Here is a 72089-nt window from a genome sequence, read left to right on the forward strand (position 1 = left end):
AAAAATAAAATAAAAAAAAATAAAACACAGAATATCTTAAGCCTTCTAATAGTGCTGACATGGCTAAAAGCCTTGAAGTACATCACCACCACTTTTTAAATAGGGACAGTAGGCACATGGGGTTTGTGTTTCTAACCCTTATTCATAGAGAAAGTAAGTATGAGAAACAGGATTTGACCTGGGCCTGCGGGTTCAGACAAAGTGTGCTCATGCATAAACGCCTGCAAATCAAGTCAAGATCAGGAGCTTCGACATAAACACGTTGAGGGAGACACCAGAGCTGTGTTGTGCTAACAGTGTTACCTAGCCACCCTGAGTACCCTGTCACCCCCGCAATAAGGATTTCTGTAGTGTCCTGAAACAGCGATACAGTGGATAAGCAGGGATCTTTCTTAACGTGGTAAGTAGTGTGGCTGGTGAGGGGGGCCTGCGGGAATCAGGGTGTTCAAGTTCTACACAATTCATAAGCTAGTAAGGAACGGTGTGGTCCATCCAGATCGAGGTACCGTGTGAGGGAAGGCCAGAAAGAAGGAAGGTCAGGAGCGGAGGGCAGGAGGTAATGAGCACATGAGAGAAGCGATGGTATTTGCCAATCCACGGAGGGGTAAATGTACCAGGGCAGTCAGAATTCCAACCTTGGGAAAAAAGAAGGGACTGACGTGGCAAACACCATCATGCTGTCCCACGATGGAATTACAGGAATTAACTGTAGGAATTATAGTGTGGGTGTGTGGCCAAAATGTAAGACGGGTAACAGGGAGGGAGTGTGGAGTCCAGGCAAGAAGCCATGCTTAGAAAACAGAGTAGGATGGGTGGCTGCTGACGGGGGAGGCATAGGGGACATGGGGTAAGGTTGGTAAAAGGGGACAAAATTTCAGCCACGTGGTGAACAAGGTCCGCGGAGCTAACGTACCACATGGTGACTACAGTCGGTAATATCATATAATTGGAATTTGCTAAGAGAATAGAACTTAAGTGTCCTCACCAAAAAATTTTTTAAACAGTTAAGTATGTGACGTAACGTGTGTTAATTAACTTGATTATGGAAATCTTTTCACAATGTATATGTATGTCAAATCACTACAGGGTACCCTTTCAATATATTACAATTTTCTTTGCCAGTTATACCTCAGTAGAGCTAAAAAACAAAAAATTCATCCTCTGACTGCCTCCTCTGAATACTTACAGAACAGTTTACACGAGGATCTCGGTCTCTTGTAAGAACCAGTGAATCAACAGCACAGGGGGAGAAAAAAAAAGAACTGGGTATTTTAAGCTTTTCATAAGGTTTTATGCATACTTAAGTTCTGGCAGCATGCCTGATTAAGTGTGCAAATCATCTGACAAAAGCGTAAGTGTGAAGTCCAGATGCCACGTCATGAGGCTTTTCGTATCTGAGGCAACAGGGCTTCAATCTCAGCAAGTAAGACAGGGGCTCCAAGGGGGAGAATGCAGACACACAAGGGCAGATCTCCACTTCTGGAGGGAAATTTTCCTCACCCAAGGAGACCAGGTTCCTGTAGTTCTCCAGCATCACGTCCCTGTACAAGGCCCTCTGAGCGGGGTCCAGGCACTCCCACTCCTCCTGAGAGAACTCTATGGCCACATCCCTGAAGGTCAACCATCCCTGAAAGGAGAACACATTTCACCAAGGAGCTATGGGGAGAGTTATCTGCACACAAAACAGGAAGACGAGAAATGTGTAAGGGTCAATTCAGATGAAGTAGGTTTTCTTACAGATCTATGTAAGGTATTTCTGAGCAAGTTATGTGTCCCCAATTTTGGCTTATTACACGTTCCCATAAGAGGTTAGGATGGCCTCTAAATCAATATGGCTTTTTTCATTTTTGTGGACAATATAAGAAATATAGGGGCGCCTGGGTGGCGCAGTCGGTTAAGCGTCCGACTTCAGCCAGGTCACGATCTCGCGGTCCGTGAGTTCGAGCCCCGCGTCGGGCTCTGGGCTGATGGCTCAGAACCTGGAGCCTGTTTCCGATTCTGTGTCTCCCTCTCTCTCTGCCCCTCCCCCGTTCATGCTCTGTCTCTCTCTGTCCCAAAAAAAATAAACATTGAAAAAAAAAAAATAAAAAAAAAATAAAAAAAAGAAATATAAAAACAGAAAATCAGGGGTGCCCGTTGGGAGCATGTGACTCTCGATCTTGGGGTTGTGAGTTTGAGCCCCACGTTGGGTGCAGAGATTACTAAAAAAATAATAATATTATTAATAATAATAAACTTAAAAAAAAATAGGGCACCTGGGTGGCTCAGTTGGTTAAACACCAGGCTTCAGCTCAGGTCATGATCTTGTAGTTCATGAGTTCGAACCCCACGTCGGGCTATGTGCTGACAGCTCAGAGCCTGGAGCCTCCTTTGGATTCTGTGTCTCCCTCTCTGTTCCTCCCCCATTTGTGCCCTCCCTCCCTCCCTCCCTCCCTCTCTCTCTCAAAAATAAATAAAGATTAAAAAAAATTTTTTTCAAATAGAAAATCAATACAAGGTTATCTAGAAGTGTTATCCATCATGTTGTGATATCTATCAATGTCACAATGAGTGATATTCAATATCTAGATGGGCAAAGGCATGAGTGTTATCTTCAGAGAAGACAATACCCATGATGGCTTTAGAGGAAGGCCACAGTGAGTAAAGGCTCTTGAAGACTTCCCACGTGCTAGCCATCATGCTAAATGCTTTCCACGCACTAACTCCCATTGACATCGACATCACTCATCATAGACAGATCTGTTCCCATCTTACCGAGGAGACAACTGTGTTACACACATTGCCCGAAGCCTGCCCAAGGTCAAATGCTCTAAGAAATGGCAGAAAAAGCTCCAGAACCCAGATATTTAGGCTTTGGAACTGAACCTAAACAACGAAACATATATATCAGATAGCATGAAAAGAATGTTGAGAGGGGGATTCCTGGAACAATTAGAGACAAGTTTGAGGCTAACAGCATGGTCATTGTATCTGTGCACGCACACGCACACAAATGTCACTCTTGTGCTAGTCACTCATTAATGTGATAGTGTAGAAAACATGTAAAGCCATGCAAATACTTAAGATTTAAATTCAAAAATTCATAAACTTATTTATGAAGTAATGATAATGTCTGTAAATACCACAGGCTTGTGCGTCCCTGCACACGCACACGTGCACACACACACACACACACACACACACACACACACACTCAAATTTACTGAAGTAAGAGGAGTCGACTCTCCACGACACAAAGGGCCCTCCTCATAGGCTCCGGTCCCTGGGTCATGATGAGCTGGAATCTAAGTGCAGAGGAAAGGGACGGGGGTTGGGGGAAGGCCTGGGGGAGTGTGGACAAACACTTCAGACTCAGACAAGGTTAGCAAGTCCAAGAAGGGCCTTGCAGGAATGAGAGACAGGAAATCGACCCAGGATATGACTTCACCTGACAGACGGCCATTCCCGACTCCTTTCCTTTGCTCTTCCTCCCTTTCCAGGATTCTTCCTCAGGCAGGATCAGGCTTGGGAATTCAATCCTAAGTGTCAAGAAAATGCAGCTTAATGCTTTGAGTCAGTCTGGCTCCTTCCCGTCCTGCAGCCTCACACGGGAAGGCCTCTCCGTGTGAAAACACGGGGGGGGGGGGGGCCGGGACAGTGGACTCCTCCAGAGGCCAGCAAGTGACCTTCCCACCCTTCTTCTTCAGAACCGGCTCCCGCCCTGGTGAACCCCCCCCCCGCCCCCGCACACGGCATCAGTGGGGACCTGGGCGGGACCTGACCCTCCCCTGCAGGTCACAGGCCCGCCTTGATCACACCCCACGCAGAGCGGGGCCCCCTCACCTCTCCCTGGGTCAGGGGCTGATGTCAGCCTCAGACATGCAGCACCACAGCCTTGGTGCTCAGCGCTGGAGACACATAAGAAACCCCCGAGGCACTTTAACTAGGACTGAGATCAGGCCCTGTCTCCCCTTGGCCATTTGAAGGGACTCTCCGGGAGGGGGTCCGAGAGGCTCCGCTGAGGTGGCATCAGAACGAGGACCCAGGGGAGGGAGCTTGTTTGTCACCCGCCTCTGAGGGGCCACACAGTTCCAGGCAGAGGGACAGGCCCCGGGAGGCCCTCAGGCAGGGGCAAGCCTGGCCCCAGGAGAGGGGAAATGGCCTGTGTGGCAGCAGTAGGGTGAGGAGACCAGCAGGGGAGGAGGACAGACAGGCACCTGGGGAGGCAGATCCGGAAGGGCGTGTCTTCCAACATTTGCCCTCCAGGTCTTGAAAGAAATGTTATGTTCCTCCTCTCATTTGAAGCAAACATCAGATTTTTTTCATCATACACAAATATTTACAAATAATGTAGTATCTCATATTTAGAATTATGCCAAGCTGTTCACTAAGCCCCAGGAAGTAGACGGTTGCCCTTAACCAAAATGTGGAGGGTGCAGGGGGAGGGTGACTGGGGGAGGTCGAGTCAGTTCTGGACAAGTTAAGATGGATGTGCCCCAGACGTCCTAGCAGAGATGTCGAGGCAGCTGGACACAGGACGGAGTCCAGGGCAGAAGTCTGGTGGAAGTGGAAACCAGGAGACATGCAGGTGGTGCTGAGAACCAGGAGATGAAGCGATAAGGAAAGGCAGGGGTGTAGCCAGAGAGAAGAGGTTCAAGGACTCAGCTGCGGGGTGCCCCACACTCGGAGACCAGGGAGTTCAGCAGACACCAGCAGGGAAGCTAAGAGGTGACCAGTGGTCGGGGAAACCAACAGGTAAATAGGGTAGTAAAGCTTAGCGAGATGTCCTCAAACTAAGAAAAAAAGGGTGTCGAGGAAGAGGGAGTGGCCACATGTGCCACCTGCCCCTGACAGGAAAAGCAAAATAAAGACAGGACATTCAATCCTGGACTGAGAAATGGGGTCGCTGTGGCTCTGAAAGACAAAGTCTCAGGGGCACGGTAGCTGTTGAAAGCTTGACCAGATGGGGTTCACAAGACGAGTGGAGACCAGATTTGAAGACAGTGGAAGCAGGCTTTTAGGGTCTTGTGTCCTGAAAGGGAGCACGAGGTGGGATGCGCATTAAGGAGGCCACTTGTTGTGCTGAGCACTGGGTGTCGTATGTAGGTGATGAATCACTGCATTCTGCTCCTGAAACTAATATTACGCTGTATGTTAACAAACTAGAACTTAAATAAAAACTTGAAACATGAAAAAAAAATGAAAGGGAGTAAGGAAGAGAAGGGCTTACCAGAGGGGAAATTAGTTAATAGAGAACGTTTTGTTATTTAAAACAATTTTTTTAAGTTTATTTGAAGGGAGGGAGGGAGGGAGAACGAGCGAGAGAGAGCACATGAGCAGGGAGGGGCTGGGAGAGAGGGAGAGAAAGAGAAGCCCAAGAAGGTTCTGTACGGTCAGCGCAGACCCCAATGTGGGGCTCGAGATCACGACCTAAGCCGAAGTTGGACGCTTAACCGACTGAGCCACCCAGACGCCCTGAGAATGTTTGGGTTTAAAGATTCAACGAGACAGTGAATAAAAGGCTTTGGGGGGAGGCGTGCACGTGCGTGTGGAAGACGGGCGAAACCACCATCTGCGTGTGCTGACTGAAATTCTTTCCTGACGCGTACAAACTCGAGATGGAGTGGAGGAAGGATCCCATCCGGTCCTGAGGCGGTGGGTGGGGCTGGCGACCCGGGAACAGTCTCTGGCTCAGCAACACACAAAACGACGGTGGTGCAACCTCTCGCATGGCCTTCATTCGGGGGCACTGAAATGCGCAGGGGTATTGTTTGCCCTTGGAACAGTCTTCATCGTGAGGGACAGAGCAGCTGACCAGGTGCAGGGGAGGCACAGAAAGCCAAATCCAGCGCGCCTGGCTGGCTCAGTCAGTAGAATATGTGAGTCTTGATCTTGGTTGGGGTCGTGAGTTCGAGCCTCACATTGGGTGTCGAGATTAAAGAAAAAAAGAGTCAAGAGACCTTCACTAAGACCACTCTCCTGTCAACAGATGTCTACAAGGATGCATGAGCCCCCATGAGACCCCAATATGTTCTTAAACATTCAAAATTCTCACTTAGATCTTCCAAAATGCATCTGAATCCTTCTTGACTTGCAACACAGAATAATCCAGAAGGTTCTCTGAGACCTTCCCTCCAAATCCTCTGTGTCAGACGATGATTCCTGCACAGACTCCACACAGGTTACTGTGTGGAACAGATGCTGGGGGGCACCTCCCAGATTCCCCCCAACCCCTAGGACCGAGGCACTGTGAGCTGCGGCCAGAGCTCCCTGTGGCTCGAACAACATCACAGGGGAACGTGCCTCTGCCTAATCCCTCTCCTTTCGTGTCTCCTCAAGTGTCATCAAGTTTCCCAATTAAACCCCAGCTGGCAAATCTCAGCCTCAGCATCTGGGGCCGGGGGAACCTGGGCCACGACAACGGCTCCCCAAACGGACCCATGCAGCCCCACAACCACCCACAAACCACTTCCAGGCGCTCCCGCGGGAACCGAGACACCCCTTCCCAACAGGTCCACACACCCCTCACCCCACAGCCATGCCCGGACACGCGCACACACCGTTCCCTGGGCCGTCTGGGGGCCCACACTTGCTTCCGCTTCCCTCCCGCACACCCCCCTCGCCTCACTTCCGTTTTCCCCATCTTCCCACCTCTCCTCCACATGCGCCTGAGCAAACTGGGCCAAGAGGCACGGGCACCACACCAGTAACGGACACGAGTGCAGAGAGAAGGACACCGGGTCTTCAGTATGGACACCAACGAGGTGGCCCCACCAGGGAACACTTGGGAGCAAGTGGGGACAACAGGGAGTCCAGTTGAAAACCAGTCAAAGGTTGGCCGGATCCAGTGCGGTGGGACGCGAGAGACAGAGAGGCCCCAGATCTCTTCCCAGAGGCCACCAGGTCTCCCCTCCCCACTCACAGCAAGTTGCAAGAACCTCTAGTCCTTCGTGGTGCCTATTTTATGTCCCCTGAGGCTCCTGACCTCATCCTCACCCGTCCCGAAGGGAAACTGAGACTCTTGACTCTGAGCAGATAACTGCTGGAAGCCAAGCCCCCGCCCAGGATGCAGCCGGTCCCTGGTGACGTGCACAGCCCGGGCCACCTGGGAGCTGGTGAAGGGCAGTGACACAGCAGGTGAACACGTGGGCACTCCTGGTCTGTAGGGCCTTCCAGGCCCCGGTACGTCCTTCTGCTCTTGAGCAAATAAGCAGCCACAGGAGATTTCGATCCATTAACTGAAATTCTCAGAACAAATAGTGGCATGAGCATCACCACCTGCCCGGCCTCCTTGGTCTTCCCCGAGGACTACTCAGCTCTACCACAGGCCCGGCAGCTCAACCCAAGCCCAAAGTGAGGTGCAGCCGCCAGCCTGGGAAGGAGGGACTTCGTGCTCCCTCCAGCTGAGACAAAACAGGAAAGACTCACTGGAGACGATTCAACCTGCATAACATGACAGATGGCTGGGGAAGGGCACTTGAAGTGTCGGGCTGGAGAGCCTGGAGAGACATCTCTGAGCCTAAACCTGAAGGAGAAAGGGCCAGAGCTGACATGGTTTAGGGACATCAGGTCAGAGCAGGGACGAGGACCTGTGACAAAAAAGGCTGGTGTTTGGGAACAGAGGAAAGGTGATCGTGACTGGGGCAGAGCGAGCTGTGAGGAGAGGGTAAGGTCCCAGGACGAGGCTGGAGACACTGGCAGGGCCTGACGATTCGGGCTGTGCAGCCACAGTGAGTCCGTATTCTGTCCTGGTGACGATGGAGCCAGCAGAGGGTTCGATGCCAGGGAGGGACATACTCTGCCGAGAGAGTCACCCTTGCTGCAGAGAGATGGTCTGTGACTCAGAGTCTGTGTCTCTGCCTCCATCCTAGTGTTCTGTGTTTCATTTTTGGAGGACGGGGACCCATGTACAATTCTACTGACATCTGGGCACTCTGTCCAAGACCTGCCACACGAGATATGCATTGTATTCTGCCAATGAATTCAGGGAAAAGTTTTCAATTAGCAATAATCGCGCCTCGGATAAACCTCATTGGCTACGATACTGCCACTGCGCAAAGCTCTGCCAATGAATTCAGGGCTCAGCGTTGCTCAAATTCAGTGTCTGTCTAGTCCGTCATCTCCATGTTGAGCTGGGCTCACTGAGGCCCACAAGGGAGTCATTTCACCAAGTTATCCTGAGAAGGTCTGCGTTGAGTAAGCAAAACTGGGTACAACTGAATTCTGATAGGGTGGCCTGAAGGGCCCAGTGGGCAGAGTTTGCCCACATCACTCATCTCTCTTAAAAATTCCAGGACCATCTTTCACATGTCTGGGCTAGGGAAACTTCCATTTCTTTCTTTTCCTTTATTTTTTTCTTTATTTTTCCAGTGTTAGGCTTGAACTCATGACCCTGAGATCAAGAGTTGCACGCTAGGAGCACTTAGGTGGTTCAGTTGGTTAAGTGTCTGACTTCAACTCAGGTCATGATCTCAACGTTCGTAAGTTCGAGCCCTGTGTTGGGGCTCTGTGCTGACAGCTCAGAGCCTGGAGCCTGCTTCTGTGTCTCCCTCTCTCTCTGCCCCTCGCCTGCTCGTGCTGTCTCTTTTGGTCTCTCAAAAATGAATAAAAACATTTAAAAAAAAATTAAAAAGAATCACACGCTCTACCAAATGAGCCAGCCAGGCGCCCTTAGGAAACTTCTATCTCAAGGTATAATCGCTGTGTGCTCAGGCACTAAACTCCCCTTATCCAGAACATCACATTAAAACATTTACAAAATTCAAAATTTTGAACACATAATGAATTGCTGCTGTAAACACTGCAAGGCGGCCACCTATAGAAACAAGACACGAATTTCCTCATCAGGAACAGATGGGCTCTGTTAGGTGCCATTTCCAAGTAAATCAGCCCATTCTTCAATATTTGCAAAAAGCAGGCAAGAGGAACTTGAGGGGAATATCTATTCGGTAGCTCATGGCCCACTGTTTCAAAAGATCACATAAAAGGTAAGAAAACTGAATATTAAAGTGACAGCTTAAACTAGGTTTTGACTTACATAAGAGATTACTGACATGTTTACGAAGTACATACTGGAACAGTCTAAAATTATACTAGATACTAAAGGAAGTTCTCAATATACATGACAAAGAGAGAGCTTACAGACCTGTCTGAACCAAACACAATGAACTTAAAAAAGAAAAGTTAAAAAAACATTTTTTTTTAAACAATGAAGTGTGAGACCAAAATTTTTAAAAATGGCAAGGTCATGCTTAGAAAAGAATGCCAGAAACTGTTTATAGGATGCCTTCAAAGCTCACTTCAGAAGTTAATTATTTATAGGAAAGTATAAAGATGTATTTCAAGCTTAAAAAAGGAAAATGATGTAAATATAAGCGAATCAGGAAGAAAAAAGTAAAATCCATTACAAAGAAGCAACAGTTTTCAGTTTTCATGTTCCATAAAAAGGCAGCGTGTGATGATGGCTATTTCTTGCCCCACTTCTATCCTTGGAGCCCAGGCAAAGGGAAGAGGGTGACCCATGACTGAGTGAAGTCTCTGCCTTCCTGGCTGAACAGGGATTGCAAATAGAAGGTATATTCTGAAGCAAATAATTATAAGATGCACAGGCTTTTTAGAAAGGAGTTTTGCAATCCTCACCCTTATCTGCATAATTTATTCTAATTTTAAGTGTATTATATTATAAAGCCATACGTAACGTAACATACTTCACCATCCATATCCAACCAATTCACCATTCATCTGGATCACTTTGCTCACTACTGTCTTTCCTTCTCTCAATATTTATCTCTCCCCCAGCCAGCCCCTTTTCTTTTTTTTTTGGTTTGCTTTTCCATTTTCCCCTTGGGTTTCTGCTCATTCTGTTCCCCTCTCCTGTCCCGCTGTTTCTCTCCTCTGGGTTTCTTCTTGCACACTCGTTCTGACCCATTATGTAACCTGTTTCCCTTCTTGTTGCTTTCTCCCCAATCTTTGATTATCCCCAATCTTCATGCATTTCTCTTTCCTCCCCAGCTCCCATCTGCTCTCCCAGTTAAGTGTGCTCTTTCCCTGCTACTCTCCCTCTGGCCCCACTCTCTGGCACCCCCAGCTTGCTGGGCTCCCTCCCGGCTGTTTCTCCCTCCCTTCCTCTGGTCTCCTCCCATTGGCCCCTTCTTTCCTCTCAGCACCACATCGCCAGGCTGCTAGGACTCCAACTCTTAACTTCTCCCTTGGCTCCAAGTGAAGTGCCTTCCCCTTTGTTACCCACGCTCCTGTTGCCCGTCACGGGCCCCTCTCTACATTTTGCTCCCCATCATCCCTCTGGAGATTCCCTTTTTACTCTAAATTTCTCAACCTTCTTTTCTCCCACTGCTGGTACTTTGCCATCTGCTTCTGGTTCTCCCTCATTCATTTTTCTGTAATTCTCTCGGTAGGTCTTGTGAAAATAAATAAGGAAACCTCATTTAAAGTGCAGTAGGAAAACCCTGAAGTGGGAGCTTTCTGGCAAGTACCACTCCCTGTAGCCTGCTTAACCAGCAGGAAGAACGAACAGAAGAATTACTTTAACAAGGGAGGTCCTTTTTCACACGGGAATTTCATCTCCTGTTTGTAAGAAAATAAAGGAAGATCCCTTCATGCCCCACCAACAGACGCACTGACCACCACTTGCAGCCACTGAAAAACCGCCACAACCTTCAACTCTTGTTCTTCTCCAATGAACTTCCGTTTAAAACTCCCCCCGGGGGCGCCTGGGTGGCTCAGTCAATTAAGCCTCCGACTCCTTGAGTTCAGCTCAGGTCATGATCTCGCAGTTCCTAAGTGTGAGCCCTTCATCAGGCTCTGTGCTGACAACACGGAGCCCGCTTGGGATTCTCGGTCTCCCTCTCTGCTCGTCCCCCGCTCGTGCTTTCGCGCACGCGCTCTCTCTTTAAAAAAATAAATAAAAAACAAAAAACCCTCCCCAATTTCCTCCTAAAAATAAGAGCTGACCTTCCCTTTCTCTCCCAACTTGCCAATAATTCACCACTCCATGCATGTCCCGAACTGCAATTCCTCTGCTTCTTCCAGAATAAAAGCATTTTGCTGGTAAAATAACTGACTTTTGTTTTTAAGATGGGCAGTCCCTCTCCTCCGGATTCCTCTCACCCAGAAGTGGGGTGTAAAAGGATGCCCACCTCCCACAAAAACACATTATCCAGCGCCGGGTGCACGGTCTGTCTCGAGACAGGCCCTTTCTAGTCCTCCCCAGCACAAGGTGAGGCCTGGGGAACTAAGAGTAGCCGGCTGAGAGAGACGCGAGGTGAGAGGAAGTGAGCGTGCCTCCGGAGAGGGCTGAGCTCTCTAGAATCTCAGGGCGCAGGTAAGGACCAGCCTCTCCCGAGGGGGCGGCCCGGCGCTGCCCTCTAGGGGCAGAGAGCAGCGAACATCCACCTCGCGAATTCCAAACAAAAAGGGAAGCCCCCGGCCTCCCACGGAGACGTCTGAATTTACTCGGACTGGAGGAGGTGGTGCGGAGATTTTAGCGGCCCCCAGACCCCGGGGACAGAGGAGGGGAGACTGCGAGGCGCAGGTTTAAACAAGAAAGACGAAACTCACACTCCACAGACTGGCCACCGCTCCACGAAACCCGCTTCCGGGTCTGCAGGCAACCGCGCGCGCGCAAAGGGAAGAGGCGGGGCCTGTGCGGGGCGCAGAGTGAAGCCCTGCTGGCGTAAGGTCGGCGGGAGAGGGAGGCGGGGTCTCAGGGACTGGCGGTAACCATAGATACGAGGCGCGCGGAGAGGGCAGGCGTGGGCGGGGCCGACTCCAGCGCGGGATCTGGGATTCCCTCCCGGGTTTTCGGGGCTTGGGAGTGCTAGAGTCAGCCTGGCCTTTATCCTGGGAAGCGGCACTTTCTATTTCAAGTTAACGTTTCAAACAATTTTAAGGTAAAAGCTTAGAGTTTTGTGGGCGCGACTTATGTTGGAAAGTCAGATGTTTTCCTCTTTACAGCTGAAAGCGATTCAAGTCAAAAGCCACGAGTCCCGCCAGAGAGGATGAAGCAACTCAGTGATCTTGGGAGCTGGGACCTTGGTGCGGGGTGGATGTGGGCGGTGGCTGGAGCCTGGAACACTGTTGCAATTAAAGTTAAGTTAAACAACTTGACTGCAAATGGATGCAAACTGGAATGTGAAATGCAGATTCTGCCTGGGCGGAATGTGCAATTTCACAAGTGCACCCAGGCCATCATTTCCGTTTATACTCCCCATTCACCTCGGAGTCAGACTCAACCCTGTGCTGTGTTCCAGAGACTTACCCAGGGACAAGACCTGAGGTGTAGGGCTTGGAGGGCTATGGCATGTGATAATTTATTACTTTTAAAAAACCAATAACTTTAAAACAAAGATTAAATTACATCGCTCTTTCTATACTTACTATATTGTTCCACACTTGAGATAATTATACTCAAATGCATTCGAGATAAACGTTGTTGACATCACAATATGGTTAAGTCAATAATTTCTAAATATAACGTAATTTCAAATTCACTTTACTATCACTCTGAAGGTGGTTAAAAAGCATGTTTGCTTTTTTTTTTTTTTTTTTTAATCTAAACGTGGTAGTGGGTCACCTGGTTGGTTCAGCTGGTAGGGCATGCAACTCTTGATTTTGTGGTGGTGAGTTTTAGCCCCGTGTTGGGTGGAGGGTTACTTTTAAAAAATTGTAGTATATTTCAGTTGTTTTCTTTGTTTTCTATTTCTCAATGTTCTGGCAGATGTGGATAACAAAGCCTGTACACTATATAGTCCTTAAAAGACATTTCAATTTACTTTCACCTAAAAAATAATTAATTTTGCAATATATCTAAGGGTATTTATTTAGGGTTTTATTTAAACCCTACAAAAAGCAAAACTGGATTTTCAAATTTTCAATAGCCTTGTTTTTGCCCTCAATAATTTTTATGGCAATATCTGTGAATTAACATCTATCATGAAATAAGTGATTTTCTTACATCCCTAGATGTGGAAGATTTCACCACAGAAATGGTAATCAATTGAAGTATGATAATGTTTAGATAGGAAATTAGCATATTTAAAATATTTTCAGGTAAAATGAAAATATCCTGGCATGACCCCAACGTGGATACATGATGATATGATGATATGATGATATATTAGTACATTAAAAAATATATGGTATCTGGGAGGGATTTTTTTTAAGATTTAATTTCTTTAAGTTTATTTATTTATTTTGAGAGAGAGAGCACAAGTGGGAGAGGAAGGGGCAGAGAGAGAGGGAGAAAGAATCCCAAGCAGCCCCTGGACCATCAGTGCAGAGCCTGATGTGGGACTCCGTCTCACGAACCACGAAATCATGACCTGAGCCGAAACCAAGAGTTGGATGCTTAACGGACTGAGCCACCCAAGCATCCCAAGATTTGAGTTTTTTCAACGTTTTTTATTTATTTTTGGGACAGAGAGAGACAGAGCATGAACGGGGGAGGGGCAGAGAGAGAGGGAGACACAGAATCGGAAACAGGCTCCAGGCTCTGAGCCATCAGCCCAGAGCCCGACGCGGGGCTCGAACTCCCGGACCGCGAGATCGTGACCTGGCTGAAGTCGGACGCTTAACCGACTGCGCCACCCAGGCGCCCCAAGATTTGAGTTTTTTAAACTAATATTTACACCCAGCGTGGGGCTTGAATTCACAAACCAGAGACCAAGAGTCATACAGCTCCATCGACTGAGCCCCTGGGAGAGATTTTGAGATCTTTAAAAGGTGGATTATTCTGTGATGTGATACGGCTAACTAGTCATTTGAAGGGCATTAGAATATGCCATCCCCAAATACACCCTTTTGCTGTAAGGATTATGTTGAGCTGCTTATTTTGAGAAACGGGAGACAAGGAGAAGCTCAGAACAGAGTGGAAGTTACCCTTTCATAAGGGGAATTACTTTTAAAGGAAATCTCTACTTGTAAAGGGTGTCTCCTCTATAGAGGAAGAGAAGGATGGCCCTACACAAAAATGTGATCAGAAGCATAACAAACTTAATCCTTGTTTACCCAGCTTTCTTGGATAAACTCTTCATAGCTGGCGTTGCCCCATATTTCTTTTGTCTTTAGCTGAAGGTCATATTTAAGCAGGTGGCTGAGGCTACTTGGGGAGTTACTCATTTTTCCCTGTGTCTCTCCCATGTATAGAGGAAGTATACGTGTTACTGAACATCTTTTTTCCCCTGTTAATCTATCTTTTATTACAGGGGCCTCAGCCAAGAGCTCAGAAGAGTAGATGGAAATTATTTTTCCTTGCTTATACTGTGTTGACAAGAAAGAAGTTTCAGTATGGACTTCCATAATCCCAAGCAAAGAAATGAGTTTACAGTGGAACATTTCATTAAACCCATAACAGTAGAAAAGTTAATAATAGGTGAGAGTCATGAATCTATTTGTTTATGAGGAGTTTTATTGCTTGTAAAATTGTCAAGAGAGCAAAATAAGTATATTCGCAAGAAGTTACAAAGGATATTTCCTCATCCACAGGAAGGTTTTGACATGTCTCCCTGTGATGTCACTTAAAAACAGATACCACTTGGGGTACCTGGGTGGCTCAGTCAGTTGAGCATCCAACTCTTGATTTCTGCTCAGGTCATGGTCTCACAGTCACGAGATCAAGCCCTGAGTCAGGACTCTGCGCTGAGCATCAAGTCTGCTTAAGATTCTCTCTCTTTCTCTTTTCCTCTGCCCCTCCCCCACTTGCACGTGCACACGCGCATGCTCTCTGTCTCTCTCTCTGTCTCTCTCTCAAAAAATAAATAAATAAAACCAGATGCCATTTATTAAAGATTCAAAAATGTGAAAAACACAGGAACTAATTTGACCTGATGAACATATATTAAACCTGGTAACACAAAAATAGAGAATAAATATTTCTTAACATAGATGAATCAACTAAGGGGTGCCTGGGTGGCTCAGTCAGTTGAGCATCTGACTTCGGGTCAGGTCATGATCTTGCGGTTTGTGGGTTCAAGCCCCGTGTCGGGCTCTGTGCTGACAGCTCAAAGCCTGGAGCCTGCTTCAGATTCTGTGTCTCCCTCTCTCTGTCCCCCCCATTCACACTCTGTTTCTCTCTCCTTCAAAAATAAATAAACATTAAAAACATTTTTTAAAAAAATATGAATCAACTGAAATATTTACCACTGCCAAATTTAAAAAAAAATCAAACTTAGGTAAGGACAGGTTTTACTTGAGACAATTATTATATTAGAATATTCCAACCACATGATCTGCGAATGTCTCCAAAGCCAGACAGAGAAGAGATTTTATTTCAAGGTGGAAACAGGTCTAGGAAAAACACACACACACACACACACACACACACACACACACAGGTATAGGAGAATGGATGAGCATGTGGCAAGACCTATAAATGATCAGAGAATGTTTTACCTTGAAGTTGCTTACTTTTAGGAGGGTCTGTTATAAATGTGGGGTTATTATGAATTATAATGCTCAAGAGAGGTCTAAATTCTGAGTTTTGGGGAAGGAGAGAAGCTTTTCTTAAAGTTTTATTTTATTTTTTAATTTTTTTAAAAAAATTATTTTTGAGAGACAGAGAGAGACAGAGTATGAGCAGGGGAGGGGCAGAGAGAGAGGGAGACACAGAATCCGAAGCAGGCTACAGGCTCTGAGCTGTCAGCACAGAGCCCGACGCGGGGCCCAAACTCACAAACCGCGAGATCATGACCTGAGCCGAAACTGGATGCTCAACCAACTGAGCCACCCAGGCACCCCTCTTAAAGTTTTATTTATTTAAGTAATCTCTACACCCCATATGGGGCTCAAACTTATGACCCCAAGATCAAGAGTCACATCTCTTCTGACTGAGCCAGCCAGGCACCTCAAGGGAAGGAGAGACGCTTAAGTAAAGTTTGGTTAGGTCATATTAACAAGCATTGTTCTGTAGGAGGGGAAAGTTCTCTTTCCTCTTGGGTCTCTGGCTTGGCTTAAGAATTAAACTGACCTAAGACAGATTCACAGGAGAAAAGCATACACATTTTGTTGAATTTATACATGTACCCTGGAGCCTGCACAAGAGAATGAAGACCCAAAGAAGTAGAGTGGGAAGATTTTATACCTTTTAGACAAAATTCAGTAAATTTGTAAAGAATTGGCAAGACACAGAGATTTGGGCTAGTTGGTAAAGAAGTAACTAGGAAGATAAGGATCAGTTTAACAAGATTTGTCCGTATAGATATCTTGGACCCCAATTCTCTATCTCTGGTAATAGGAATGTCTTCCTCCTGGTACAGGGAGGGTGACGTTCACATGGGAGGGTGATCTACTCTCAGGAAAACAATGAAAGGTCAGAGTGTTTCTTATATTAGCTGTTCAAGTGTTCTTAATTCAAAATACTCAGTATGCCAAAGTGGCATATTTTGGACTGACAGATGCTGGTTTCCTTCAGTTCCTATTGATCAGTGGGTACAAACAATTCAGTAATCATTGATGGGAGAAAGGATCGGGATTTGGAGGGTCTGTATCTGCCTTGCTTCTAGATAAATGGGGCACGGGGGTGCAAGAGCACCTGGCTCAGGGGTCCCCAAACACACCAGGTTTGGCCACTTTCCACTGACAAAATCCAAAGGCAGAGACACAAGCGGTGGTGGAACAAGAAAGGAATTTATTTCAGGGAGGTCAACACCCAGAAGACCAGGGACTAACAGCTGAAAGCCTGTCTCCAAAGTGCTGAAAATACTTCTAGGTTTATATAAGGAAACGTGGGACAAAGCTCTGTGGGGACGTGCAGCTGGGCAGCAAAGGTCGGGTTGACCATTGTCCTGGGGTCAATTACATGGGGTCTTGCTGGCTCAGGACAGTCGTTATTGCTTGAGGGTAATTTTGGATCCAGCAGGGTCTTTTTTTGCCTGAGTTAAGGTAAACTGGAAAGAAGAACTTAATCAATACTTAGAAAAAGTACAGACTGAGGTCCAAATGGAGGTGGCGGAAGTCCTGTTTCGTCTCACTGAGGTCATGTGTGGAAAGGTGGTTCTTTGCAGCGAGCAGTGCTATTTTTCCAGACTTACGGGGTCAGAGTAAAGCCCAACACGGTCACCAGATATTATGACACCAAGCAAAATTTAAAAAAATAAATACATGTTATATTTGAACAGTGGAACATTATAAACTTTAATGCTAATAATAACAAATTTGCCCAAGAACTTTGGCATATGTGCCCTTTGAATGGCCCTGGAAAACTCTGTATCTTCATTATGCTCTGTTGTGTCCCTGAGTTGGAAAAACACATTCCTATGTTGTTCTTTTATTCACACAATACTTCTGACATGTCTGGTTGCCAAATGTGTGATTGTGTTTCCTCTACCAGCAATTCTCTGTGACAGCAGCTGGGTGTCCTATAATTCAACTCGATTTTGACACTGTCTACCTGGAGACACTGTCAGATCCCACAGGTTAAGGACTCAGTCCTATAAGCCCGTCCCCTCCCCCACTTCAGACGGCAATCACAAGTCCAGGTTGTCACCTGTGCTTCTGACCAACTGGCTATAAATTGGAGGTTCTTATTGATGCAAGCAGCTGGGTCCGAGGACCCAGAGACGGGGCCCCACTAGGGCTAATTGAGAGGGTTCTTGGCTTCATGCAGGATGGAAATCAAATGTGAGCCAGTGGGGAGTGAAAGCAGAATTTACTGAAGATCTATATAGATGTATATATACAGAGTGTCCAGGAGACTCGGAAAGGAAAAGAGTGTGAGTCTCCTCTTTGCTTAGGGTCTGTGGTTTTTATTGGCAATTGTGGTCTTGTGCACACGTCCTCTTAGGAATCAGGGAACTGGTCAGAGCAAGGACAGGATCCAGGTGTCCTTCATAAGTCACTCATTCCCTGAAGCTAGGGGGTCTTGGCATCAAGGTGTTTGGAGTCAGTGGTCTTGGAGGCGACCCCACCCAGTCACTCCTTAGATGTTAGCTATTGTGCTGGAAAGTTCCAAAGATATCATTGTCTCTTTGTCCCTCACAAGGAGGACACATGCTATTTGCATTACAAGGCATGTGTAGAGTGGGGTGGGGGTGCAGGCCCTAGCAAAAATGGAAGCTGGAAAAGAAGCAACGAGGGGGGAAACAGCTTTTTTTTAATGGGGTCCCTTCAGTTTCCCCATCTCATTATGAGACTTCCTACTCTGGTTCGATACATTTGCTAGAACAGTCCACAGAACTCAGGTAAACAGTTTACTTACTACATTACTGGTTTATTGTAAAAGAATATAACTCAGATATAGCCGGGTGGAAGAACATATTGGTCAAGGTCTTTCTGGTGACCAGCTCCCATTCGGGAGCCCACCAAGGTCTGCCTCTTTAGAACAAAAGACACTCGTATCACAAAAGACACTCGTATCACTCAGAAAAAATTCCAGGGATTTTAGACCTGTGTGTCAGGAATCAGGGTCAAAGACCAAGTATTAGAACAAAATACGCCCCTATTGCTCTTATAACTTCGGAAATTACAAGGGACTTAGGGGCTTTGTGCCAGGAAACAGAGGCAGAGACCAATATATTTTCTATTTCACACTGTCCTGAGACATTATTTTTTTTTTAAGTGTATTTATTTATTTTGAGAGAGACGAGACAGTGTGAGTGGGGGAGGGGCAGAGAGAGAGAGACAGAGAGGGAAAGAGAGAGAGAGAGAGGGAGAATCCCAAGCAGGCTCCCTGCTGTCAGCACATGTGGGGCTCGAACTCACAAAATCATGAGATCAAAACCTGAGCTGAAACCAAAAGTCCGATGCTTAACCAGCTGAGCCACCCAGGTGTCCCTACCTGAGACATTATTTTTTTTTTAATTTTTTTTCAACGTTTATTTATTTTTGGGACAGAGAGAGACAGAGCATGAACGGGGGAGGGGCAGAGAGAGAGGGAGACACAGAATCAGAAACAGGCTCCGAGCCATCAGCCCAGAGCCTGACGCGGGGCTCGAACTCACGGAGTGCGAGATCGTGACCCGGCTGAAGTCGGACGCTTAACCGACTGCGCCACCCAGGCGCCCCACCTGAGACATTATTAACTGTTGGAAGATGTTGCTCTAAACCACCAAAGTCAGAGGTCTCTGTGACTGTTAAACTGAACGAGAACCTGGAGGCTATATTAAGAAAAATATTTTGCTATTTTTTCATTAATCATAGAAACAAATCTGCAGACACATCATGAATTTTACAGTCATGATTAGACAGTACAAGCAGTATTTAAAACTCAGGGTCACTGGGAGAAGGCAGGACCTCACCTGATCACGTCTTTGGGACTCAGGCTTCTCCAGAGAATTTAGGAACCTTGGGCACCAAGTTGGGCGGCCGAGAAGCCACGGGACATATTATGCCTACACCTGCAATTCGATTGGAAGGGGACCTAGGTGTGGCTCCACCCCTGGTAGACCAGACTCCGCCTCCCGGAGTCCTTGCCCCGGGAGCTCGCACTGCTGTAAGGTGCCCGCCCAAGCGGAGCGCCTCTGCGCAAAAGACTGTCTTGTGTATTCCTTACTCAGGATCCAAACATGAAGCAACAAGTTGGTCCCTCTACCTATTTGGGGCTCTGATCACTCAGCCAGAAATCGGTCTGACCCCAAGCCCACAGGAAGGAGCTACAGTGCTCAGCCCTGACTGGCCATGAGTATGTGGCACCAACGAGTTCTCCCACCATCCTGCGGTGTCCCTGGGGGCACTTGATCTCTCCTACTCTCGCCCTTTCTGCCTCTTCCTTCCTGCCCAAACCCTCCAACGCGCACACACAGCGAAGCCGGCAGCCCCTCAGGGCCTGAACGCAGTGTTTCCCACCCTCCATGTATCCACAGGACCGCACAGAGGCTGGCGCTGGCAGCCCACGACTACCCCGTGCTTTATAGACATACAGAGCGCTCACAGGTCTTAGCTAAAGTTGCTCTTCCCCAAACTAGATTTCTAGGTGTCTAGAAATCTAGATGCCTAGATTGCTATGGCGCACCTCTGGCCTTGCACAACGGGCACACAGAGTTCAGCTGCCTCCGGAATCTGCACCTTGGAAGGCCATCTCTTCTGCCCAGCTGGGGTCTCCAGGGCCTAACAGAGCTGCCAGACCAGGTACCCTCTCAAATAACCTCTTAGATATGGAGTTTACCTCTTGCACTCCTCCCACCCACTTCCACCCGAGGTCCTACGTCTTGAGAACTGCTTAGAGAAGAATTGAGCTCGGAGCAGCTCCTCTGGCTGCCCATCCAGGACACTCAGGTTTTCAAGACACTCAGATGCACATGAAGGGGAGCAAAGGTCTTAAAATCTGATAAGTGAAAATTTGCTTTGTTGGTTATAACCCAAGTGTAGGGAATTTCTCATAGCACCATGTCTCCAACTCCTGGGGGGCCCACTGATGGTTCCACATGTTAAAAACAAAATACATGAACACAAACGAGCACACCATCAGAAAACCCCTCAGAACCACTAATCCCACCACTGCTTTGCCTTTTTTTCTTTCATGTATATTGAGCTACCGTCACATGAAGACCATTTTAATGATCAGTCATAGGGAGACAAAAGAGACACAGAATCTCTACCCCCCGCAAGGCAAAGCCCAGCACCTAAATCCTCCTGAGGAAGATGGATATATAAAACCCAACTCCCAGGGTATTCCAGGAATTAACTCACATAATTTGTGTGTGGTTCCCAACACAGTTCCTGAGACATAGTGCACACTACCATTTTTGTGAGCACATTGCAGCTGTTAAAATATATATATATATATTTTATAGATTTATATTTATATATTAATATATGCTTATATATTAATATTTATATATTAGTGAATGCATGCTGTTTCTGTAAGGAAAAATATAAACTAAAAATGAGAGAGAGAAAACAGATTTAATTCTCTCTTAAAAAGGGGGGGAGGCAAAGAGACTTCTCTTCCTCCTTTTTCCTAGAGCATTTCTCTTAGGAAACTTGTAAGTTTTCTCTGCCTGTTCGGAATGTATGTATGTCTTTTAAAAGCTAAATAAGACTCTGGCCAACATTGTAACTCAGGAATGTTTGCTCAAGGATCTGGGAGTCAACTCTTTGAAATGTAAATATCAAAGGAGATAATACATTTATCTCCTCCCAATTCCCGCGGGAAGATAGGTGCCTAACTCAGCAGGTGCCTTGCTCCCAGTTTCAAAACTCCCTCCAGTCATTAATATGAGAAGTTTGTTTTCTCTCTGGATAAACCCAATTAGCTAAAACAAGTGGCCACTCTGCTTACCTGATAATGTTAGGATGAGCTATGTGTGACGAATGGTGTCGTCATGTCTTCTTGAGGACAACTTATTATCTTTCTTGAGAACATGTATGTAATCGGTCGTATCCGCTTGCTTGTCTTCTATGACAGGGTAAGATTTATCTTTGCAATCTCTCAACAGATTGCCTGTGATGCATGTCACATTCTGGTTTAAAGCTTACTCACTAATGAAACGGTTTTCTTTCCTACTACCTTTGTGGAGAGGATTGCTGGGTTGGGAGATGATTTTATTTTTAATTGTATTCCCCAATACCTCCCGCCAGCAAAAAGAGCTTTGACTTACACCATTTCCAACTTGAAAAAGGAAAACATTTCGGCTTCTAATATAAGTGGCTCTCACAACTCTAATCTTTTACTTCAAGTTGTTTGAAACATTAACTTCAAATAGCCAGGAGGCCGCTCGGTCCACGAGATACCAAAGAGATTCAAAGAAACTCAAAAGCAGGGAGCAAGGTACTTTAGGGCTGAAAGTGCGGAGAAACGTCCAGGGGCGGGACGGAGGCCCAGACCCTACGCCTACTTCGGCCACGCCCCTTCGGCCGCTCACTTTCTGTCCAGTCCAGGCCACTGTCCAAGGCCCGTCCCTGGGCGCCCCCCCCCCGCCCCCGCCGCACGCTGCGCACGCGCAGTTTCCCGCAGACCCGGAAACGGAGCTAAGGACACCCTCCGGTGGGTCAGTGTCAGCTTTTCTGATTCAACACTGGTGTTTGCGATACACCTGCCCGTCCCCGGCCTCCGATCCGCAACACCCGCAGTTCGGGGGTCACCACGTACGATAAAACCCCCTTCAGGCGCTTGTGCTGCGCCCGATGATTCTCGGCAGGACCGTCAGATATTCCAGGCCTGGGAGCCCCACTGCGGGTTCGGGGGTCGACGACTATTTCGAGTTAAAGTCTCCGAGGCGCGTCCCCGCCCCCGGCCGTCCGCCTTCGGTCCAGGTAGACCGCTCCTGCCGCGTCTTTTTCCTGCTGAAAACCCTCCCGGGACTCCGCACTCTCTGGCCCTTTCCCCTTCGCGTCCTCCCTCTCTGGCCCCCAGGCTGCTCCTCTCTCGTCTCCCCCAGGCGCTAGTGCAGACCCAGAAGCCACGTCTCCTTGGCCTTGGGGTTCTGCAGGCACCACCCCTCTCCGGACACCCCCTCCACCTACGCGACCTCCGGAGCCGGGCCCCTCCCCCGTTAGTACTCCACTTTGTACTCACAGCCTTGGGAGCTTCTTCCGCACGATTCGCATCCACCGGCTGTGCTTGCCATGGTGTGTTTCCACTATTGAAGCCGCCCTGGAAAGTGTTCTTCGCGGGCAGAGAACTTTTTTTTTTTCCATAGTTGTGAGTGTCAGGGTTGGGGGCGAAGCAGAGACAGTCTGAGGGAGGATGAGTAAAACTACGTGTGAGAGAAAGGAAGAAAGAAAGAGTAAAACAGGGAAGAGCAGGTGGATGTGGAGAGAGAGTAAGAGTGGAGTGAACCACAGAAAAGTAGAGGGAGAAAAGAAAGTAGAGAAATCTAGATTAAAAGGTGTCTCCAGAGAGGTGAAGGGTAGCACACTGGACGAGAGAGATCTTAACCGGTGATGGGAGTGGGGCAGCAAGGAGCAGGCACATCAGAATGAGAGTGGGGAAGGAATAAAAGAATTGGGGCCGTGGCAGATAGAGGTGGTGCTGGGACAGAAAGAGGGGCAACGGTGACAGAGACAGCGGAGGTACAAACAGAGCAGGGAGGGAATTCCCTGGCTTTTAATCCTTTCATTGGCTTCTGGTTGTCCTCGGGACAAAAATTCAGACTCCACTGTATGGCGACAGCCTAGAGCTCTGCAGGTGGGGTGACCTTCCAGAGTTGGTCCAATGTGAGGGAAGGAAAAGCCTTCTCTTTCCTGCTTCGACCGGACATTGGACACTGGCTGGTCAGCCAGGTGCTGTGGTGAAGAGGCCGTTTACAAGGAGGGAGTGAGCTGTCCAGCAATAGCAGCCAGACTGACAGCTGTGGGGCAGTTTGTGCCTGAATCCTGAGGGGTGGATTCAGGAAGTGCAGCTAGTGTTTCCGTGGTTGACCTGTGGGGTCTCTTAGGACCCATAAGGGTTTAACGGGAAATGTCACCATTTGGGGGGTAATCTGTGGTGGTTTTGGTGGGGGAAAATCTCATTATTTCAGGCAAAGCATTCCTGAAGGTATCACATGTGTTTTGTGGGATACAGATGACAGTTGGGGGTGTTCCAGAAGGTCCTGGAGTCTAGTTGGAGTGTGTGGATCATTGCAGACATTGCTCTTGTATTATGGCGTCGTGGAGGTGCCTGACGTTGGGGTATGGTCTCCAAGAGGGAACGTGTCGAATCCTGGGTTGGTGGGTGTCTTCCTGACAAAATAAGACTGGTATTAGGAACATGGCGTAGGATCTTTGGGCAAAGTGCGTAGCTGATTAGGAGGTTCTGTCGTGTAATATTGTGTGTGGGGTGTGCGCTGGGAGTGTAGCACAAACAGCATGGGAACCCGCAGGAGTGTCTGAGTCAAGAAGGCAAACAGTGGGGGACTGGGGCCCAGGAGGTGGGTGCTTTCACTGAGGCAGGCTTGCTGGAGGTGGGTCTCTGGGAACAGCTGCAGAACGGCTGTGAGGTCCAACAGTACGACAGCCTCAGGATCCTTTGGACCCTGTTCATCAATTTTTACCTCCAGGCAATTATTTGGTTCAGCATGTACATATGGCGATATCGTCCCATCTTTAAAAAAAATACACAAAAAAGAGGCTTTTACTACATTCTCCCATCTTTATTTTTATTTACAAAAATTTTTATTTTTTTTTTATTATTTTTTTTTTTTACGTTTTTTTATTTATTTTTGGGACAGAGAGAGACAGAGCATAAACAGGGGAGGGGCAGAGAGAGAGGGAGACACAGAATCGGAAACAGGCTCCAGGCTCCGAGCCATCAGCCCAGAGCCCGACGCGGGGCTCGAACTCACGGACCGCAAGATCGTGACCTGGCCGAAGTCGGACGCTTAACCGACTGCGCCACCCAGGCGCCCCTTTACAAAAATTTTTAATATTTATAAGAGACAGAGAGAGAGTGGGGGAGGGGCAGAGAGAGACAGAGACACAGAATCCGAGGCAGGCTCCAGGCTCTGAGATGTCAGCACAGAGCCCGATGCGGGGCTCCAACTCACAAGCGGTAAGGTCATGACCTGAACCGACTGAGCCACCCAGGCGCCCCTTTTCTCGCACCTCTAAAATAAAGAACCTTCCATCAGCTACATTCCCCGTGGTGGTAAGTGCCCTGGGGTGTGCTCCATTTTAGAGCAGAATACACTAAACACTTGTTTATACTCTGCTTCAGATCTTGGTTCCGGTTCTGTTTCATATCCACTGCGCCACTGAGACTCTCCATGTCCGAGTCACCAGGGACCTCCCCACTTCTCAGTCCAGGAATTGGCTTCCCCTTCTCTTCACGCTGGTCCCAGCAACAGCACGCCAGGCTCCTCTTTCTGAAGCACTCTTCTCTTGGTTTCCACATCACACTAGTTTTTTACAAGTAAAACTACCACTTACCTGTTTTAACGTTCTTCTCCATGTTCATGCATCCGTTCCCGGTGCCTGTTTCTCCTAACTCCTTGGTCTCTGACTGCAGGAGCACCTCTGGGCTTAGCCTTGAAAACCCTTCTCACTTCCTGCCTTTCCCCCTCGCCCCATCTCATGACTTTCAACACTGATGTCTCCTTTCACTGTTCCACCAGACTTCTCCCCTGAAACCAGGGGCCTTTACCCAGCTGTCTCCTCGATGTCTCTGCTGGGACAACAGCCTGGTATCTTCACCTTAATATGTCCAAGAGTGACCCCCCCAAACTCCTCCAAACCTGTCCCTTGCAGTCTGCCTCTGCATATAGGGTGACCCTGTATTTCCTGGGCTTAGATGGGCATCTTGACATTACTTGTTAGTGTTTTAACTTAGGACACAATAAATAAAAATCAGATGTTTACTCAAAATGGATAAGGGAATACATGAGGTATGGGGGACATTTGGAAGAATGCAGTCCCTTCTGATTTGCTTCCTTTAATACTTTCTGATCTTACCTCCTTGTCTCCTCTACTCACCCTGTCCAGCTGCACAGGCTTCTCTGTCCTTTCTGGAGCTCAGAACACCACTACCTTAGGGTCTTCACATGGGTGTCCTTCTGCCTCGAAGTCTCTGACCCCTCACGTGCAGGTGGTAAAATCTCTTCTTTCCTCTGGTCTTTGTTCTGATATCACCTCTCAGTGGCGCCTTCTCACCCCCGCTCCCTTTAACATTCCAGCCACGCCCCCACCCCCAATTCTGGTCCTTGGCATCTCTCTCCTGCTCCTTCCCCTTCCACTGGCTGGATATTCATGACGGCAAGGCCCCTGGGGATCCAGAGCCAGAAGGGGGATGTGCTGGGTGGGCCTCCTGAGTGTGCTCCACCCAGCTTCACGCTGTAAATCTGAGGCTGTCTGCAGATACAGCTCTTGTGTTCCTCCCAAAGATTCCCTTCAAATGGCCAAGGGGAGACAGGGCCTGATCTCAGTCCTAGTTAAAGTGCCTCGGGGGTTTCTGATGTGTCTCCAGCGCTGAGCACCAAGGCTGTGGTGCTCCATGTCTGAGGCTGACATCAGCCCCTGACCCAGGGAGAGGTGAGGGGGCCCCGCTCTGCGTGGGGTGTGATCAAGGCGGGCCTGTGACCTGCAGGGGAGGGTCAGGTCCCGCCCAGGTCCCCACTGATGCCGTGTGCGGGGGCGGGGGGGGGGCTTCACCAGGGCGGGAGCCGGTTCTGAAGAAGAAGGGTGGGAAGGTCACTTGCTGGCCTCTGGAGGAGTCCACTGTCCCGGCCCCCCCCCCCCCGTGTTTTCACACGGAGAGGCCTTCCCGTGTGAGGCTGCAGGACGGGAAGGAGCCAGACTGACTCAAAGCATTAAGCTGCATTTTCTTGACACTTAGGATTGAATTCCCAAGCCTGATCCTGCCTGAGGAAGAATCCTGGAAAGGGAGGAAGAGCAAAGGAAAGGAGTCGGGAATGGCCGTCTGTCAGGTGAAGTCATATCCTGGGTCGATTTCCTGTCTCTCATTCCTGCAAGGCCCTTCTTGGACTTGCTAACCTTGTCTGAGTCTGAAGTGTTTGTCCACACTCCCCCAGGCCTTCCCCCCACCGTCCCTCTCCTCTGCACTTAGATTCCAGCTCGTTGTGACCCAGGGACCCGAGCCTGTGAGGGGGCTGCACTGGGCACATCCTGAGGGGCTTCGCAGCAGGCGAGTGGAGACGGGTGGTGTCAGTGTGGCTGGGCTGCAGGGGGTGTTTAGCGGCCGCCTCTGGACACACAGTAGGCTCTCTGTCGACCAGGATGAAAGAAGCCGTGTGTGGAAGTCCTGGATTCATGTGTAGGAAGAGTTGGAAGATTCTGGAAAAGAAGAGTGGTAAGAAGAAAGCAGCTCTGCCTGACCTTGTAATGCATTCAGAGCTAAACAAGTGCACCATGGTGTTTCTGGTTCCAAACTACTAATTTAGAATCAAGTTCAGAAATCAGCATCCGTGATAGTGGATGTTTTATTCCATAGTTGGTTTTACAGTGTGGAGTCAACCTAATCAATGGTAAAGGTTTTAAAAAAATCATTCTCAGCACATCTGTCCCAAAGAGACCATGGCGTTCCTACAGCAGCTCTTGTGAGGCAGATGTTTTAGGTGAAAATGGTGTTAATTTAGCCCAGATCTGGAGCATAGAACTTTATCTTCACCATCAGAGAGGCTGTAGCCATCTGGTTCCAACATTATTTTTAAGTATTATATCTCATTGACCTTAGACATCACATGAGTGGGTGACATGTATTGATTGGTTGATTGAATAAGCTCCAGACCAAGAAGCAACTTAGGCATGAAGATGTAGTCAGAAGGGGATGCTCTTCCCTGTCACTTCCCCACCCTTCATGTCTCAACAGGGAACTGATGTTGTCAGTTCTGTGGCAGGAGTCAGTTCAAACCTGATACAAATGCATTTAACACTGGTATAAAATTTTAGGAAATCTCGATGAAGTTTGTCGTAACATTTTATTATGCAAATTAGAAAAATTTACATAGCACGTCTAGACACTGTTTTCATGTTAATCAACACAATCAGACACAGCTTGCTCATTTAGAGCCTCATTGGATCATTTTCTTAATGGGGACACACGGGGACCTTTCCCATTTTTCGCTGATGTAAAGAATGCCACGATGGCTGTGTAGGAGTAGGCCGGCCTCTCTGCAGATGTCTCAGGATTTCTCTGGGTCAGGCAACTCAACGTGTGATTACTGGATTAAGGACAGTGCATTTCACATTAGGATAGATTCTGTCCGATATGGTCTCCTAAAGCTACGAAGTACCCCATCCCACAACAACACGTGAGATTTCCCCCCTGATGTAAGCAAAATTGGTACTGTAATCTCTTTGTGTTTGAAAATTGGGGAGAAATTGACAATCCGTTGTATTTCCATTTTCCACCTACTTGTAACTTTCATTAGTTTTGTGGGAATAAAACCTGGATTTTCATACTTTGCTGTTCTCCTTTGATACATTTTTAAGGGCTATTTTATGGCTTAATTCTTTACACACAGCCTTGTGTCTTTATTTTATCAGTGTTTTGCAGTGAAATGTAAATCTTTCCTTCTTGCCCTCTACTTTCTGATCTTTCTTAGGCAGATCTGAGCTAGCATAATCTCAAGGTATTATGTTCTGTTTAGTACTCTTTTCTTAAAATTATCTCCTTAAATTGGCTTTTTGTATATATCTGGTAGTTATTTATTTCATTGATTGTAAAGTTTCATGTAACACACACACATTAATAGGTTCATATGTTTTTTGGCAAATCTCTCCATTTAATTTTTGTTTTCAAAATTATTTTTCCTCAGCACAATGGCCATTGTTTCGTTTTTTTAAATCCCACATTTCTTCTGCATTTGAATTGCTCTGAGTTTCTAAATCACTGAGGTCTTTATGTCACCACACCTCCAGTAAGAATTAGGTTTGGGGGCGCCTGGGTGGCTCAGTCAGCTGAGCATCTGCCTTTGGCTCAGGTCATGATCTTGTGGTTCATGAGTTCGAGCCCCGCATTGGGCTCTTTGCTGACAGCTCGGAGCCTGGAGTCTGCTTCAGATTCCATGTCTCCCTCTCTCTCTGCCCCTCCACTGCTCATGTTCTCTCTCTCTCAAAAATAAAAAAACATTAAAAAAATTAAAAAACAAAAAGAATTAGGTTTGTCAGTTTTTGGTCATGTCTTTGTTATGTCCTTCACATAGGTTGGGAAATGTCTTGCAAATAGGTTCCTCAGTGCAACTTCTAATGGGAATGAGTGTTTCCCCCCAGCTGGGCCCAACTTAGGCATCCAGAGCAGCGGTGAATGGCAGGAGCCTGGCTGGCCCACCTACCTCAGCCTCACCTTCGGTGGAAATGTTTCCAGTGCTTACTGTGGATTGTGATGCTTGGTGGAAAGTTCTTCCTCAATAAAAACGTTTCAGATGTCCTGTTTGGTATGATTTAAAAAAAATTTTTTTTTAACATTTATATTTTGAGAGAGACAGAGCATGAGACGGGGAGGGGCAGAGAGAGGGGAGTCCCAGATTCTGAAGCAGGCTCTAGGCTCTGAGCTGTCAGCACAGAACCAGATGCGGGGCTCGAACTCAGGAAGTGAGAGATCATGACCCGTGATCTGAGCTGAAGTCAGATGCTTAACTAACTGAGCCACCCAGGCGCCCCCCGCCCCTTTCATGTTTTTGGTTTTTTTAAATTTTTAATCATCCAATATTTCTTCAAAGATCTGCTGTGACCAACCTGTGTTCTATTTAGTTCAATTAATGTACATTAGTAAAGTTCATCAACCCGAATCCTTTTTTTGTTGTTTTTAGTGGAATAAGCTCCATTTGATGCATACATTCCATAATGGCTAAATGTCTGACTTTAAACGAAAACATGTATTTATATCTTTGCATATAGTTTGTCACACCTGAAGTTACCTCTTGTGCTCCAGAGCCACTAGGTGTGTAGAACTGTCACTCAGGAGAACATCAGGTGTACAGCGTCCATATAATCAACCACGTGTTGGATATTTTTCATTTATATCGTTCTTTTTATTGTCCACAAAAATGGGAAGTCTACAGTGATGTAGTGGATTCGATATCCTCTGATGGAAAAATGTAATGAAACAAAATTAGGGACCTAAGAATTGCTCACAGTTACCTGTTCTTGCCCAAAATGATATGTCAGAACATTCACTTTCGTTGAATCGGGCCTTACACTGCTCTCCCGCTCATATTTTGTGTGAACAGGAGAACTCACCCCCAAGGATCCGTGGTGAAATGTGTTTTTCATTTCAGGAACGGTTGACCTTCAGGGATGTGGCCATAGAATTCTCTCAGGAGGAATGGGTGTGCCTGGACCCGTCTCAGAGGGCCTTGTACAGGGACGTGATGCTGGAGAACTACAGGAACCTGGTCTCCCTGGGCAAGGAAAACGTCCCTCCAGAAGTCGGGATCTGCCCCAGTGAGTCTCTTGGGAGCCCTTGCTCTGCTTGATGGAGATTGAGGCTGGGTTCATTTTGAAATGAGAACTTCTATGAGGCGGCATCCCCTTCCGCTCCCCGTTTCGTCAGATGGTCTGCCCACCCCACCCTAGATTAGTGGTGCCTCCAGAAGTTGAGGAAGAACAAAACCTTATGGCAAACTTTAAAAAATGTCTCATTCTGGATCCACTTAGATCCGTGTACTTCTGACTCAGTAGTTCTTGGAAGAGAGCTGGATATCTATGTTTTAAAAATATTCCATAAGCATTCAGGAGAGAGTGAAGAGGCCTGTGGAATGTTTTTCTAGACATCTGTAACATCCTCTCTCCTCAGCTGAACAAAGGGCTGGAATTGGATTCTGGAAAAGATACAGCACATCACATTCCTTACTTTTTTTTTTTTTTCATTCCTTTCTTTTTATAAGTAGGAATCTCTCTGTCTTGAATGATATCTCTATTTTGGAGCAAGGGAAAGAGCCTCAGACTGGAGAGCAAGGTGAAAACAGTGAAAAAAACAAACGGGTGGGAACATAGGCAAGAGCTCAGAAGGGCAGAGAGGAGGCCGCACCGTTAATGGTGTTTGGGGAACTCTCTGCCAGTGGGGGAGTTCTGTGGGAAAACAAATGTGTCTTTCTTGTGAGCTCTCAAAGGAAAAGTTTGCTTCCCTTCCCCTCATCACTCCCTTCTTCAGACATGTAGAAATGCATCCTCCTAGCCCCCGGCTCATGCAAAGACCAAGGCAAAATCTTCGTCATGACCTGTAGCACTCTATTAAGTGCCCCATGACCTCTTTTTTTTTTTTTTTTTTTTTTAAGATTTTATTTTTGGGGCACCTGAGTGGTTCAGTTGGTTAAGTGTCGGACTTCGGCCTAGGTCGCGATCTCGTGGTTTGTGGGTTCCAGCCCCACGTAGGGCTCTGTGCGGACAGCTCAGAGCCTAGAGCCGCTTCGGATTATGTATCCCCCTCTCTCTCTGCCCCTCTCCAGCTCGTGCTCTGTCTCTCAAAAATAAATACATGTTAAGATTTTATTTTTAAGTAATCTCTCCACCTAACGTGAGGCTCGATCTTACAAACTCAAGATCAAGAGTTGCACGCCCCCTTGCTGAGCCAGCCAGGCGTCCATGGCCCTGTGACCTCTTTTGTTCCTTGACCATGAAGGGCACTAGGGGGCTGGTTTTAAGGGGTTCTCTTTCTCTTTCTCATTCTTTTCTAGTTCTCATTCTCTTTCTTTCTTTTCTCATTCCATTCTTGTTCCCAGTCCACACGGGTCAGAGCTGAAGCCTCCTCAATCCTGGCATCAGGACTTCTCTAGGATCATCCTCAATCTGTGTGCTTAGGATACCTGCTCCTGGTGTTGGAAAACATCAGCATCTGTGGGCCCAGAGCTCTCTGCCTCTTCAGGCCCTTTCTTCAGTTTTGCTTTTGCCCCACATTAGAGTGTGTGTCATGGGGGTGGGTGGGTCTCTCAATCCAGCCCTGAAACTGCTTTGACTCAGCAGCAGTATAAGCACGTCCACACCACACTATACTGTAAGTTTCGCTATGTTATGTGTTTTTGTTACTTTTCTCTCAAAGTATTTTCTACTTTGCTGTGTGATACCTTCTTTGACCCATGGGATTTTTTAAGCGTTTAAAGATCTTCATGTATTTACATCCTTTCCAGTTTTCCTTCAGTTACTAATGTCAAGTTTCATTCTTCTGTGGTTGGAGAAAATATTTTGTCTGATTTCACTCTTTTTCAATTTGTTGAGACTTACTTCACGGACTGATATATGGTCTGTCCTGGAGACTGTCCCACGTGCAAGTGGGGAAGAATGTATTTTGCTCTTATTGGCGGGGTGCTCCATATACGTCTGTCAGTGCTTGCTGGTTTATACTCGGCTAAAATTGTCTGTGTCCTTCCTGAATTTCTGTCTGGATGTACTCTCCATCATTGAAAGTGAGGTCTGGAAGTCTCCAAATACTCTTCTACAACTATTTTTATTTCTCCCTTCAATTCTATAAATATTTGTTTCATATATCTTGGGGTTCTCTTGTGTATATGTTCATATTTGCTGTAATTCCTTAATGAGTTATACTTTTTAAAATATATATTGTCCTTTGTCTCATAACAATTGTTACTTAAAGTCTGTTTTTTCTGATACTCCAGACACTAGGAAAACAAAAAATTCATTAGATTCGCATTGCTCTCTGAGCCCACAGTATCTCCAAGGTATGCCTGTATATAAAAACTTTCTTCTTTTATTTTTTATTTTTTTTAGTGTTTATTTATGAGAGAGACAGAGCGCGAGCAGGGGAGGGGCAGAGAGAGAGGGAGACACAAAATCTGAAGCAGGCTCCAAGCTCTGCACTGTCACCACAGAGCCCAATGCAGGGCTCAAACTCACAGACTATAAGATCATGACCTGAGCTGGTCAGATGCTTAACCGACTGAGCCACCCAGGCGCCCCTAAAAACTTTGCTTCTATAAATCCTGTCCTTCTCTCCTCTGCTGCTGTCACAAATTCTGTATATATATTGTGTGACCATCAGTGGTTCACATTTAAATCACAGATTTTAAATACTGTTTGATGTTGTTTTAATCAATAGGGAAAAAGAGTGACAAACCGAAAACACAATACTAACCTTATACTCACCAGTCTACTGTCTTTATTACTGTTTCTTATTTCTTGATGTGGATTCACGTTTTTGTTTCTTCCTTCATATTAGCCTCAAGCATTCCCTTTACTAATTTTTTGTTAGACTGGTCTTCCAGCAAGGGACTCCCCAGTTTTGTTTTGTTTTGTTTTTCTGGCAACGTTTTAACTTTTCTTCTATTTTTGAAGGATAGTTTGAAGTGTGTAGAATTCTTAATAGACCTTTATTTCTCTTTAGCACTGTGAAAATGTCATCCCGTTGCCTTCTGGTCCATACGGTTTCTGGTGTGAAATCATTGGGTAATTTTATTGACGATCTCTTTTACCAGAGGAACTACCCTTTGCCGCTTTCAGGGTTCTGTGTCTTTGGCTTTTGACAGCTTGATTATGAAGTGTTTCACTGTGGGCATCTTTCAGTTTATCTCACTCGGGCCTTGCTGAACTCCTTGGATATGTTTGTCGGTTTATGTACTTCACCAAATTTGGGAATTTTTCTGCCTTATTACTTCAAATATTTTTTCTGCCCATTTCATTCTGTCCTCTCCTTCTGGGATTCCCATGATCTGTGTTGGTACACTTGAAAGTGCCCCGCGAGTCTCTTGTTCCATTCATTTTTCTTCATGCTTTTTTCTTCTGCTGAGACTGAGTAATCTCAGTGGACTTAATTTGTTCAATTTGCCTGTTCAATTTGGTGCTAAACTCCCTTAGGGCTTTTTCCATTTTAGTTTCTGTACTTTTCAGCTCCAGAATGTCGATTCTGGTTCCTTTTTCTAATTTCTGCCTCTTTCTTGATATTCTCAGTTTTGAGAAATATTGCTGTCATTGGGTCCTTTGGTTATTTGCATATGGTCTCTTCATAGTTCTTTCAGCATAGTTCTTTCAAAATAGTGACATAAATTCTTTGTCTAGCAAAGTCTGATGTCTGGGCTTCCTCAGGGACAATCTTTGTTAAATTGCTTTTCCTATGTATGGGCTATACATTATTGTTGGTTTGCCTGCCTCATAATTATGTTTTTAAGTTAAACATTTTGAGTATTATGACAACTCTGGAAGTCACATTCTCCCCTACCCATACCCGCACCTCAGCATTGCTTATTGTTGTTTACTGCAGTTGCTGTTGTCTGTTTAGTCATTTTTCTGAGTCAGTTTTGTAAAGTCTGTATTCTTTGTCACATCTGGTTTGCTTAGTGGTGAGCTAGTGATTAAACGCATAACTTCTCAAACACCTGGAACCAAAAAAAACCAAAAAGCAAGAGACTCCTAGTCTTTGGAAATAGATTTTGTACGTTTGTTTGGGAATACCCAAAACTCAGCTTGGCGGTTTACAGTGGGGTCTTAGCCTTTACCTCCTGCTTCTGCCGAGCCTGAAGGTTAGCAGGAGGTGAGGCACAGGGTCACCTCACGTGTTTTCTGAGCACTGGCCCCACCCTGGGAATGTGCACGACTTAGATTCCTAGGAACGTGTAGCTGTTTTTCAAAGCCCTTATTCCCCAAAGCATTTTACTCCCCAGCCCTTCATCCCTGGCTTTACAGTGTCTTCTCTTGGCCCCAAGTGTGCCATCTGCTAGTATACTTGCCTTTAAATATGCTTGTCAAGGGGCGCCTGGGTGGCGCAGTCGGTTAAGCGTCCGACTTCAGCCAGGTCACGATCTCGCGGTCCGTGAGTTCGAGCCCCGCGTCGGGCTCTGGGCGGATGGCTCAGAGCCTGGAGCCTGTTTCCGATTCTGTGTCTCCCTCTCTCTCTGCCCCTCCCCCGTTCATGCTCTGTCTCTCTCTGTCCCAAAAATAAATAAACGTTGAAAAAAAAAATTAAAAAAAAAATATGCTTGTCAAATGCACACCACTCCCACCCCACCTGGCAAAGCACCTCTTGAATTCGGCAAAGGCAAAATTTTTGAGCCAGTTTTTCAGTGAGCCACCAAGCAGATCAAAGTAAAACCCACAATTCTTAGAGAATCAAGTCTGTTCTGCCACTCCCAGTACATGGGACCTATAGCAGGAACATGGGCTGCCTCTATGCTGTAGAGAATGGGATTGGGCCAGGGGAAGTTAAAATGTTAAAATCTCTCCAACTGAGATCAGCTGCCTTTTTCTTAAGTACCTACGTGATTGCTGTAAATCTTTGTTTGGTTTCCAGAACTTTGATAAAGTTGATTCTGACAGTTTTTGCCAACTTACTTGCTGTTTTTATAGAGAGATGGACTTAGAATATTCCACGATTTTCATGCTGTTACTTTTACCCAGTTCTTTACAATACTAATTATCTGAAAACTGACATTTCAGAAGCCACTGGGCATGTGTGTAACTTAGACTGCTATGAATATGTGGAAGCTTTTCTCAACATGTTTTCCAATTCTCATATTGTGTGCTCTTTCTGGAATATAAGTCCTTTCCCTTGTTATTAAGAGAGAAATCATTAGAATTCCAGTCTATAATTGTGTGTAAGTGTGGTTACTTATTATTTACCTGTTGGATTTATCTTGGTTTAATTTAAAAATTTCATTTATTAACTTGTCATCTACAGATTAGGAGTTTCAGTATCTAGTATGGAATATGACTGCAATTCACCAATTGTTAAATGTTCTAAAATGCCTATTCTGCATACAGCATAGACAGTTTTAGAGTAGATATTAAGAATATTTTCTTATTCCAATGATGTATTAAATTCTTCTTGACTTATTACCTTCTTATTTTTACTTTTATAGTTTGTAACTTCCAGGTATTTATCTTATTTTTTTTTGAAAGACTTTATTTTTAAGGAATCTCTATACCCAACATCGGGCTCAAACTCATGACCCCGAGATCATGAGTCACATGCTCTACCGACTGAGCCAGCTAGGCACCCCTAATTCATATTTTTATGGATTGTCATTACTTCATGTAGAATTGTGCCTCATCATTTATTTGCATACAGTAATTATACTGTAAATATGCATTTGTATAATATGTTTTCAGTACAACACACCTATTTGTCTACTGGCATTTGGTGTGTGTTTTGACGTGGTGGGCAAAGAATACACTTTCTTTCAGAACTTACATAAGTTTACATAATGTGAATGATTTGGTCATAGGGTGTTTCAAAGTAGGTTTCTCTTAATATAATTCGAAATACATGTTATCTTTTATTAAAAGATTCTATTCACTTTGCCTTCTTAAACATTTACAGACTTTGGTTGAGAAGTTTTTATTTCTTCAATGTAAGTTTTACTTTTAGTGTAACATCCATCTTGCAACTCTAATTAATATGAAGACTTTTTTTTTCATATATATCTTTCAGATAGCTCTGCTACATTCGTGATCAAGGAATTATTACCAAAGAAAGACATTAATAATGGAGAATTATACCCATCAGTGCTCTTGGGAAGACCTGAAAGCCATGGCCTTGAGGATTTTGACTTCAGGGAAGTCTGGGGAAATATGTATGAATTTGAGAGCAAGTGCGAATATGAAGAAAGAAATTCAAAAGGAATGCTTGTGACAGATAACCTAAATCTCAGTGGTCGAAGAGATAAACAAGACAGCAAATCCTGGATTAATTTACCTTTAAAGCACAGTGTTTCTTTAAGAAAAAGTACATATCAATATTTTAAACAAGGGAAATCATTAATAAAGAATTTGTTAAAAATAAAGACCAATATAGTCTATGCAGGAAACAAGTACACAAAATGTTTTGAAAATAGAATTGCATTAAGCTCCCAGTCGCATCTGGCTGAATTATTTCAAACTGAGGAGAAAATTAGTGGATGTAATCAAGTTGAGAAGTCTGTCAAAACTTGTTCCATTTTGCCGCTTCAGAGATTGCCTCCTAGTGTCAAAACCAACATTTGTAATAAATATGGAAAGGTTTTTATGTGTCCTTCATTGCTTACACAGCACCAGAAAACAAAAGTTAGAGAAAAACCATACAAATGTAATGAATGTGGAAAGACTTTTAGCCATCATTCAGTCCTTACTAGTCATCAGAGAATTCATTCTGAGCAGAGACCTTACAAATGTAATGAGTGTGGTAAAGCCTTTAAGCAGTTCTCAAACCTCACAAGACATCAGAGAATCCATACTGGAGAGAAACCATATAAATGTAATATATGTGACAAGGTCTTTAATCAAAATTCCCACCTTACAAACCATTGGAGAATTCATACTGGAGAAAAACCACACAAATGTCACGAATGTGGTAAGGCTTTTATCAAGTGTTCAGACCTCTGGCGTCATGAGAGAATTCATACAGGAGAGAAACCTTACAAATGTAATGAATGTGGTAAGGGTTTTACCAAACGTTCATATCTTTGGGATCACAAGAGAATTCATACTGGAGAGAAACCATACAAATGTATTGAATGTGGCAAGGTTTTTAGGCAGTGGTCTACCCTCAGGATTCATCGAAGAATCCATACTGGCGAGAAACCTTATAAATGTAATGAGTGTGGCAAGGCTTTTAAGCAATGCTCACACCTCACTAAGCATCAGAATGTACATCCTGGAGAGAAGCCACACAAATGTACTGTGTGTGCCAAGGCTTTTATCCACATTTCAAGTCTTGTGAAACATCAGAAAATTCATTCTGGAGAAAAACCATACAAATGTAATGAATGTGGTAAGGCTTTTATCCAAAGTTCAAGTCTTGTGGATCATCAGAGAATTCATACTGGTGAGAAACCTCACAAATGTAATGAATGTGGTAAAGCCTTTACTGTGCGTTCAAGCCTAACTAAACATAAAAAAAACCATACTGGTGAGAAACCTTATAAATGTAATGAATGTGATAAAGCATATACACAGCTTGTACACCTTACTAGACATCAGAAAATACATACTGAAAAGAAACATGATGAATCAGGTATACATGGTAATGCTTTTATTCAAAGCTCAAGCCTGGGGGATCATCAGAGAATTCATGGAAGAGAGAAACCTTACAAATGTAATGAGTGTGGCAAATCCTTTAACTGGTGTTCACGCCTTACTCGACATCAAAGAATCCATACTGGAGAGAAACCATATAAATGTAATGTGTGTGGCAAGGCTTTTAGTCAAAATTCAAACCTTACAATTCATCAGAGAATTCATACTGGAGAGAAACCTTACAAATGTAATGAATGTGACAAAGCCTTTAAGCAGTATTCAAGCCTCATAAGACATCAGAATATACATCCTGGAGAGAAAACACACAAATGTACTGTGTGTGGGAAGGCTTTTATTAAACGTTCGCACCTCTGGGGTCATGAGAGAATGCATACTGGAGAGAAACCATACAAATGTATTGAATGTGGCAAGGCCTTGAGACAATGGTCTGACCTCAGGATTCACCAAAGAATTCATACTGAAGAGGAACCTTAGAAATGTAATGAATGGTGGGGTACTTGGGTGGCTCAGTCAGTTAAGTGACTGACTTCAGCTCAGGTCATGATCTTGTGGTTCATGAGTTTGAGCCCTGCATTGGGCTCCATGCTGGTGGTGCAGAACCTATTTGGGATTCTCTCTCTCTGTCTCTCTCCTCCTGTCTGCCCCTTCTCCACTCTCTCTCAAAATAAATAAACTTTTTAAAAATGTGAGTAAAAAAGAAACGTAATGAATGAAAATCATTTAACCATTTTCCACAATACACTATATATCAGAGGATTTATACTAGGGAGAATTAAGTCTAGTCCAAGATTAATCAACCTCAGATGTTAAATTATTCACAGTAATTAAAAGTCAAATCATTTAAGACTCATGAGATGAGTGTCAGTGGAACAAGGTGATCTTTAGTAGTGATGTACCATTTATTAAAAAAATTTTTTTTAAGTGCCATCTTTTTTTATTATTTTGAGAGAGAGAGGGAGAGAGAATCCCAAGCAGTCTCTGTGCTGTCAGCACACAGCCCAGTGTGGGTTTCAAATTCATAAGCCATGAGATCAGGACCTGAGCTGAAACCATCAGTCAATGCTTAACCCACTGAGCCACCCAGGTGCCCCTGTACCATTTCTTTTAAACCTACTTTTTTTGTTTTTAATTTGAGGTTTCTTAAAAAGCCTACATTACTATTGATGTCTTTCAACCTGAAGTTTGGTGTTCTACTTTCATTACATGTTTTTTTTGTGTGTTACCATGATGGTTTCTGGGAGCAGATCAATATGATAAAAGGGCCTACTTTATTAAATGAGAATCATTCTTATCCATGTATCCTGAAGGAACACTGAATTTTAACATACAATGTTGTGTGGTATTGAATGAGAAAATGGGTTGGGCAGAGAATATATGTCAAACAATGATGTAAATAGTATGTTCAGGATCCCTTCTACAGATTTGTCAGTACAACAGAGGGCCACTGGATTATCAGAAACCACTGTTGTGCCAGATAGCATGAAAAAGCAGGCTTTAAGATTGAGAGACTGAGATTTTCATGATAGGTTAGCAGGGACTGCTTATGTGCTAGAAATAATGGAGAAGAAATGATAGTCATCCTCTCCCTGTAATGAAAATAGTGGCTGTATATCAAAGATAAGTGAAAATTTAGCCTTATTTTGGGGAACTAAAAGCAATTATCAGAGAGGAGAACTTAATCAAAACAACCAGAATACAGTGTAGAGGTACTGGATTTGTGTTTAACCACTACACTGATGCTGTTTTACTCAGAATATATCATAGTTATGTTTTTGTTAATAAAATGTAATCATTTTTTCAAAGCTCTAAATGAATTATTTTCTTCCCCCTATCAGATCAAGTCTATCCTGTCTCATTATAGTACTTCAACACAAACATTAACAATACATCTTCAGGCTGTCAAGGCTGAAAAGCATCTGCAGCAATTTTCTTCCCTGATGGAATCAAAGAACATAAAACTTTATGAATATATACTCATAATTTACTTGAGTTACTCCCTCCACCCTCTGCCTCTTGGATATTTATGTGGCTATGATGAAAACAGCACAGCAGTGCAACCTTAGACTCCAAACATTTGAAGTGCAATTCATCAGTGTGCACCTGATGTTTCCATATGCCCTTGTTTGTGCCTACACGAGACTCACGACTTGTACTGGCCTTGATTTACATGAAGCAATACACACACACACACACACACACACATACACACACATATATATCTATATAGGGATAATAGATAATACACACACACACACACACACACACACACACACACACACACACACACACACACACACAATCTCTACACCCAACATGGGGCTCAAACTCAAAACAACCTGAAATCAAGGGTCACATGCTCTACTGACTGAGCCAGCCAGGCTCAGCCCTGGGGCAAAATATATTAAGCATATGAGAAGTGTCAGGAAATAAAAGAAAATTTCAGGAGTAGAGATATATGCAAAGTTTCCCCCCAACCGCTACTTGGAGCTTTCACTGGAGTAATTTGGAAAGCTCACTGATCATGAGTTTCCCCGTAAGAATGAACATATACACTTGAGGATACATTAGTCTTGCTTTGTAGGCCAACTAGGAGTTTCACATATTGATCCCCTTGAAAATAGTTAATTTGCACTTTTAGATATTCCACAGACATGGGATGAACCCCTATCTGAAATTTAGTCTTGGGTATCAAGACTGATAATGCTAATCACCAAAAGGATGTGAAGATGTTTAAAGCACAGTGAGACTTTCTGGGGAGAGCAGGACAGGTTTCCAAAGTTCCCACAAAAATGGCTTGAGAGACAAGAGGAGACTCACTTCAGGTTTCTATGGAGTTTGTACTAGACGGTGGGTCCTGCGTGTGGTTTGACCTTTTGTGGGCACCAAAGGAGCACCTGGGCTTCTAAATTTGGCCACTTGTAGAGTAGACGGGAAGAGGGAGATACATTGAATATGTGCAGTAAGTAAATGTGTGTGTGTGTGTGTGTGTGTGTGTGTGTGTGTGTCAATTATACCTCAAGCTGTACCAAAAACAGGGAAGGCAACTGAGAGAGGGCTGAGGCTTAAAAGCTGTCTGTCCATGGTCAAATACCAACAACCAAAAAGCAAAAAACTGGAGTGAGATTAGAATACAACACAGAATGTTTACTCTCAAACCTGATTGCTTGGTTAGGAGAGACCCATTTTCTTCATACTAATAATAACTTCTTATGCATCCTTTCCTGCTACACACATAGGACCCTTTACCCAGTATAACTGCTGAAAGTGAAATACTGAAATACTGTTTAGATAAATTGCCCGAGTCGCTTTTACACTAGTTTCATGATCATTAATGTGTGCAAGTGTTTATCAGACGGTTAATATGATTCAATAATCTTACCAGAAGAGTTTTTCAAAGGTTATAAAAATCTCAATTTGTGATTATACTATTAAGCATTATATGAGTCTTTCAACTCTGGTAAAATTCCTTTTTATTTAGAAATTTTTCCTTAACCCATTTTATATATATTTAGTTTACATGTTTTCTCTGTGTTACTACATTGAAAAATTTGAAAAAATGCATGAGTTAAAGATTCTTTTAAGAGGTGTGTAACACGATAATGTATCCAGGACAATAAGAGGTACAAAGTAAGTGCTTTACAGATATGAAGATTAAGAGTTCTTTTAATTTTTCTTAACGTTTATTTATTTTTGAGACAGCGGGAGACAGAGCGCGAGTGGGGGAGGGGCAGAGAGCGAGGGAGACACAGAATCCGAAACAGGCTCCAGGCTCTGAGCTGTCAGCACAGAGCCTGATGCGGGGCTCGAACCCATGAACCGTGAGATCATGACCTGAGCCGAAGTCGGATGCTCAACCAACTAAGCCACCTAGGTGCCCCGAGTAAGAGTTCTTTTATACCTTTTAGTTCAGTGGAAGAAGTAGAACAATATGAAACTGTGAACTAGAATCTAGTAAGGTGGAGCTAGGAGACCTGTTGATACCCTACAAAACTAATACCAGGATTTGGGGAACACAATATGTTCATTTTACCTTGTAATTATTTCCAATTCTTCTATTATTGCCATAAAACTAATCCTCTCTGTCCTACATTATTGCAATGGATACTGGAACTTATTTTTTTCTTATTTTTATTTTTTTAATTTATATCCATGTTAGCTAACATATAGTGCAATAATGATTTCAGGAGTAGAATCCAGTGATTCATCTCCTACATATAACACCCAGTGCTCATTCTAACAAGTGTCTTCCTCAATACCCCTTACCCATCTAGCCCATCCCCCCCCCACCCATAACCCCTCCAGCAACCCTCTGGAACTTACATTTCAAGTCCTTACAGTATAGTGTCAGGATATCAGACTTTTTCCCCCTAAGTTCAACGTGAAGCTATTTGATGTTTTTACTTGATTGTTTGAATAACATATGTCCTACCATAAAATCCACTTTTTTGGGGGTGGGGACTCGCATGTTTGAAGGAGGGGGCAGAGAGAGAGAGAGAGAGAGAGAGAGAGAGAGAGAGAGAATCTTAAGCAGGCTCCACACCCAGCATGTAGCCCAAAGCAGGGCTTGATCTCACAATCATGAGATCATGATTTGAGCTCAAATCAAGAGTTGGATGCTTAACCGACTGAGCCACCCAGGCGCCCCCATGAAACCCACTCTTAAAATGTACAATTCAGTGGCAAGGATGTCTTTTCTCACCATTCTTGTTCAGCACTGTACTGGAAGTCCTGGATAGTGCAGTAAGAAAAAGAAGTAGGACAGACATTATGAAGCAAGAAATAAAACTGTCTTATTTGCAGATCACACGGTCTATGTAGAAACTCCACAGAGTCAAAAAGAAAAAACTTTTGGAACTAAGAAATGATTATAGCAAGACTGAAGGACACAAGGTTAATACAATGTGCTGACTGTGTTGTCCACCTAAATCCCATATGGTGCAATTCTAACCCACAGGCATGGTATGTGGAGGTGGTGCCCCTGGGAAGTCAATGACTGCGTTAGAGGGGAACCCTCATGAAGGAGATTAGTGACCTTATACAAGGGACCTCAGAGAGCTCTTAATCTCCACAATATGAGAATCCAACAAGAAAACAGTCTTTTGCAGCCAAGAATAGGGCCCTCACTTAGACACCTAATTAGCCATCACAGTGATCTTGGGCTTCCCAGCCTCTAGAACAGTGAGAAGCATCTGTTGCTTATGTACCATCTGGTCTATGTTGCTTTGTTACAACAGTTCAGACTAAGACAGTACACAAGTCAGCAATGAACAAGTGGAATTTGCATTTAAAACCACAGTAACTTTACACTACCAGAAAAGGAAGTTATACTTAGGTATAAGTCTAACATAGTATGTACAGGATCTACAGGAAGAAAGCTAGGTAGCTGATAAACAAAATCAAAGAACTAAATAAATGGAGAGAGATTTCATGTACACGGACAGAAAGACTCAATAGGGTCAAAGTGTCATTCTTCCCAACTTGACTTACAGATTCAATGCAATCCCAAACTGAATAGCAAGTTATTTGGTGAGTATCAACAAATTGATTCTAAAGTTTATATTGATAGTCAAAAGACACACAGTAGGAAACAAAATATTGAAGGAGCTGAACAAAGTCAGAGGACTAATATTACTTGATTTCAAGGCTTACTATAAATATACAGTAATCAATGGGGCGCCTGGGTGGCTCAGACCGTTAAGCACTCAACTTCGGCTCAGGTCATGATCTCACAGTTCAGGAGTCTGAGCCCTGCATCCGGCTCTGTGTTGACAGCTCAGAGCCTGGAGCCTGCTTTGGATTCTGTGTCTCCCCATCTCTCTGCCCCTACCCCGGCTTGTGCTCTGTCTCTCTCAAAAAATAAACATTAAAATTTTTAAAAAATATACAGTAATCAAGACACACAAATAGATCAAAGGAACATAATGGAGAGCTCAAAAATGGATCCATACAAATATGGTCAACTGATCTTTGACAAAGAAGCGAAAGCAATACAATGGAGAAAAGGTAGGCTTTTCAACAGATGTGCTGGAGCAAATGGACATCAATGTACAAAAAAAAAAAATTCACCTAGACACAAACCTTATTCCTTTCACAAAATTCAACTCATAATTAATCATAGATGTAAATGTGAAATGTGTAACTATAAAATTCTTAGAAGATGACACAGGAAAAAATCTAGAGGACCTAGGTTTCATCGCTTTTTTGATACAACACCAAAGGCACAATCCACGGAGGTAATAATAATTTGGATTTCGTTAAAATTAATAACTTCTGTTGTGCAAAAAACACGGTCAAGAGAATGAGAAAAAAGCCACAGACTGGGGTAAAGTATTTGCAAAGCACATTTCTAAAAGGTCTGGTATTGGAATACACAAAGAACACTCTCAAAGCCCAATAAGAATGCAAAAAACATCATTTAAAAATGGGAAAAACACAACAATAAACACCCTCATCAAAGAACATACACTGGATGGAAAATGAAGCACATGAAAATACGCTCCGCATCTTATGTCATTAGACAACTGAAAAGAAAAACAATGAGTTACCACCACACATCTAATACAATGGCCAAAATCCAAAATCCTGACACCAGGGGATGCTACTAAAGATGCCTAACAACAAATACCATCATTCACTGCTTGTGGGAAGATTATAGCCACTTTGGAAGGCAATTTAATGGTTTCTTACAAAACTAAACATACTCTTATCACATTCTAGCAATCACATTCCTTGGTATTTATACAAGTGAGCTGAAAACTTATTTCCATGTAAAACCCGGCACATGAATGTTTACAGAACTTCTGCTTAACTGTCCAAACTTGGAAGTAATCAAGTAGGTGAATGGTTAAAAAAAAAAAAAAAGCTGTGATATATCTAGACAATGGCACATTATTCATCACTAAAAATAAATGAACTATCAAGCCAGGAAAAGACATGGGAGAACCTTAAAAAAGCACCTTGCCAAATGAAAGAATCCAATCTGCAAAGGCTACATGTCGCATTGTTTTAACTACACGATATTCTGGAAAAGGCAATAGTATGGACATGTAAAACATATGGCCAGGCAAAACCATGGCCAGGCAAAACATTTCCCCATGTAAACCAGTTGGTCAACCACTCTATGAATCTGACACAGGAGCTAGGACCCAGTCTATTAAATTTTGTGTAAACACCATTTGATTAAGTTTATGAGGTCAAGCTGCTTTATTCACCTCCGCTACAGAAATGCAGGTTCCTCGTTCAACCAGCTGAAGAAAGCCCAGTGCGCACTAGTGTGTAATGTAGAAAGACATGGCATTTCTCCTTTACTTCCTGAACTCAGCTTTTGATGGTGATGCATCAAGAACTAAATATGGTGCGAAAAACATTCACTTCACATATTTCTGATAAGATTAGGAAATGTTATATTTGTTATCCATGCGAAGCAAAGTCTGGATATAGCAGAGTTCCGGCCCATAAGCAGAAAGGGGCAGACAGTTGGAAAACACACAGAAATCATGGCAGCGGTGTTCACCAGCCACCAGCTGCGATTACAAAGAAGAGCAACACAAACATGAAAGACGGAGGAGAGGAAGTAGAAAGACACAAAGGTGCTCACGAGGACGAGGATGCTCTGGGTGGCTCTGGACTCAGCAGAGGATCTGGGGGCTCCATTAGTGCTGTGAATGTGCTGGACCCGCTGCTTGTGTCTGTGCAGGAGGAAGACCATGGAGCTGCTGGCCCCGATTGTGAGACCACACAAGGAAGCTTCAGGAAGTACTATCAACACTGCATATATAGAAACTGTGATTGTGTCGTGATCTACAGCAAGACAGTAGCCCAAATCTCCTTTCTTTGTGAAGTTTTTCATGCTCCGGTTGCTAAACACATATAACAGAGGAAAAACTAAATTTACAAACATGAACTGGATCCAACAGAGGGAAATGGAGAAGCCAATGTACTTTGGGGCTTTGACTTTAAACTCCTTCAAACAGGAGTTCATGGGGCTGATCATAATGGTCTGGAACACAGTCAAGAGGCAGGTGCTGCCAATGGACATTCCCCTGCCCACCCTCTGAACACAGAAAAGAAGTTTGCATCCAAACTCATTGAAAAAATGTTTCAACCCAAAAGATGCCATAGTGTGGGGGACTCCTTTAGAGAGAATGACCAAGGAGTTGGCTATAGTGAGGTGCCTGAGAATCAAATGGGTGGACCTCACCCTGCATTCAGTGTGGTAAAGGAACAGATAATGGTAAAGAAGAGAGAAATTTTCCACAATTCCAACTATGGTCTGTGACAAGAAGATTATTCCTACTATCAAATCCCTGTAGGACATTCTGTCATTCAACACCCTTACTTTTAAATTATGGCAACAATCATTCTTCTGAGCAAAAAGGCTCACTGAAGATTTCTGACACCAGAAGTGACTTTCATTATGTGCTTCTGTTTGATTGCCAAGACTTCATGAGATGGGAATAATAGATGTCTGGTATATTTCACTGAAAAGTCAGCGCGAAAGATGACGTGGTTAGCCTGGGGGAAGCAATGAGAAGTGACAGCAAAGGGAATGAATGCAAATACAACATTTTCAGAAAAAGCTAAAATTCACTAGCTGTACCTGAGGATGGAGGGACCCTCAATCACTCCCCATGTCATAAAACAGATAAACTCTCAATGGATTGCTCATCTAAATTTTAAAGAAAAATAGTGTACTTTTTTTTTTTTTTTTTTTTTTTAGAAAACCAAACAAGATATTTCTATGGTCTTAGAATAAGAAAATACTGGGGCGCCTGGGTGGCGCAGTCGGTTAAGCGTCCGACTTCAGCCAGGTCACGATCTCGCGGTTCGGGAGTTCGAGCCCCGCGTCAGGCTCTGGGCTGATGGCTCAGATCCTGGAGCCTGTTTCCGATTCTGTGTCTCCCTCTCTCTCTGCCCCTCCCCCGTTCATGCTCTGTCTCTCTCTGTCCCAAAAATAAATAAACGTTGAAAAAAAATTAAAATTTAAAAAGAATAAGAAAATACTTACTTTAAAGAAGATATTTCTTAAATAGCACAGAACACATTAATCATATGGGTGAAAAGACAAAATTAAGGGTAGTTCTCATCAAAACACGCACGCACACACACACACACACACACACACCCAGAGAGATATAACCTGTAACCAGCACAAAGAACTACTACAAACCACACAACAAAATAAACCATAGGCAAAGCATTCCAACAGAAATTTTAAAAAGAAGTTATTCAGTGGATAATACATATGTAAAAGTATTTAAAGATTTTTAAATGTTTATTCATTTTTGAGAGAGAGAGAGAACGTGCAGGGGAAGGGCAGAGAGAGAGAAGGAGACACAGAATCCAAGGCAGGCTCCAGGCTCTGAGCTGTCAGCACAGAGCCCGACACGGGGCTCAAACTCACAAGCCGTGAGATCACGACCTGAGCCGAAGTCAGATGCTCAACCAACCGAGCCACCCAGGCACCCCGTGTGTAGAAGTATTTAATAACCTTAGTAAACAGGAAAATCAAAATATAACCACTACCTAAATATAATGCCAAACAGCACTGAAAAATATGAACTGGAAATGACAGAAATAACGAGGCTCTGGCAAAGATATAGATTAATGAAGAATCTCAGATACTGCTGGCAGGTGTTAAAACTGGTACACACATTTGGAAAACGATGCAGTATCCACTTTAGCTGTCCAAATACAACACTGTGTCCCAACAATTCTACTCCTGCAAATGCGTTCAACAGAAATCTGTGCATTTATCATCAGAAAGACCAATCACAGGGTTTATATGCCAGCACTACTCATTACTCATAACAGCCCCAAACTAAAAACTACCCACCAGCTCATTAACAGAATGAATCAATTAACTGACTCATATTTACACAATGGTGTCCTATACCGTGAATGGAGGGAGTAATATACAGCAATAGAGATAAATTCACGACATCAGATAGAATGGGGGAAAAATGACAACATGAAAGAGATCATGCCATAAAGTACAAAACAGGCAAAGTGAACTACTCTCTTAAATGTTAGAGCAGATATAAACCTATGTCCTAAGATTCCACTCCCATAAATCCATGCAAAAGAATTATATTCTTGGAGGTAGTGACAGGTGGCGCAAGAGGGTTTCTGAAGAACTACAGCATTCTTTTCTTGATCTAGGTGTTGTGTACAGTCATGAACTCCACTGACCTCTGTGCTTACAACCTGTGTAGTGTCTGTCATTTTTGAAAATGCCTAACACACACACACACACACACACACACACACACACACACACAAATCTGTGAGTGGCTGGAAAAGGGTGTCCTGTGATTGTGTGTAATCTGCTGATGGAGTCCATGCGGAAGAAACTTACAGATCTACAGGTCCAGATCTGAGCCCACATGAAGCCTCAGGGACAGTAACAATACTGAGTCTGCAAATTTGTCACAAAATTCAGTACAGCAGAATCCTAAATTTCTGTTTTCTGTGATGGGTTTGTTGCCCCATTTGGAAATCCTACAGGAAACGGATATTTGCCAGCATATAAAGAAACCAGGGGCGCCTGGGTGGCTCAGCTGGTTGAGTGTCCGACTTCAGCTCAGGTCATGATCTCACAATTTATGGGTTCGAGCCCTGTAATGGGCTCTGTGCTGACAGCTCAGAGCCTGGAGCCCGCTTTGGATTCTGTGTCTCCCTCTCTCTCTACCCCTCCCCAACTCGTGCTCTGTTTCTTTTAAAATTTTTTTTTTCAACGTTTATTTATTTTTGGGACAGAGAGAGACAGAGCATGAACGGGGGAGGGGCAGAGAGAGAGGGAGACACAGAATCTGAAGCAGGCTCCAGGCTCTGAGCTGTCAGCACAGAGCCTGACGCGGGGCTCGAACTCACGGACCGCGAGATCGTGACCTGGCTGAAGTCGGACGCTTAACCGACTGTGCCACCCAGGCGCCCCATCGTGCTCTGTTTCTAAAAAATGAATAAACCTTAAAAAAATTACAAAAAAAAAAAAAAAAAAGAAACCAGCAGAGGAAAATGGAAACCCCCAAATCCTGGGGAGGCTGTACTTTAATTTCCACCCACCTGGAGGTCCTGGGGCTGCTTGTGATGGCTGGAGACACAGAAGGAGCAGCTGGTGCCAATGGACACACCCTGCCAGCTCTGTGAGGACAGAAAACAAATCTACATTCAAAAGTCACTGAAGAGGGGCGCCTGGGTGGCTCAGTCGGTTGGGCATCCGACTTCAGCTCAGGTCATGATCTTGTGGTCCGTGAGTTCGAGCCCCGCGTCGGTCTCTGTGCTAACAGCTCAGAGCCTGGAGCCTGCTTCTGATTCTGTGTCTCCCTCTCTCTGGCCCTCCCCTGCTCACACTCTGTCTCACTCTCTCTCTCAAAAATAAATAAATATTAAAAAAAAAAAAAGTCACTGAAGAAATCCTTTGCCTAAAGGCTGCCATTGGCTTGGGGACACCTATAAAAGGCATGACCAAGAAAAAACTGTAACCACATGTTTTAGAACCAAATCTGTGCAGCACAACCTGCATCTTATATAACAAAATGAGAGATGAGAGCAGTGAAGAGAAAATGCCCAGGATTCCAACAAGTCTCAGATAAGGAGACCACTCCTATTGTCAAAAATCTAGGGCCAGTTGCTAGTGACTGGTATTTGTCTTCAGACTCAGAGGATCCTGCACCAGATCATGTCGTGTGGACTAGATTGATCATATCAACTGAAATCCAATATGCTCTCTGAGATACATTTCTTCAATTTAGTTTTGTTAAGGGGCTTCCAAGAATGGAATGAATAACTCTTACATGGCACTTAAAACGTGTAAGTCACTGCTGTACAGCCGTAAATATGAATCATTTTTAAAATTTTCCTCACTGCATGACAGAGGCACTGCAAAGATAAGAAGAACTCAGAGACAGAAAAGTTAAGGGACATATCTAAATTCACACACTGGTCAGGGGCCGAATGGAGACTGGAACATGGCAGGCTGGAGCCGACAGTGCCCGAAACTCTGTGCTCCACGGACAATCCAGGTCAGCTGTGTCTTCCAATAAGGCCTGTATTTACTTTTGAAAAACACTTTTCCATTTCATTTCATGCTACTTTTCTTCTCCTTGACAAACCTGCTCATAAAGTTTCCATATTCTTTAATAATTTATTCTCTAGGTTAATCCTACAAGAAACTTTGCAAGGTCTTAGCTGGGTTTGGTGAATGAAGGGTTTGCTCAATGTGAGTTCAGCAGAAAGACTCATTGGCTGTCATTCCAGGAAGGAAAACACAGTGGACTCAATCCAATAAACCATCTGACAATATTACCCTGTTCCCAGAGCTGTGAAGCAAAAAAATATATATGGTATGTAATTAAACAGCGTGAGGTAGAAACTAACTTATTAGTAATTCTGGTTCAAATGATTAAGCATTAAATCCCACAATAAGCGAAACTATTGGATATTAGGCAACATATGTGAAAGACAAAAGACAGTAGAAGAGAATCTGGGAATACAGAATCTTGTGTTTCGTTTATGTTGAAATCATAAGGAAATGAGTTGTGAGCTTGGGGATGATGTTAGAATATTATTAAACCACAGATAATAAGACAAGATACATGTACTCATGACAGCTGTTTTCTGGAACCCATAATTATAGTTACCATTTCCTTAAACGTTGCTTCTCTAACTTCAAGAAGTAAAGGAATCTTTCCATAGCCAGGAGGACTCAGATGGTTTCAGTACAGGCACAATTACTATCTCCAGTAAGTGCATTATATACTTGAGATACAAAAAAAGAAACTTAACAAAAATTCTAGAAACTAATTCATATACACTATTTCTGTAGACAACTGGAAACTGTTAGAGGTCTAAAGGCATTGTAGGCACACCTCTACTGACACTGAAAACTCAACCTATGATTCCTGCAAAATAATGTGAATAGCAGATGGCTGTCATAACTATGGTCCTTACGCACCTTCAAAATGACCCTTCCTTGTCACTGGCATTTTCATCAGTAACAATCCGAGGGAGGACTTCATTAAACGGCACCAGGAACCGCCAGGCGTGGGTGTGGGTGCAGGGTCCGGGGTCCTCACCTCTATCGACAAGCTCAGCTCACACCCAAGGAACTACTCCACCTCCCTCTTCAGCTCTTCCCCTGGTCTGTCCCGACCCTCAGGATCCCTTTCCAGACACGAACACTTACTCACACGTCCTTCCTTACAGGGGCTGCCTCTCAGTCTAACATAGAAAGAACTCACTGGACTCATCACGTTGAAGGATGGGGGCGCAGCGTGAAGGTCACAGCAGCCAGTACGTGTGAGGGAGGGAGGCAGCCAGACCAGAGATAAGGCTTTGTGATCTGTGACCTCCCCTCCCGTCAGAACTGCAATTATCATTTCACACGTGGTGGCAATGACAGCACAGCCTTCGGTAGCTGACAATACTTCTGAAAAACTTTCTCCCAGGACTCATTACCAAATCCAATTACAAGTTTGTGAGTATCTCCGAAGAGACTGTTGACTGCTTTAGGAGGGGCTCTTACTTTTCACGATCCCTGATGGCAGAGAGGGGCTCACAGGGAAGGAGCAGTAAATACTGATGTCAGACAACTAAGGGGCTGGCAGCGAGTGTGTGTGTCTCACAGGCATCCCCGATTCCCTCAGAAGTTCTTCCACCAAAAATCTAGGGCATTCTTAGTCTTCTGTCTTCTAAGCTGCATCATTATTTGAGAATTGAGGAAATACATGGAATCAGAATCCAGCAAGAATATCTAAAGAGATATAAAAGAGAACATGCCAACAATTCATATTAGAAAACATGGGTGAGTCCCATGTTTTTAAAAAAAATTTTTTTTCAATGTTTTATTTATTTTTGGGACAGAGAGAGACAGAGCGTGAACAGGGGAGGGGCAGAGAGAGAGGGAGACACAGAATCGGAAGCAGGCTCCAGGCTCCGAGCCATCAGCCCAGAGCCTGACGCGGGGCTCGAACTCCCAGACCGCGAGATCGTGACCTGGCTGAAGTCGGACGCTTAACCGACTGCGCCACCCAGGCGCCCCAGTCCCATGTTTTTTGAGTAAAAAGAAGAAATCATGGGACTCATTTTTTCAAGTTTATTTTATTTTGAGAGAGAGAGACAGACAGACAGACAGCGGGTGGGAGGGGCAGAGAGAGAGGGAGAGAAAGAGACTCCCAAGCAGGCTCCACACTGCCAGCACAGAGGCAGACATGGGGCCTGACCCATGAACCTGACCTGAGCTGAAACCAAGGGTTGGATGCTCCACCGAAGGAGCCATCAGGTGTCCCAGGTCTCATTTTTAAAACTAAATACAAATTATACTGAGATTCGTGATATGCAAATATTATCAGAACGACATTATAATAATATTGACCCTGGCAATCAAAGGAAGTCTAAAAATCTACCCCTCTAAGAAAAACAGATGTTTATCAAAGTGACCCTCAGAAATACAGGTACCGGGATTCCATGATTTCACAAGCAGGTTCTACCACCGTTCTATCAGAGAAGTCAATGCTGCTCTGTTAATTCAACAGCACTGAGCTCTTACCAGAGGTCTCTACACCTCTCTGTTATTAAGGGAGCACTTGGGGCTCATGCTTTTCATGAGGGAGCACTTGGGGCTCATGCAATTAACGAAGATACACAGTCTCAACAAGGTCCACTGTCCATTCCCCTGTGAGGGTTCTTCATCCATATGGAAAGGTGGGGAACCACGGTCCACCTAGCAGCACACCTACTTCTGGTATCAAGTGGAAGGAAGCTTGGGGTTCCCAAAACTACGCTTAGCTGACAGAATTCCCCCTAAGGACGCCCAGACTCACTGAGAGCTGTTGCACTCACTGTTATAGTTTGTTACAGGGAAAGGATACAGGTGAGTATCAAACAGGGAAGAAATGCTTGGGGCAAAGTTCAGTGAAAGTACCAAATGGAAAGCTCCAGGGTCCTCTCTCTGTGAAGTGATGGATGGGTTACTCTCCGAGCACTGAAACCTGACAGTATTCAGAGCGTACTGCCACCAGGGATGGTCACTCGAGCCTACGTGCGCACACTTTCTCCTGGAGCTCGGCCACATACCGTCAGGGTGGCCGGCGTTTAGCCTGTTCTCGCACAGTGTGGTGGACGCCTTCAGTGTCCAGCGTCTCCTCCATGGACCGAGGCCCCATCATAAATCCTGTGAGACCCTCTCACGGTCCCGCCCCAGACGAAGAAAATATATGAGCAAGGCATTCCAAGGGGTGAAGATCCCCTCCCAGGAGGTGAGGGCAAAGCCGAACCACCATTTTGGTGATACTAAATGCTCACTAAATCCCCTACTCCCCAATCTCCCAGCGCAGGAATAGAGCCAGATGGCTGACAGCCCATTCTGCAAGCACATGGGCTCACACACAGGCACATTTACACACTCAGGCACGCACACACACATACACTACGCACACTCATCGACTCAAACACATGGAAAAAACACACGTGCATACAGTCTTTCTCATTCTGGCATATTTAGTCTCAGGCCCACAGACACTCATGTGCACAGAGACTACATACACATTCACACTCATATTCACACACACAATGCACACCCTCACACCACTGGCCTACTCACTTTCACAAAGCCCCTCGCACAATTACCAGGTGTATGCTCCTCAAAAACATGTCTGTATAAATATGTTTATCAAAGACATGTGTCCGAGTCTGAAAATGCAAGAATGGGGCCCCATGTCTGCCCCTGCATGCCTCCAACTGCAGACCCCACAAGGACGTTTTAAATGACCAGCATTTCAGTAGTTCTGTGAGCTCTGGCTGTGGAAATGCAGGGCGTGCTGAGCGGCAGTTCATGAGGGTGTAACAGCAGCATAAGAAGGGCTGGGGGGGGGGGGAGAAGAGCGCAAAGATATAAAACAGGGGTGATACACACAGCACGGTGACGTGGGTGGGGGTTTACTCTGCTAAAGCTGCCATGACAAAATATCCCAGGCTGGTGGTGTAAACCACAGAAACCTATTTCCTCAGAGTTCCTCAAGCCACGAACCCAAGACAGAGGTGTCAGCAGGGTTGGCTTCTTCTGAGGCCTCTCTCCTTGGCTTCCAGCCGGCCCCCGTCTCCGTGTGCTCACATGGCCTTGTTCTGCCCATGCACATCTGCTTCCCTGGGGTCTGTGTGTCCGGAGGTCCTTCTTGTAAGGACACCAGTCACACTGTACTATTTCCACTTTAATAGCCTCACTTAACGTCATTATCTCTTTGAAGCCCCCACCTCCAAGTTCAAGGGATTACAGCCTCAACGTACGAATTCAGGTGCACACAATTCCGTTCCTAACAAGAGTACACAAAGTGAGAGGTGAGTGAGGACAGAGAATAAAAGGCACACAGGAGTTAAAGGGTGCAGTATGTTTCAAGAGCACTGCACGACTTAAGGGCACGAGGGGACAGAGTGTGTGAGATGTTCAGGGTGTAACACACATCAGTCTGGGGGTATGACAGTCATAAGAATAAAGTGGAATTGGTGGAGAGGGCATAATCAGCAAAAGTGAGCAAAGGGCGGGGCTGGGTAAAGGCCCCGACAATTCATGAGCACATGGGGCTAAAGAAACACACGGTAGGAAGGGAACATTTTGTGGGATGAAAGCCATTTGATGGGGGACACAAACCACTATGACACTTGCAGCGATGAAAGGCAGAACTCTTTTTTTCAATATATGAAATTTATTGTCAAATTGGTTTCCATACAACACCCTGTGTTCATCCCAAAAGGTGCCCTCCTCAATACCCATCACCCACCCTTCCCTCTCTCTCACCCCCCATCAACCCTCAGTTTGTTCTCAGTTTTTAAGAGTCTCTTATGCTTTGGCTCTCTTCCACTCTAACCTCTTTTTTTTTCCTCCCCCTCCCCCATGGGTTTCTGTTAAGTTTCTCAGGATCCACATAAGAGTGAAACCATATGGTGTCTGTCTTTCTCTGTATGGCTTATTTCACTTAGCATCACACTCTCCAGTTCCATCCACGTTGCTACATAGGGCCATATTTCATTCTTTCTCATTGCCACGTAGTACTCCATTGTGTATATAAACCACAATTTCTTTATCCATTCATCAGTTGATGGACATTTAGGCTCTTTCCATAATTTGGCTATTGTTGAGAGTGCGAAAGGCAGAACTCTTTTATGACCAGCAGCTGCACAGGGTCGAAGGCTGCCAGGTGGGTCCACGCTACGGGATGCACATGGGGACGGGGTGACAAGCTAAAGCTGGAGGAGCAGCTTATGTGAGGAAGCGGAATGAAGTGAGCTACTTTTCAAGGCTTCCCAGTGGACTAGCTGACTGGCTAATATCACAAGTTCCAGAGCAGAAAGGCTGTCCCTGGTTGTCTAGTACCTGCCACAGGGTGGTCACAGCTGCTGCAAAGTGGCCAGAGTGTGTGAGAGCCCAGTTACAGAAGGGACTGAGACATGGACGTGGTCAGCCGCTCAGCTGGGGGAAGTGACTGCCCTGTAGCTGGAACCTGGTAATAGGGTCAAGAGAGTATAAAAGACACACACACACACACACAAATATGACACACTGTATTAATGAAGTACGGATGCACTGGATGTGGTTAGTGGCCCAAGACAGAGACAGAGGGTGGAAAGGGAGCTGAAACCTTTGTGGGGAGATAATGCTCTCAAGGACACAAAATGCGTGTGGGTGATGAAGTCAGCTGGGAAGAGAAGGGGAATGAAAAGATTAAGGGACTCAGGAAGGGCGCCTGGTTGGCTCAGTCGGTTAAGCATCAGACTTCAGCCTCAGGTCATGATCTCATGGTCCGTGAGTTGGAGCCCCACATTGGGCTCTGTGCTGACGCCTCAGAGCCTGGAGCCGCCTGCTTTGGATTCTGTGTCTCCCTCTCTCTACCTCTCTCCCTCCCTCCCTCTCTCTCTCTCTCCTCCTCAAAAATAAACACTAAAAAATTGTTTTAAAGGGACTCAGGAAAAGGGGTAATGTTGGGGTGTGTATGGGGTACACAGGGAGCGGACAGCACCCAAGAACTTAGGGCGAAGATGGGCCATGGGGGATATGGGCACTGGGCTGCAGTCATTGGCTTCTGCCCTGGATGAAATTCAATACAGGTCAACAGGGATGGACGATGTGCAGGTGATGATAGGACAGAGGTCCCTGGAATAGTGCAGGGTATAGACACGAGAAATGGAATTAAAAATGGGTGCACAATAGAGCTGGGGAAGGAAGTCTTGAAGGTTCAGGTGGAAGTGGGTGGGAGCACGCACAGGCCCAGGGGTTGGAGGGACAGGCTAAAGTACTGGGATGGAGAAGGACTTGTAAGGGGGGGGGAGGGGTAGAGGACAAGAGGCTATAGTGGTAGAAAGATGGGCAGTATGGAAATTGTGGGCATGGAGGTCACAGGGGCAGGTGGGAAATTACATGCATTCGCTGCATTCCTTTACAACCTCATTGACAAGGGACTCCGTTTCTCATGGACCTGTTGGTATAGGGACCTATGCAAAATTTCCCTGTAAAACCGTTAACGCACAGTAGGACCACAGGTAGGATGCTGTGTGAACACTCCACCATGTCAGTCTCATCACTGAAATCCAGTTCTTAGAGGGAATGACCACGAGAGACTGTTGGGACTGCCTGTTTCCTGCTACTGAGCACTCAGCGTTGGAAACGGTTGCCATACTCGGTCCCTTCCTAATACTCATGTCTGCTACAACTTTTCTGACTCAAGACAACGTGATCAAAGACTCTTTCCGTATTGTATTTCTAAACTGACATATATGCTTTACATATGAAATGAATCTAACAAAGGAGAATGGAAAAATATTAAGCACTTTGTTCCTTGCATGAAATCATCCCATGTGTAATCACTGGGATCACACAGAGTTAAGAAGAGCTCCACACGCAGGTGATATACCCTTGGTTATCTTGCATCACATGGTAAAAGAGACTTTGCAGATGTAATTATGGTTCATAATCATCCAGCTTTATTTTATTTCCTTTAGTCAGGTCTTTATTCAAAATTAATTGTCCACAATGATTTGACGTTTAAGGAATAAACAAATAGATGGAATGCTTCACGAATGTGCATGCCAGTCTGTGCATGGGGTCCGTGCTAATCTTTTCTGAGTCACCCCCATTTTAGTATATGTGTTGCCAAAGCAAGCACTATAATCACTGGACTTTATTTTTTTTTAACGTTTATTTATTTTTGAGACAGAGAGAGACAGAGCATGAATGGGGGAGGGTCAGAGAGAGAGATGGAGACACAGAATCTAAAACAGGCTCCAGGCTCTGTGCTGACAGCGGGGCTTGAACTCATGGACCGCGAGATCACGACCTGAGCCGAAGTCGGACGCTCAATTGACTGAGCCACCCAGGCGCCCCCATCACTGGACTTTAAATGAGGTGGACTACCCTGGATCATCTATGTGGATCCAAAAAATCATATGGACCTTAAAGAACAAAAGCAGTCAAGAGATAGAGACAGGGAAAGAGAGGGAGAACAGGGAGGGAGGCAGCATGCTGACTCTGGCTTTCAAGGTGGAGGGGCTACATGTAAATCATTTTTATTATTTTTTTTACTTATTTTCATATTAGTTCTTTTTAATTTTAGAGAGAGAAAGGGGACACACACACACACACACACACACAGAGAGAGAGAGAGAGAGAGAGAGAGAGAGAGAGAGAGAGAGAATGAATCCTAAGCAGGGTCCACACTCAACGTGGAGCCCAACACAGGGCTTGATCCCAGGACGTTCAACTGGCTAAGCAACACAGGCACCCTGGAAATCATTTTTAAAAATGATTTCTGGGGGCGCCTGGGTGGCGCAGTCGGTTAAGCGTCCGACTTCAGCCAGGTCACGATCTCGCGGTCCGTGAGTTCGAGCCCCGCATCGGGCTCTGGGCTGATGGCTCAGAACCTGGAGCCTGTTTCCAATTCTGTGTCTCCCTCTCTCTCTGCCCCTCCCCCGTTCATGCTCTGTCTCTCTCTGTCCTAAAAATAAATAAACGTTGAAAAAAAAAATTAAAAAAAAAAATGATTTCTGGAAAAAAATAAATTCTAACATAAATCACCCTCAAAGAAACTTAACCCCAGGGGCACCTGGGTGGCCCCATCAGTTAAGCATCCAATACTTGATTTCAGCTCAGATCATGACGTCGAGCATCAGGATCTGATCTGACATTTTGGAGCCTGCTTAGAACTCTCTCGCTCCCTCTGTCTCTGCCCCTTCCCCACTCGAGTATGTGATCGATCTCTCTCTCTCTCTCTCTCTCTCTCAAAATAAAGGAAAACTGAAAAAAAAAAAAAAAAGAAGAAGAAATTTAACCCCAGAGGCTCCAGTTAACAGCCTGGCTCTTGATCTTATGACCTGCTGACAATGTAAGAAAATAAACGAGTGTTGCTCAAAGCTGCTAAATTCAAAACAGAAATCTACTATACATATATAATAGTAAAATACATTCTCGGGAATTACCCCACAACTGATAGTATTTTGATCTCTGGGTGTAACATTTCTTTTTCAGATTTATGCTTATTCTCCCTTTATGTAATTTCAGAGCACACTGGGTAGAGTCTGAAATTGCATAAATGTGAGACATATGCACACACCATAGTATTCTCTTCTGGTTCAATGTTTCATATATATCATCATACTGGACTTACTTTCCAAACTGCTCCTCAACCAGGGCTCTAGGAAGCAGTTATTATGCGCCAATACAAACAGATTTATCACGTTACTTGAAAAACCACAATTTATTCTACAAGGAGTATTACCGAATCATCTTTTTTGGAACTTTGTTTTACATAATTTTAAAAAGTTCAGTGTCCACTACAGCACACATCGTGACATGGGGGCAGTTGGTCACACTGATTTCTGCACATATGGATTATCCCCGCGGTTTTGGGACAGGGGATTGCTTCACCACAATGACTGCACCTTCTCACTGTGGGTACACAATTCATAAACTGCTCCTGCAAATGCCTGGAAAATGTCATATCCCAGCAAGTAGGGTATGTGGATGCCCCCACCTTTCATTGAATGGTTAGTTTTCTTTCTGAAAAATTTAGATCTACAAAAATTCGATCTACTATTCTTGAGATTCAACAAACATTACTATTTCATCACATGTTCTTCTTCACTTGACTGAGATTTTGCAGGGTGAAGAATTATTTCATGAATATCTTGACACTCTGCCTCTAATATCTGAACATCTGATCCCTAAGGTCAAGGTTATTTTATCTATCCCCAACAAACTGTCACAATTAACAAATTCACACTGCTGTTATACCATCATTTAATACAGGAGCCATATACACATTTCCCCCAGTGATACAATGAATAAATCTGAGAATACAATGAATGAATGAATCTCAGAAATCTGGGATTCAGTCACGGTACAAATACTACATTTGCTGTTTTGACTTTCTCAGTTCTTAAATATAGATCAGTTACCACTTTTCTGTCTTCAGTGATTCTGACAGTTTTGAAGAATGCACACCCATTGATTGTGGAATGTCCTGAAGTGTGGATTTCTCTGATTGTGTGCCTCAACTTCAGCCTCAGGTACAACACTGGAGTGGAACTTCTACACAGAGAGGACAGTGGGAGCTTCAGAGGCCATCACCTCAGAGGCAAAGGCTAGGAGGATTTTCTATTACTGCTGATTAAGTTTGACTATGTAGTTATAACACCATCTACAAGACCTGATCATTTTATTTTTTTAATTTTTTAATGCTTATTTTTGAGAGAGAGACAGACAGAGTGCGAGTGGGGGAAGGGCAGAGAGGGAGGGAGACGCAGGGTCCGAAGCAGGATCCAGGCTGTGAGCTGTCAGCACTGAGCCGGATGTGGGGCTTGAACTCCTAAATTGTGACATCATGCCCTGAGCTGAAGTCAGATGCTTAGCTGAATGAGCCATCCAGACGCCCCCAGACCTGATCATTTTAGCGGTGCTTTTTCCCTGTTCATTAAGTAATTGCTGAAGTGATACTTTAAGATTGCTTGAACAACTTACCTTTTAGTCTAAATATTTTAGCATCAACTGATTTTTTCTGTCTGAATTAATTATCAGATAATGGTTGCAGGTCAGTCATTCTAACATTCTACTATCTTTTATATGTGCATTAATTAGCATTTCTGTGTAAAGAAAGGCTTTCCTTTTACCTTTCCCCATTGTTGTTATTACAATAGATTCAAGAATTCCTTCCCATTTGCACTCATATATTAATATATATTTTTCCAGGCTCAAATTATTCCAAATTTGTCCACTGAGATGTTCTTTACCATGGCTACATCCCATCAAGCTTTGTTTGTTATCATTGAGATAAAACATACAGAATGTAAATGCACCATGATTTGAGAGGGCACCCTTTGCAGAATTTCACACATTCGCAATGTTGTGTAACCATCGCCACTACCTACTTCATCCTCCTGCAGGGAAACCTAGCACCCATTAAGGGGTACAGCTGACCCCTGAATAACTCTGGTCTGAAGTGTGTGGGTCCTCTTATGCGTGGAATTTTTACACAAGAGTATTGCACATGTATTTTTCCTTAGGATTTTTCTAATACCATTTTCTTTTGCCTAGCTTACTGTATCATAAGAATATACTATATAATATATAGAACACACAATATGCATTAACCGGTTGTTTATTATCTGTAACACTTCTGGTCAACACTAGGCATTAGGAATTAAATATTTGGGGAATCAAAACTTACATGAAGATTGTGACTGCACAAGGGATGGGCACCCCGACTTGCACTACAGGCAGCTGTAATTTCTATTTCCTCCTGCCCCCATAATCTAGCATATACTGCATTTCTTTACTTTCTGAATCAACAACACATTGAACACTCACCTCATACTCTCCCTTCCCTAGCTCGTATTAAGCCACTTTTTCAGAGTCCTCTAATTTCGTTAAATAAAGACATATTTAAAAAAACCAGAATCTTGGGAGAGAATCCAAAGTAGTGGAGAAGTAGGGAAACCTGAAGTTCCTTCGTCCCTCAAACACATCAGTGTTGAGACCAGAGGACTTTGAATTCCAAGAGTCCGGCTGCAGAGTGACAGAGACATCTCCAGGGGCCCATGGGGACAACCTGCCGAGCCATAGGTGCACGATTGTGAACTGGGAGAGAGAAAACGGGTGGCATGGGCACAAAGGGGAGGATCCCCTTCTGCGAAGAGACAAAGGGAAGAGAAAGAGAGGCTGTGAAAGGATAGGATTGTATTTGGACAAGAGAAAAACCACAGACTGGGAATCAAAAAAACAAAACAAAACAAAACAAAACAAAACAAAACAAAACAAAACAAAACAAAAAACCCAGAAAAGGATCTAATCTCTAACTGCAGGGCTTCCTCCGGACTGGGGCCTGCTGCCTGGATCACACACCTGGAGAGGAGGGCAGCCAGCCCCCGCGATGGGTTAACTAGTTCAGAGGCACAGTCTGCAGTGGGAGAAAGCGATCCCCTCCCTAGAGTGTTGTGGGAAGAAGGCATATAGCCGCTCAAAGGACAAAGACTGCCTGCGCCCACCAGCCAGAAGCCATATATCTGCAGCGCAGAGTGGCAATTCTCCAGAACTGGGGTACACGGAGCGGGACCCCTTAAGACATCGGGGTTTGAATGCCAGTCAAGTGCCAGGCAGGAGTGGGAGTCGGTGGAGCAGGACAAACCGCCTCATTCATGCCGCTTCACAGTAAGGACGGTCTGAACAGGGTGCTTTGGGACACCCGGTCTGTGGAGTAGTCACTGGGTGTCGCCATTTTTCTCCCCCTCACCAACAAGGAGGGACCTCAGGGAAGGGACAGAGGACCCACAGTGGAGGCAGGACCTGCCCACACCAAGCCACGCCCCTCCGCATCTGGTAACTGGGCATCTACTGGAGCCGGACTGACAGGGCCCAACCAGACAGCCCCTCCTCCAGACTCATGCTGCCACTGTTTCCAAGGCACCCAGCGGTTTTGCATTTTCTGATTTAATTCTTAGGCAATTCTTATTATATACACACACACATATAAATATATATATATATGTATACATATATACGTATATATGCACGTATAGATGTATATGTACACATACATATATGTATACGTATACATTTTTTTTTCCTTCCTTTTCTTCTTATTTCATCTCTAGTCTGGTTATTCTGGTTGTTGGTTTGTTTAAGCAGACATATTTAATCCATTCTCTTTTCACCTGTTCTATACCTCCTTTATTTCTCTCTCTCTCTCTCTCTTTGGATTAAGCCATATAATTTCTCTGCCCAGTCAATTTTCTTTTCTTTTTCCCCATCCCTGTCATTTCTCCCTTTGCACGGTATAAGGCCTCTTCTACCACCACCACCCCCCCTTTTTTTCCTTCAAAAAATTTTTTCACCCAAGGTTACTTCAATGAACAAATCAAAGCACACCCGGTGCCTCCACAACATCACTACAAGTAGGGAGATAAGGCAACCACAGTCACAACAACAGGGAGCAAGTAACACTCTCCAAAAAAAACACCTCCTGAAGGGCCAGGCCCTGGACAGGGTACGACCTGTCTTTAATATAGTAGTGCTTGCAGGTGCAGGACACATAACAAGCTTTTAAAGCACATAAGGAACAGAAAACTAGCCAAATGAAGAAACAGAAGAATTCTCCTCAAAAGAAATTCCAGGAAGAAATGACAGCTGAAGAACTGCTCAAAACTAGATATAAACAATATATCTGATCAAGAATTTAGAATAATAGTCATAAGATTAATCGCTGGGCTTGAAAAAAGCATAAAAACAGCAGAGAATCTACTACTGCAGAGATTAAGGAACTAAAAAATCGTCATGATGGGGCATCTGGGAGATTCAGTTGGTTAAGTGTCCAATTAGGCCTAGGTCATGATCTCCCTGTTCCCGAGTTTGAGCCCCGCATTGGGCTCTGTGCTGACAGCTCAGAGCCTGGAGGCTGTTTCAGATTCTGGTCTCTCTCTCTGCCTCTCCCCCATTCATGCTCTGTCTCTATCTCTCAAAAATAAATATTTAAAAATTAAAAAAAATAAAGTCACGATGAATTAAGAAATGGTGTAAATGAGGTGAAAAATAAACTAGATATGGTGACAGCAAGGAATGAAGAGGCAGAGGGGAGAATAAGTGAAATAGAAGATAAGCTTATAGAAAAAGATGAGACTGTGAAAAAGAGATTAAAAACAAAATTCTAGACCACGAGGAGAGAATTAGAGATCTAAGTGATTCAATGAAATGTAATAATATCTAAACCATAGGAGTTCCATAAGAAGAAGAAAAGACAGAAAGGAGCAGAAGGTTTACTGGAATAAATCATAGCTGAGAACTTCTCCAATCTGGGGAAGGAAACAAACATTGAAGTCCAGGAGGCACAGAGAACTCCCTTCAGACATAACAGGAATTGATCTTCTCCATGACATACCATAGTGAAACTGGCAAAATACAAAGATAAGGCGAGAATTCTGAAAGGAGCTAGGGACAAATGGGCCTTAACCTACAAGGGTAGACACATAAGGGTAGTAGCAAACCTATCTACTGAAACTTGGCAGACCAGAAGGGAGTGGCAGGAAATATTCAGTGTATTGAATACAAAAAATATGCAGTCAAGAATCCTTTATCCAGCAAGGCTGTCATTCAGAATAAAAGGAGAGATAAAGGCCTTCCCAGACAAAAACTGAAGGAGTTCATGACCACTAAACCAGCCCTGTAAGAGACCCTAAGGGGGACTCTGTGAGTGGAACACTGCAAAGACCATAAAGAACAGAGACATCACTACAAGCATGAAACCTACAGATAACACAATGACACTAAATCGGTATCTTTCAATAAGAATGCTGAATGTAAATGGACTAAATGCTCCAATCAAAAGACACAGGGTATCAGAATCAATAAAAAAAAAAACCAAGATCCATCTATTTGCTGTCTACAAGAGATCCATTTTAGAACTGAGGACACCTTCAGATTGAAAATGAGGGGATAGAGAACCATCTATCATTCTACTGAAGTCAAAAGGAAGCTGGAATAGTCATACTTGTATCAGTATCAGTATCAATACTTACTTAGATTTTAAACTAAAGGCTGTAACAATAGATGAAGAAGGGCATCATTTCATAATTACGGGGCCTATCAATCAAGAAGAGCTAACAATTATAAATGTTTATGCACCTAATTCGGCAGTACCCAAATATATAAAACAATCACAAACATAAGCAATCTTATTGATAAGAATACAGTAATTGCAGGTGACTTTAATACTCCACTTGCGGCAATGGACAGATCATCTAGGCAGAAAATCAATAAGGAAACAATGGCCCTGAACGATACACCGGACCAGATGGACTTGACAGATATATTCAGAACTGTTCATCCAAAAGCAGCAGAATACACATTCTTCTCGAGTGCACATGGAACATTTTCCAAGACAGATCACATACTGTATCATAAAACAGCCCTCAATAAATATAAAAGAATTGAGGTCATACCATGCATTTTCAGATCACAATGCTATGACACTTGAAATCAACCACAGGAAAAAGTTTGGAAAACCTCTAAATGCATGGAGGTTAAAGAACATTCTACTGAAGAATGAATGAGTCAACCAGGCAATTAAAGAAGAAATGAAAAAATATACAGAAACAAATGAAAATGAACACAATAGTCCAAACCCTTTGGGATGCAGCAAAGGCAGTCCTGGGAGGAAAATACACTGCAATCCAGGCCTATCTCAAGAAACAAGAAAAATCCCAAATACAAAATTTTACAACACACCTAAAGGAACTAGAAGCAGAACAGCAAAGAAACCCCAAGGCCAGCAGAAGAAGAGAATAAAGATTAGAGCAGAAATAAACAATATAGAACCCAAAACAACAGTAGAACAGATCAATGAAACTAAGAGCAGGCTTTTTGAAAAAACAAACTTGATAGACCCCTAGCCAGACTTCTCAAGAAGAAAAGAGAGAGGACCGAAATAGATAAAACCATGAATGACATTGGACTAATCACAACAAACCCCTCAGAAATACAAGCAATCATCAAGGAATACTATAAAAAATTACATGCCAACAATCAGACAACCTGGAAGAAATGGATAAATTCCTAGACCCACACACTACCAAAATCAAACGGGAAGAAACAGAAAATTTGAACAGACCCATAACCAGTGAAGAAACTGAATCGGTTATCAAAAATCTCCCATCAAATAAGAGTCCTGGGCCAGATGGCTTCCCAGGGAAATTCTACCAGAAATTTAAAGCAGAGTTAATTCTTATTCTTCTCAAACTGTTCCAAGAAATAAAAACAGAAGGAAAGCTTCCAGACTCATTCTACTAAGCCAGCATTACTTTGATTTCCAAACCAGACAGAGACCCCACAAAAAAGGGGAATTACAGGCCAATATCCTTGATGAAGACGGATGCAAAAATTCTCAACAAGATACTAGCAAATCAAAATCAAAAGCATATAAAAAGAATTATTCACCATGATCAAGGGGGATTCATTCCTGGGCTGCAGGGCTGGCTCAATATTTGCAAATCAATGTGATACACTGCATTAATGAAAGAAAGGATAAGAACCATATGATCCTGTCAAACGATGCAGAAAAAGCATTTGACAAAATACAGCATCCTTTCTTAATAAAAGCCCTCAAGAAAGTAGGAATAGAAGGAACTTACCTAAACATCATAAAAACCGCATATGAAAAGCCCAAAGCTAGGGGCGCCTGGGTGGCTCAGTCAGTTAAGCGTCCGACTTCGGCTCAGGTCACGATCTCGCGGTCTGCGAGTTCGAGCCCCGCATCGGGCTCTGGGCTGATGGCTCAGAGCCTGGAGCCTGCTTCCGATTCTGTGTCTCCCTCTCTCTCTGCCCCTCCCCCATTCATGCTGTGTCTCTCTCTGTCTCAAAAATAAATAAACGTTAAAAAAAAAAAAAAAAAAAAAGAAAAGCCCAAAGCTAATATCATCGTCAATGGGGAAAAACTGACAACCTTCCCCATGAGATCAGGAACATGAGAGGGATGTCCACTCTCACCACTGTTGTTTAACATAGTATTGGAAGTCCCAGCCTCAGCAGTCAGACAACAAAATAAAATAAAAGGCACCAAAATTGGCAAAGAAGAAGTCAAACTTTCACTTTTTGCATGACATGATACTCTACATAGAAAACCTGAAAGACTCTAACCATAAAGCTGCTAGAACTGACACATGAATTCAACAAAGTTGCAGGGTACAAAATCGATGTAGAGAAAATGGTTGCACCAATAATGAAGCAACAGAAAGAGAAATCAAGAAATAGATCCCATTTATAATTACACCAAGAACCATAAAATACATAGGAATAAAACTAGCCGAAGATGTAAAAGATCTGTATGCTGAAAACTACAGAAAACTTACAAAGTTATTTGAAGAAGACACAAAGAAATGGAAAAACATTCCATGCTCATGGATTGCAAGAATAAGTATTGTTAAAATGTTAATACTATCCAAAGCAATCTACACATTCAATGCAATCCCAATAAAAATTGCACCGCCATTCTTCACAAAGATACAACAAACGATCCTAAAATTTGTATGGATCCAAAAAAGACTCGAAGAGCCAAAGTAATGTTGAAAAAGAAAACCAAAGCAGGAGGCACCACAATCCCAGACTTTAACCTCGATTACAAAGCTGTAATCATCAAGACAGTATGGTACTGGCACAAAAACAGACACATAGACCAATGGAATAAAACAGAGAACCCAGAATTGGACCCACAAATGTACAGCCAACTAATTTTTGACAAAGCAGGAAAGAGCATCCAATGGAAAAAAGACAGTCTGTTTAGCAAATTGTGCTGGGAGAACTGGACAGCAACATGCAGCAGAATGAAACTAGACCACTTTGTTACACCATATACAAAAATAAACTCAAAATGGATAAAAGACCTAAATGTGAGACAGGAAACCATCAAAAACCTTAGAGGAGAAAACAGGCAACAACCTCTTTGACCTCAGCCGCAGCAATTTCTTGTTCAACATATCTCCAAAGGCAAGGAAATTAAAAGCAAAAATGAACTATTGGGACCTCATCAAGATAAAAAGCTTCTGTACTGCAGAGGAAATAATCAACAAAACCAGAAGGCAACCAACAGAATGGGAAAAGATATTTGCAAATGGCATATCGGATAAAGGGTTAGTATCCAAAATCTATAAAGAATGTACCAAATTCAACACCCAAAAACTAAAAAGCCTGTGAAGAAATGGGCAGGAGACATGAATAGATGACACTTTTCCAAAGAAGACATCCGGATGGCCAACAGACACATGAAAAGATGCTCAACGTCGCTCCTCACCAGGGAAATACAAATCAAAACCACACTCAGATATCATCTCACGCCAGTCAGAGTGGCTAAAATGAACAAATCAGGAGACTACAGATACTGGAGAGGATGTGGAGAAATGGGAACCCTCTTGCACTGCTGGTGGGAATGCAAACTGGTGCAGCCACTCTGGAAAACAGTGTGGAGGTTCGTCAAAAAATTACAACTAGAACTACCCTACAAGCCAGCAATAGCACTGCTAGGAATTTATCCAAAGGATACAGGAGTGCTGATTCGTAGGGGCACATGTACCTCAATGTTTACAGCAGTGCTTTCAACAGTAGTCAAATTATGGAAAGAGCCTAAACGTCCATCAACTGATGAATGGATAAAGAAGATGTGGTTTATATATACAATGGAATACTACTTGGCAATGAGAAAGAACGAAACCCTGCCATTTGCAGCAATGTGGATGGAACTGGAGAGTATTATGCTAAGTGAAATAAGTCAATCAGAGAAAGACATATATCATATGTTTTCACTCATATATGAAATTTGAGAAACTTAACAGAAGACCATGGGAGAAGGGAAGGGGAAAAAACAGTTTCAAATGGAGAGGGAGGGAAACCATAAGAGACTCTTAAATACAGAGAACAAACTGAGGGTGGATGGGGGGTAGGGGAGAGGGGAAAATGGGTGATGGACATTGAGCAGGGCATTTGTTGGGATGAGCACTGGGTGTTGTATGTAAGTGATGAACCATGGGAATCTACCCTAAAACCAAGAGCACACTGTATAACATTGTCTGTTAGTCAACTTGACAATTTATATTAAAAACAAAACAATTTCACACTGGAATTTCCAGCTGCAATTCAACCTCAGAGGTTTCATCCTTTCTTCCACAAATTCCACGCTTCTATCTTCCTCCTCCCCGAGAATGAGAAGTTCTATAGAAGAAAAATCATCAGACTTTTGGACCATTGTTTCTCAACCCTGGCACTACTGACCTTTGACCCAGATACTTCTCTGTGGTGGAGCTGGCCTGCGCAGAGTAGGATGTTTACCAGTATCTCTAATTGCACTCCCTATGTGGCAAAGCAACCTACGCCTCACTCGTGCCAAGAAATAAAGATCACTGAATATGGCCAAATGATCACAGACAGAGGAGGAGGGGGCCAAATTGTCCCTAGTCAAGAATCAATGTTGTATAATGCTAAACGTTTCTATAAATCACTTAATGAAAACTTTTGGAAAAGGACCATTAAATTGTGCTATTCTGACAATCTAAATATTCAACCTACCTTATTCTTAGAGGGATGATTTAACTACAATGCTTTGTAGAGAATGAACACATTACCATATGTAACATTTGAAAGAGGTAGAATATAATTAAAAGTACCTGAGAACAAAAATGATTATACTTTTAAACTTGATCTTAACCAATACACTTTATTAACACGAGAAACTATCACTAAGTGAGGAAAAAACCGCCTGTGGTCCTATAGCCCAGTGAAATCAACGCTTAACCATTTGTTGTGAATATATAACAGCTTAGGATACATATATTGCACTCAAAAGGTGACAATAAGCTGACACTCTCTAAACGCTGTGTTATAACCGCTTTTATTTATATGGATTAAAGATATCTTTGTATGTCATCGAATATACATTTAAGGTAACGGTTCCAAAGGATTCAGTCCCTTACACACATAATTCAAACATCTATCGTTGCCCGTTTAAAATACTTCCACTTGTTCGTTTTCAAACAAATCTGGGATGAAAATACCTTCACGTGTGCGCTGCGAGAATCTCTGAGACAAATCCGACCGTGAGAAGAATCGGCGGGCAACGTGGAGTGCAATTTTCAAGACTTACGCCGGGACATCGCGCCACTCCTCCAGAAGCACGCGGGTCCAGGTGAAGACACGAGTCAAGCGAGGTGGCCGCGTGGAGGCCCTGGAGGTCCGGCCTCTGCACGTGGCTGGCAGCTCGGCTCTCCTCCGGCAGCGTCTGGGCCCGAGCGCTTGCACTTGCCACGTGGATCACGAGTGCTAGAAGCGGCGTGCTCGCTGCTCGGCCCACACTTGCGCCGGCGCCTGGACACCGGGTGGCTCAGCCCCGCACACAACCAGACGTCCTGCTACACGCGCCCCCTCACCCACCTCGCATTATGCCCAAGTCTCCGGCCCACCCTGCCCCCGTCACGCTCAGGACCTCCAGTCCACACCTGATCCCCCACCATCTGGACCCCTCGACCACCCCCACAAGATCATTTCAACCCAAGCTCACTGACCAGGGCTCATATTCCGCTCTACCTGCAGCCTCAAATGGAAGCACAAAACCCATCGTGGCACTAACACGCGCTCTCTCCTCTCCAGGTGGGTCCTGGAACTCGCTCATTCCACTCCCTTGCAGCCCAGGACCTCGTGCGTGCGCACCAAAGGGCGAACGTCGCAACTCCCCTCAACCCCACCCCCACCTGGGAACCCAAATCCTTCCTCCATTCCAACCTAGACGCCCTCGAGGGCAGCACCGGGTACCGGCACCCGTCACCGAAGACACACGGTTAAAAGCGCCACCAGACCCTAGTGCGAATCTGTCCCTCTCACGCGACCCTGACACACGCCTGTCGCGGGCAAGCTCCGGGCAGCCGTGAGCCCAGAGCCGAGCTGCCCTCAGCACGCGGTCCCGTGCCTCCCTGGGGCCCGCAAGCACCCCCAGGCCACCGCCAGCCCACACTCCCTGAGAACTAACCTTCCAGGAGGAGAAGCCGCAGCTCTAAGCCAGTTCCTCACCTGGAAGGGCCAAGGGCGTCTGCGGGAGCTCAACGCTCACCTGACCCTGCCGGGCAGGCGCGCAGGCGCAACGAGGCCGTAGCCACGCCCACACGCCCATCCCCGAGCTCGCGCCTGCGCAGAGGCCGCCCAAGAAGGCCAACCCCCTCCTAGGACCTGCCACGTGTAACTGCGCGCTCAGGCTCCCCTGGAGGGTCCTCAGACTTTCCCTCTAGCAGCCCCTCCGTCCCCACGGGAATCACCTGTGCTGGTTCTGTTCCTTCCTCTTCATTTGCTACATGTGAGGAACCCACAGCATCTGTGTTGAGATGGGACGTTAGCGAGTAAGAGGGTCAGGTGTGCTCTGCTTGCTCTCTCTAGTGCTACCGAAAGGGGGATTGGGTGGGGGATGCTGTGGAAACAGAGTTCTGGGGAGAGAAGCAGCAGCACCACCAGAGACTCTGTTGAAAATGCTACTTCATCGGCCGGACCGCAGCTGTATCTCAATCTCTTAGAGTAGGGTTCTCCTGTAGACTCTGTTTCAACAGAAATGCAGGAGATTCACATACACACAATACTTTGAGAGGCAGTGTTTGGCAAAGTGGTTGTCATTGTTGGCTTCCCCTGACGATCACCTGGGAAGTGTTAACAACTATCATATCCTGTGCCCACTTCCTGCTCGCATATAGCCATCCTATCACTGTGTACTCTCTTGGTGGAAGGGTTCAATGAAAGCTCTGGGGTCATTTTTACAAGGTCAATGTTCTCATTCAGGAGAGCTCACCCTCATCACAAGGCCCCTTCTCCAAATGCTGGGGATTCGGTTTCACCATGGGATTAAGGGTGGGGGTGGGAGTTGGAAGAATACACATTTAGTCACTTGCACTGCTATAAATACTTAGCAGATATTTAAAAACAAGGCACAAATTTATTTTCATAACAGTTCTTAGATGAAAACCATTTGGGTCTTGGCTGGGTACTCTGATTACAATGTCACCTTCTTTTTTTTTTTTTTTTTTTTAAATTTTTTTTTTTCAACGTTTATTTATTTTTGGGACAGAGAGAGACAGAGCATGAACGGGGGAGGGGCAGAGAGAGAGGGAGACACAGAATCAGAAACAGGCTCCAGGCTCCGAGCCATCAGCCCAGAGCCTGACGCGGGGCTCGAACTCACGGACCGCGAGATCGTGACCTGGCTGAAGTCGGACGCTTAACCGACTGCGCCACCCAGGCGCCCCACAATGTCACCTTCTAAATCAAGGTGTCAATCAGCTTGGACTTCCTTCTCCAGATCCTACGTATTATTCCACTTCTATCATCTTTTAGGTCGTTAGCACAATTAATTGCCATCTTGTGGTTTCCACATGTGCCCACCTACACTTAGGCTCAAAGACAGCAACAGTCTTTATGCTTCAAATCTCTGATTTCGTCTTGTATCTAATATCTCTGGATTCTCTCTCTCTTTAAGGATCTTGGAATTACTCTGGATCCAGCATATCATCTAGGATAACGTAGCTGCTTAAAGGTAATTTCATTAGTAACCTTAAATCCTCCAAATCCATCTTACTTGGTATCATAACAAAGCCAAGAGAGTCACCCTCCAATTGGACATCTGCCTGTAATTATTATGAAATCAGTGGAAATTTTGTAAAAAAAAAATTTTTAGAATTATCAATACATTCACAACTCTCTCACCTCTGGTTCCCTTTTCATATGGTTTCTCAGAATGAAAAAACACGGGTGAATTTCTCTCCAATTTTCAGGTATCCTAAAAGCTTAAGTGTTCTTAAAGCTCATATTGTTAAAACAAAGGGTTAGGTCTTAGAAATATTACAATACATAAAAGAATCTTCATCAGATCAATGTTGGGGCATAAAATGTCCTTGACCCATAACAGTTCTTCAACAGAGATGCACAGTTTGGGATGAGACAGCTCTTTCCCACACTTGCAACTCTGGATACCGGTAAAAGCCTCTCCAGCCTGACCGACCAGTCACATCCTGCACCTGATTTCCCAAGGAATGGCTGAGATTTGCTACCCAAAACTGCACCTTCCCTCCTGTACTGTATGCTCTAGTTCATGACATGGGGGCACGTTTTAATTGAGCAACAGTTTTGCCTCCTGAGCTGAAATTAGGAACTAACTATCCATGACACTTGATATTTGCCCGTAAATCAAGAATTAACGAATGGGTGTCAAGCAGTGACCTCCAATCTGCCTTGTGCCACTCGCACCCTCCCAGTTCCCTGGTTCCTCTTCCCCACCGTATGCTCCTCTCCCCCCAGGGTCCTCATGCCCCCACCCTGGGAGCCCCAGTCACCTGCTAAACCTCCACACATCCCTCACCTAGACTCAGCCCTAGGAGACTTCTGCATCCCACTCCAACCTCCTTCCCGTCACCTTTTTGACATCTGTCTCTAGGTGACCGCTATTCCAGGGACTCCAGTGCCACCCTCCTTGCCTTCTATCACCCCCAGGACCGGTGAGGTCCCGCCCTTTCTTTGTCTTGCCGAAACTCCACTCCCAATACCAGTATCTCACCCATTTCCTGGGTCCTCTACACCCACACCTTGCGGTGCCCCAGCCTCCACTCCTGCAGGAATCCAATCCGCACCCACATGCATTACTCCATCCCGATCTCTTCTGACCCTTTCTCCTGGATTCCCTCACTGCCCACTACCCTCACTGGCCCCCTGAATGCCCTCTGCCTCTTTTGCCTTGTTCAAGGTCTCCTCCAGGGTTCCTCTCCTCTTCAGACATTCTCTATTG

The 72089-nt window shown here is 44.5% G+C and overlaps 3 protein-coding genes, 1 non-coding gene and 1 pseudogene across 4 annotated transcripts in view; 1 reads left to right on the forward strand and 4 right to left on the reverse strand.

Moving 5' to 3' along the window:
* The window catches only part of LOC124510830 (zinc finger protein 665-like), an 8641-nt gene extending 5124 nt beyond the window's left edge, over nucleotides 1-3517 (reverse strand). Inside the window, exons 1-2 of the mRNA XM_047077498.1 lie at nucleotides 3428-3517; nucleotides 1501-1627 (exon numbers count right to left, since the gene is read on the reverse strand). Coding sequence (XP_046933454.1) covers nucleotides 1501-1627; nucleotides 3428-3442 — 142 coding nt within the window. The 5' untranslated portion in view covers nucleotides 3443-3517. The remainder of the gene's footprint in view (nucleotides 1-1500; nucleotides 1628-3427) is intronic.
* A 4440-nt stretch (nucleotides 3518-7957) lies between these two features.
* On the reverse strand, nucleotides 7958-8041 carry LOC124511973 (uncharacterized; annotated as a pseudogene).
* Nucleotides 8042-21907: 13866 nt separating this feature from the next.
* Nucleotides 21908-37772, forward strand: LOC124510816 (zinc finger protein 677-like). The gene is made up of 4 exons (XM_047077475.1): nucleotides 21908-22182; nucleotides 26180-26270; nucleotides 29583-29748; nucleotides 35681-37772. The coding sequence occupies exons 2-4, from the start codon at nucleotides 26256-26258 to the stop codon at nucleotides 37735-37737; spliced, it is 2238 nt and encodes a 745-aa protein (XP_046933431.1). The 5' UTR covers nucleotides 21908-22182; nucleotides 26180-26255; the 3' UTR covers nucleotides 37738-37772.
* A 6863-nt stretch (nucleotides 37773-44635) lies between these two features.
* Nucleotides 44636-45607, reverse strand: LOC124510847 (vomeronasal type-1 receptor 4). Its single transcript, XM_047077526.1, has one exon. It carries the CDS (start codon nucleotides 45578-45580, stop codon nucleotides 44636-44638), a length of 945 nt encoding a protein of 314 aa, XP_046933482.1. The 5' UTR covers nucleotides 45581-45607.
* A 10702-nt stretch (nucleotides 45608-56309) lies between these two features.
* On the reverse strand, nucleotides 56310-56417 carry LOC124512005 (U6 spliceosomal RNA). The gene has a single exon (XR_006962039.1). It is a non-coding gene; the product is annotated as a U6 spliceosomal RNA (small nuclear RNA).
* Nucleotides 56418-72089: the final 15672 nt, after the last annotated feature.

Source organism: Lynx rufus, unplaced genomic scaffold (assembly GCF_022079265.1).
Source record: "Lynx rufus isolate CCGP_SWC_20201006 ecotype Redwood Valley unplaced genomic scaffold, mLynRuf1.p SCAF_16, whole genome shotgun sequence".
Classification (NCBI taxonomy): Eukaryota; Metazoa; Chordata; class Mammalia; order Carnivora; family Felidae; genus Lynx; species Lynx rufus.

Coding starts and splice junctions, on each gene's coding strand:
- LOC124510816 (XM_047077475.1), top strand. Junction 29,749..35,680: donor AGAAGTCGGGATCTGCCCCA/GTGAGTCTCTTG, acceptor TATATCTTTCAG/ATAGCTCTGCTACATTCGTG.
- LOC124510847 (XM_047077526.1), bottom strand. CDS start 45,580: ATGTCCTACAGGGATTTGATAGTAGGAATAATCTTCTTGTCACAGACC.